The sequence below is a fragment of the Muscardinus avellanarius genome (genome assembly GCF_963383645.1).
Source record: "Muscardinus avellanarius genome assembly, chromosome: 12".
NCBI lineage: Eukaryota > Metazoa > Chordata > Mammalia > Rodentia > Gliridae > Muscardinus > Muscardinus avellanarius.
Window position 1 is genome coordinate 4,738,982 of NC_137798.1, and position 70,247 is coordinate 4,809,228.

The 70,247-nt window shown below is 51.6% G+C and overlaps 2 protein-coding genes across 5 annotated transcripts; both read left to right on the forward strand.

Annotated features, from left to right (window-relative positions):
• Nucleotides 1-1,610: 1,610 nt before the first annotated feature.
• Nucleotides 1,611-26,371, forward strand: BAHD1 (bromo adjacent homology domain containing 1; the record flags this gene model as incomplete). Of its 4 annotated transcripts, none has more annotated exons than XM_080706722.1 (7): nucleotides 1,611-1,699; nucleotides 19,446-20,876; nucleotides 22,685-23,067; nucleotides 24,299-24,458; nucleotides 24,884-24,960; nucleotides 25,642-25,742; nucleotides 26,182-26,371. In XM_080706722.1, the coding sequence occupies 6 exons, from the start codon at nucleotides 19,460-19,462 to the stop codon at nucleotides 26,369-26,371; spliced, it is 2,328 nt and encodes a 775-aa protein (XP_080562848.1). The 4 variants fall into 4 exon arrangements, with proteins under 4 accessions (XP_080562848.1, XP_080562847.1, XP_080562846.1 ...); XM_080706721.1 differs by having other exon boundaries at nucleotides 1,625-1,783; XM_080706720.1 differs by lacking the exon at nucleotides 1,611-1,699 and having other exon boundaries at nucleotides 19,460-20,876; nucleotides 25,651-25,742.
• Nucleotides 26,372-30,599: 4,228 nt separating this feature from the next.
• Nucleotides 30,600-31,709, forward strand: CHST14 (carbohydrate sulfotransferase 14; the record flags this gene model as incomplete). The annotated part of the gene is made up of 1 exon (XM_080706808.1): nucleotides 30,600-31,709. The coding sequence occupies one exon, from the start codon at nucleotides 30,600-30,602 to the stop codon at nucleotides 31,707-31,709; it is 1,110 nt and encodes a 369-aa protein (XP_080562934.1).
• Nucleotides 31,710-70,247: the final 38,538 nt, after the last annotated feature.

Here is a 70,247-nt window from a genome sequence, read left to right on the forward strand (position 1 = left end):
AACCTACTGTGTGCACTCCCAGCGACTGTTGAAGTCCTGTGTGTGCTCTGGCGCCAAGAGGTGCTCAGGACTCGGCCCCTAGGTGCACCTCACAGGGACCTCCCACCCATCCGTCTGACCTCGGGCTGCTGTGCCCACCCACCCTGCTGACCTCTCCAGCGTGCTTGGGCTGGGAAAGGCGCGTCCCTTGGGTGTGAGAGACAGAGCCGCAGCAGTCGGCGATAGGGGAAGCCAGGTAAGTGACTCCACTTGGTCCCATCTCGGCTTGGGCACGCGAAGGAGGGAGTCCAGCCACGCCTGTCAGGCTGCCCGCCCCCTTCCCCTCCCCCGGAGAGCTCTGCCGTTCCCCGCGGTGGTGGAAGAGGGTGTGTGGGTGTCAAGGACTCACAGACCAGGCTCTGCTGTCAGCTGGAAACGGATGAGGGTTCCACACTCGGTTTCTAAAGAGGGTGAATTGGGAGCTGGGGCGGGGGGCAGTAGGTGAAGGGCAGAAAGAGGAAAGAGATGCGGGTGAGGGGTTACCGAGCCAGGACCGACCTTGCTCGAAAGGAAAGGAGACGTGGCAGGCAGGGAAGTCGGAAAGATGAGGCAAGGGCGGGAGGGGCTTCTCGGCAGTCGGGGCCCTTTCGCCGGAGTCTGGGGCCCTTTCTGCAGGAAAGGGGGTTTGTTCTCGCTTGATTTTTCGGCCGGTCTTCCCGAGGCTCTGCCCTGGAGGCAGCAGCCTCCAGGGAGGGTGGGGTGTCTCTCGGCCCGCCGTTTTCTCCAGCAAGGCTGGAGGGAAGGATGGGAAGGAAGAGGGATGTAGCGGGGTGACGGTCAGGGCGGGGGCGAGATAAGATTTCGGGAGGGGGGCTGCAGCTGGGGGCTGGGGGCGCCAGGGTCGGGTCACCATGGGATACGGGCTCGGGCTCTGGAGACGAACAGAAAACCCAAGAAGCTGGCAAAGAAAACCACCCCCCCGCCACCACCCTTGGCACCGTACCCCTCCCCCCAGGCCCCACCACTCCCCGCACCGCCTCCCCCGGCCGCCTCGTGCTGCCCCCTGCGTTGGGACGACCGACCCACGGTTCTGATTGGTCGGCGGCCGGGAGGGGGAGCCGAGGGCCGGATTGGCTGGCGGGGCCAGCGCAGGGCGGGGCGGCTGATTGGCGGAGCTGGCTGAGGGGCGCGCCGCTGATTGGCTAGGGACGAGGAAGCAGGAAGGAGGGCGGCGGAGGCTCTGCTCTCGGGGAGTTTGTGGGGGAACCGCGAGCGGCGTAGCGGATCCCGGAGCCCGGCCCCCGCCGCCCGCCCGTCCGGCTGCCTGCCCCGCCCGTCCGGCCTCCGCCGGCCGCCCGCCCCCCCGACGGCCCCGCCCGGCCGCGGCCCCGCTCCGCCCGCCCGGCCGCGGCCCCCAGGAGGAGGCGCTGACGCAGCAGCGTGGAGCCCGGGAAGCGAGCGCCCCCGGGGGGTTCCAGCCTCCGGATTCTAGCCGGGCCGGGGCCTGCGGGCGCCCGGAGCCGCGCCGTCCGCGCCGCCGTCCCGGTGAGCGAGGGGCCGGGGTCGGGGAGGGGGAAGGGGCGCGCGGGCGGGAGCGAGCGAGCGGCGCGGGAGGCGGACGAGCGGGGAGGGGAGCGCCGGCCGCCCGTCAGCGCGCCCCGCCGAGCGCGCCGCCGCCCCCGCCGGGCCGGGCCGGGGACGGACGGACGACGCGGAGCAGGTGCGGCGGCCCGCCCGCCCTCGCCGCCGCCCTCCGCCGGGCCGCGCCGCGGTCCCGCCATCGGGGAGCGCGCCGCACCTCGAGGTGACAGCCCCCGGGGGCCGCCCGCCTGCGGGCCGGGGGCGGGGTGGGTGGCGGCCGCCGGGGGCCGCTGGGCCGGGCGGCGGCGGGCGGGAGGACGCCGGGCGTCCCCGGCGCGGCGGGGCCGGCTCGCCGCCAGCGCGCGGGCGGCGAGGCCCCCGCCGCCCCCTCCCCCATCGCGGTCCCCGGCTCGGGGCCGCGGCCGGGGGCGGCGCCGCGGGGCTGCCCGGCGGGGTGGGGGCGCCCTCCCGCGCGGGAGTCGGCCGGGGGCTGCTGGGGGGGCGGGGCGGGGGCCGCGCCGCGGCGGCGTGCGGTGTAGCCCCGATCCGATCCCGCTGGAAGGAAGGGAGGCGCCGAAGACGGAAGGGGACAGGTTCGGAAAGCGAGTGTGGGCCGCGGGAGGCCCGGCGGGGGCCGTGCGGGGCGGCGGCCGAGCCCGAGGTGGGGCGGGGGGCACCGAAGTTGTCAGACCGCCTCCAAGTGACAGCGGGACCCGGTGCTCGGGCCGGCCCGGCCTGCGCCGCCCGCCGCGCCGCCTCTGCCCCCGGGCCGGGGGCCGGGTCAGGTCGGGCCCGCTCGGCGCTTCGCGGCCGGACAAAGGCGGCGCCCGAGCGGGCGCAGGTAGCGGCGTCGGGGAGGGCAGCGGGTCGAGGGCGCCCACCCGAGGGGCGGGCGACGCGGGTGGACTCTGCCCGGGGGACTGCGGGGGCCGGGGCGCCCGCCGGGAGGAGCCGCGGCACTGGCTCTCCGCTCCAGCCGCCGATCGCCTCGAGGCCCGGGGAAGAGTGGGGTCGACTCGGCCGAGGCGGAGGGGCAGGGGTGGGGAGGTGCGCGCCGGGCGCCCTGGCCGGTGGGCTCGGGGTGGAGGGGGCACCCGGCTGGTGGACTCACCCGGATGACAGTCCCGGAGCCGCCCCAGAGCCTGCCAGCCATGGGGGGTTCGCAGCAGGCAGAGTGCGCCTCTGGGCAGAGGCTGGACTCCACCTGGGGTGTCTCCCAGTCACCTAATGTAGTTTTAAGGGTGCAGAAGACCAGTTGGATTGGGACTAGGATTTGGAACCTTCCACGGTTGCCTTCGGCACTTTTTCTTAGCTAAGAAGGCACCCAGGGAGGGAAATGAAAAACTGAGTTTATAGAAATTTAATGATGAAATAAAATAAGGCTTGCAGTCCTTCTCCTTTGAGGTGCCCCCTGAGATATCTCTGTCCGCTCTCCCCAACCTCCCTGTCTTCCTCAGAAAAGGGCCTCGGAGGAACCACATGCCTTAGAGGGACACCACTGTCCTTGGCCAGCTGGAGGACACAGGAACACTTGGCTCCAAGTGTTTCTAACCCCACCATTGATCAGCTCTGGGCTGGATGCTGTTCACCCATTTGTTTGGGGGAAAAAGACTCAGCCCTCTTGTGACCATCCCTGTGACCCTACGCGTAAAGGAGTTGGGGTCACAGAGATAGGGATGATAGTCAAGGCTGTTAGAATGTGGACTTTTGCTGAGAACCCGTGTTCAGAGTCCCCCTCCGTGGGCCGCTTAGGAGCTGCTTTAGCTGTGGTTGGCTGTAAGCCACCCTGGGAGAGCTGCCTGTCAGCTGTGGCAGAGCAATGATGGGGCATGGAGTTAGTTCATGGCACCTCTCCCCCTCTCCCAGGAGGGTCTGGACCCCAGCCTGGGTGGGATGAAGGCATGTAGAAAGAGTTGACTTTATGCAGGAGACCAAAGTTTGTCCTGAGAGAATTTAATTGCATGTCTGAAATTCAGAGAAGCTCGACGAATTCAGGTCCTACGTGCCTTGTGTGGGGCGACATGGTATGGGATGCCTTTTCGTGGTAGTGAGAAAGGGTGGCCTGGTCGGCTGCTGGGATGTAAAGGGAAGTTGCCAAAGTGACATTCCTCCCTTCGATGGGGCTCCTACCTGGCCGGAGACTTCATGCCAGCCAGGTCAGTGTTTATGAGGCCAGCTCTGGGGAGCTGCGCAGTGAGGAGGTCTTTCCTCATCCCCCGTCAGGCCTGTTTTGAGGGCCTCCTCTCCCCTCTTGTTTCCTTCGGCCCTCTTGGTCCAGTCTGTACACAGCTACCAGATCATTCTTCCGCAAGTACCGCTTTCCCGTGTCACTTCACTACCCACAGCTTGCTCCAGCTCCCCCTCGCTGCAGTCCCTAGACTGCCCCTTAAACTCTCCCTCATCGGGCCTGCACCTTGGGCTCCCTGCTCCTCTCCTCCTGTGCGCGCCCCCTCCTGTCCTCCCACCTGTCTCTTGTCTCACTATTGCCCAGGCTGCTCCAGCCCAAAGCCGTCATCTCCCTCTGAGCTTGGAGAATTTCCGAGGATGGTATCTTTTTGAGTAGTCTTGAGGGTTTGAAGTTTCTCGAGGACAGGGACAGCATGAGTGTTCAACCTTTCTATGCGTGTGTATGAATATTCTAGTATTTCTCAGAACGCCGTGTACATGGTTTTTGTGGAATGCATAAATGCACTTGGCTGCCGAGTTGGGTGGGAACAGAAGGGAGACCTTTTCTCTTGCTTCTCCAGAAATGCTCAGTATGGCGTCCTGGGGGTTTCTGACCTTTTCTGTCAACAGCATATAGATGTGGCATGTTTCGAGGGCTCTAGTCTGGGAAATTTAGCTTCTGTTTCTGGTGTTTCTTCTGGTGAAGTTAGTTTTGTGGATTGCTCACATGGCACCATATAGACGTGAATTCGAAAGGGGCTGAAATCCTGTTTTTCTCCTACCCCCTCCAGACTGTTCTCTACCCGGCTTTGCTGTTCTTATGCAATTCTCCTTGTTGTCCATGCTAAATGAATCCATATGTTTTATCTCTTCTCAATCGGGGTGTAAATGAGGGAGAAAACACAGTTTTGAGAACAAAAAGGACATATAATCCCAGGTCTGGCCCGTGGATGGGACTTTAGGGGCTGTTTTCATAGGACGTGCTTTTGGGGGCATTACTGGCAGTGGAAGCATGATCAGCCCCATAATGGAAAGGAACGCGACAGTTCCAGCTCTCTGAGAACTTCATTTTTGTTCACTCTCAACCCTGGACCATGGGGAAAATGGGGAAGAGGACTGGTGAAAAAACATATTCTGCATCCATTCCCTTTCCCCATACCACCCCTTTGTGCCCCAGTTTGATGATTAATGGACCAGCATTTCCCTTCCAAGCAGGAAGGCCACCCCTCACAGTTGCCATGGCAATACAGACCGCTCCCCGTCAATTAAAAAAAATCCCTACTACTTCTCTCCTCCTTCTAAGTAGCAGGAGAAAAGATACCTCAGAATGCCTCTCCTGGGTGCTCTCCTCGGCTACTCATGCAGTTTTCTTCATGTGTCCTGGAACGGGGCCCTTCCTCTCTTTGTGGGGCTTCCTGGGTTTCTTCACTGTGAGCAAATCATGCCCCTTTGGAGCCAGCAGCTCCTAGAACACGTCTGTCTAGAAGGAAAGAAAATTCCTCTTTATTGATTGATTTGCAATACAAATTAAAAACCACAGAGAGTCCTCCTTTCTCTCTTCCTTTTGGGTTAGGAAAAATGCCCCCCATGCTTTCTCCGACATTCAGAGAGATAACTTAGGGACATTTGTCATCCATAAGGAAATATCAGTAGACCTAGAAGGAATTCAGACTCCTAGGACACATACTTCAATTTGGAGTTGTGTGAGGATTTGTGAATTATTTTCATTCCTTCCCATCTCTCTATCCCAGAATCTAGAATTTAAGAAGACTTAAATGTTTTCATTTTGCCAGGTGTGGTGGCAAACGTTTGTAATCCCAGTACTTGGGACTTTGAGACAGGAAGATTGCAGGTTCGTGGCCAGCCTCAGCTACTTAATGAAGCTGTCTGCATCTTAGACCCTGTTTCAAAATAAAGAATTAAAAATAAGGCTGTGGGGGTAGCTCGGAGGTAGAATGCCCTTGGTACTGCAAAAAAAAAAAAAAAGTTTTCATTTTATCTGTTCTTATTCTTCTTGGCCTTGGTCTGCCAACATCTGGCCTCAGCGACCTGTCTCAAGGTGAGTCATTAAGGAGAAGAAAAAAAATCTTAAGGAAAAAAGTTTCTGGAGTTGAGAAGAAGTAGCCTATGCTGAACCAAGACTGCCAGCCCAAGCTGCCGAGTTTATGGAGCATTATATGAACAGCCCAGACATTAAAGGGACTCCTTTTTATGAATGGGCTGTGAAGAATGTAAATAAAGCAGCATCTCTCAATGGGGAAGCGTTTTACATAAGCAGCACTACCCCGACCCAAGTATTTATGGGAACTCGCTAGCATAGTCTGGCAAGGCTTGCTTCCTTTATGAACTTGCCTTCGTGCCTGGGGACTTTGGAGGGACAAGGAGAATGTGCTTCATTTTTGAGGGCAGCCCCCGTACTTCTGCTCTGCAAGTCTCCTGGCCTTGACTCGGTGGACCAGCTCAGGGCCAAAGTGCCTTTTAACACCGAAAAAGTGGAAGGACACATGTGCAGTCCAGAGAGCCCATGAAGATGAGCAGCGAACGCTGCAGACACTTGGGGTCCTGAGATTCTGCAGCTCCTGGTCCCTCAGATCCTTAGGCCTCCTCGGGACAGGGCCCGGGAGGTCCCGGGTCATGAAATCCTGCCTGGTTTTATGAGAGGCACCTCACTGGAGTAAAATGGACTGGTTTGAATTTCAGCTCCTTTATGGTCCTCAGCCCACCTCCTGGTACTCCACTAATGAGCAGTAAAATGCCTAAAGGAGCTGGGGAGAGGAGCCGCAGTGGGCTGCAGAGCCTGCCGAGGCCTTCACCTTCCCTAGCATAACCTGCCCTGGGTCCAGCATGGGTGGGGATCAGAGGCCGAAGGGCCCTGGGAACCGGCCCCCGGGTAGAGCCACATCGGGGACTTACTGGTGTGTCATGAGATGTTATTTTCCCCAGTGGGAAATACCTTCAAGGTTGTTGGTTTTTTTTTCCTTCAGTACTAGGGATTGAACTTGGGGGCATTTTACCTACCAGCTACATTCCCAGCCCCCCCCCCTTTATTTTCATTTATTTTTAAACAAGGTCTCACTAAGTTGTAGAGGGCCTAACTAAGTAGCTGAGGCTGACCACGAACCTCGGATCCTCCTGCCTCAGCCTCCCATGTACTGGGGTTACAAGTGTGAGCCACCACACCCACTCACCTGCAAAGATTTTTATTCACCGGACACAGTGTCTCCCACACAAAGATAGTGTTGTCCATGAGATCCTCTGCAGGCCTGACCCAACAGGAGAAAAAATGAGTTTCTCTCAGCCTGGGTAATACTTCCAAGGTGCCATGACCAAGTTACTTGAATTTTAAAAAGTGACTTCTTTATTTACTAATTTTTGGGGGTGAAACTGGGGGTTATTATTTATTTATTTATTTATTTTGGTGGTACTGGGGTTCCTGGAAGCCCTTCTACTTCCGGGCTACACTCCCAGACCTATTATATTTTTATTTGGAAACAGGGTCTCCTCTAAGCCAGCGCGCGCGGCTGGCTTGGAACCTGCACGATCCTCCTATCAAGCACGGGGATTACAAGCGTGCGCCACCATGTCTGTAAAAGTCACTAAAAAAAGTGATTTTTCTTAGTTAACAGTATCAATGTGAGGTAGAGACATGGGTCTAAATCTTCTTGCATCAGTTCCTTTCCCTGTGGGTTGGAAGGAAAGGCGTGTTAACCCCGTTGTCTTGGATAAGGGGTTGGGATCTGCGTCTCTGCCTTTTGTGTGACTCCCGAGGCTCTCATAGACTCCCATCTCCATCCACACAGCTTTTTCAGTTTCTTGCCACAGAGGAGAGGTTAGCCCACACTTAGGTCCTTTGCCAACTCTAGCTACCTGACTAAAATGTTTGGGGGTAACTTGGTTTGTTAAGCACATCCCCACGTGGCCAGGTGGTTTACAGGTGAATTGTTGGTGAATCTTTATACGAATCACAGGGCAGTTGTCATTAGGATGCTACTTAAAGCTAAGAGACCCTGACATGTGTGCCCAAGGAAGAATGGCGTCACATTTTCACTGTGGCCAGGGTCCGCCGGGCCCTCCCTGGTAGGGCAGAGCGTCCCCTGCTTTGTGCCTGCAGCGACTCGCATAGTTTGGACAGAATGTAGAAAATATTTCAAAAATGGAGGAATGACTATCAGCGATGACTTGTTTGCCCCAAAGAGAGGCAGCTAAGGGCAGTCGCTGTGTCTGCACGTTAGAGCAGTTGGCTGGAGTGGGACAACCAGCGTTTAATCTTCATCGCAGTCTGACTGGAGGAAGGGACTTGACTTGGGGCGAGAGACATGCAATGATGCTTTGAGGAAGTTTATAGGCTCTTTTGCTGGATTGATTATAAAACCAGAACAGCATGTCTTTGGAGCCCTTACCACTTTTTAGGTCACAAAATACGTTTGTTGCGGCTGAATGTGGTGGCGCGCATTAACCAGCACTTGGAAGGCTGAGGCGGGAGGATCACAGGTTGAAGGCCAGCCTCAGCAGCAAGATGGGTTTGTTTCAGAAGTGCATGTGAGATTTTATTGGGAACGTGGAGCAAACTCTTCTGTAGAAATAATTCTTAAAATTATGTTGCCTAGCCAGTCCATAGCTGACATTTAAATGGAGTACATCTTCAATTTCGTTGTGGTGGAAAAAAAATTCAGGAAACACTAATAATAATACAATGGAATAGAGATAATTAAAAAACGAGAGAAAAAAAATAAGTTGAATGTTCGAGTTATCTCAAGTGTTGTTCTGCCAGCCAGCAGCTGTCCTGTGAGCCCTAGATAGAGGCAGAATGTGGCAGTGTGTAAGTGTGGGCTTTGGGCAGATACCCACCTGGATGCCCTGCCTTTGCCCCCTTCACAGCAGCAGTGTGTCAAGTTCTTTTAACTCCTTTTATTTATTTATTTTTTTTTTGGTGGTACTGGGGATGGAACCCATGGGCATTATACCTCCAAGTTACACCCCAGCCATTCTTTATTTTTGAAACAAGGTCTCACTGAGTTGCAGAGGGCCTCACTAAGTAGCTTGAGGCTGTCCGTGAACCACAATCCTCCTGTCTCAGCCTCCTGAATGCTGGGATTACAGGCGTGCCGCGCCACACCCAGCCAGAGCGCGTACTTGACACATATCACCCGTTCTCTTTCAGTAGAGACCACTGTAGTGAACCAGTTCCCTGCCCTGCTCACGTAGGGGACTGGGAGACTAACAGGACTAACTCTGGTTCTTTGCAGCCAATTTCACTTCTCCACCTGTGGCATTCTTTGCTTTGACACGAGTGTACCTAACACTGCACTCATTTAATGCTTTGGGGTTAACAAGCGGAGTGTTTTCTGGAGGTAGTTAGGTGGGTTGGGTCAGAGCAGAGAGAGTGGTAGTGAGAGAAGGGTGTGCTGTGTAAATAAGAGCGATCTCCCAAATAACTCTATTGGACCAGGTAACCTTCGTGGATTAAGTGGAGGAGGCGCAGTGGCCCCTGGTGATGGTGTAGGGTTTGGGGGTCGAGGGCTCTTGGCCTGGGCTCCAAATGGAGCCATTAGTCTAGGTTAGAAATATTATACCAGTACTTGGGAGGCTGAGAAAGGAGGAATGCAGGTGCCCGTCCAGCTCCAGTTAGTGAGGCCTTCTGCAACTTAGTGAGACGCTGTTTCAAAACTAAAAGAGAGGGGGAAAAAAGAGCTGGGAGCTAGGTGTGCTGGTGCACGCTTGTAATTAGTGCACTTGGGAGGCTAAGACAGGAGGATCGCAGGTTCACGGACCAGCCTCAGCTACTTAGGCTCTTTGCAATTTAGTGAGACCCTATTTCCAAATAAAGAATAAAAAATAGGGCTTAGTGAGTAGCTCGGAGGTAGAATGACCCTGGGATTAATCCCTAGTACTGGGCGGGGGGGGGGGGTGGCTCAGAGGTAAAATGCTCCAGAGTTTAATTTAAAAAAAAAAAAAAAAAAAAGGCTGGGCATGGTGGCGAACACTTGTAATCCCAGCATTTGGGAGGCTGAGATAGGAGGATCCGGGTTCGCGCCCAGACTCAGCTACTTAGTGAGACCCCTGTTTCAAAATAGGGCTGGGGGTGGAGCTCGAGAGTAGAATGCCCCTGGGTTCCATCCCCAGACCCACCAAAAAAAGAAAATAGTTGCCAGGCATGGTGGCGCACTCTTGTAATCCCAGCATTCGGGAGGCTGAGACAGGAGGATCGCAGTTCACGGACAGCCTCAGCTACTTAGTGTGGCCCTCCTCAACTTAGTGAGACCCTGTTTCAAAATAAAGAATAAAAAATAGGGCAGGAGATATAACTCAGAAGTCAAATGCCCCTGGACTCTATCCCCAGACCCATAAAAAAAAAAAAATAGTTACACAAGCTAGCCTGGTGTAGTGGTGCAGGCTTGTAATCTGAATGACTCAAGAGGCTGAGACAGGAGGATCATAAGTATGAGGCCAGCCTGGGCAATAAGGAAGGCCCTGTCTGGAAAACAATAAAAAGGGCGAAGGCTGTAGCTCAGTTGCAGAGCACCACTGAGTTCAGTCCCTAGAAATAAATAAATAAATGAAATAAAAATGGTTCGCAGAGTTAAGCATCCCTAATCCAAATTTTTTTTTTTTTTTTTTTTTTTTTTTTGCGGGTCTGGGGATGGAACCCAGAAGCATTTAACCTCCGAGCTACACCCCCTGCCCAATTTTTTATTCTTTATTTTGAAACCGGGTCTCACTGAGTTGCTGAGGGCCTCACTAAGTAGCTGAGGCTGTCTGCGAACCATGATCCTCCAGGTCTCAGCCTCCCAAATGCTGGGATTACAAGCGTGCCCCACCATGCCCAGCTAATCCAAATATTTTGAAATCCTCACATGGTGCTCAAAAAATTTGGGTTTGCCTTTGGAGGCTGAGCCAGAAGGATCACAGGTTTGAGGACAGCCTCAGCAACATAGTGAGACTCTCAGAAACCTAACGAGACTGTGTTTCCAAACTTAAAATATGTTTTTTTTTTTTAAAGGACTAGGGGTGTAGCTTAACCGTAGACTCCCCCTGGACCCGGTTCCCAGTATCACACACACACAAAAGAAGTTTTCAGGTTTTCACATTGAGAATGCAAAGCTGGTAAAGTTTGTGCACATATTTCAAAATCCATACACATCTAGTTCCAAGCATTTTTTTTTTTTTTTTTTTTTTTTTTTGGTGGTACCGGGGTTCCTGGAAGCCCTTGTACCTCAGGCTACACTCCAAGACCTATTTTATACTTTTTTTATTTTTGGAAACAGGGTCTCTTAAGCTGCGCGATCCTCCTGTCTCCGCCTCCCAAGCACGGGGATTACAAGCGTGCGCCGCCACGCCCGGCCATAGTTCCAGGCATTTTGGATCAGGGATTCTCAGCCTGTGTGGGGTAGGGCTGGTGGGCAGACAGGTGTTCATTCAGCGAGTTCTTACTACACCCCGTAGTAGGACTTGGCGAGGAGGAAGGCAGCCCGCCTGTCCCAGAGAGTTTGTATCCTGTGGGGTGGCACCTGGTTCGTTAATTGGGAGGCGATTGGGTGGGCGCCCCTCTCCGGGGTCTGCCTGCTACTGACGTGTTGGAGAGGTCTGGTCTTGGGTGTGGTTCCTCCGGATGGGCTCACCCAGCAGGTAAGTACACCATGTCAGAGGTGTGGGGCCCCAGGTGGACGTTCTTCTCTTCAGGACTGAGAGGGCACCTCCGGTCTTGGCAGGTCGTCTTAGGAACAGGAGCTGTTGGCTCCTGGAGTGTCCTAGCGGGCATGGTTTTGTTGTGGGGCTGCAGATTGAACCCAGGGCCTCGCACTTGCTAGGCAAGTGCCCTGTCTCTGAGCTGCATCCTCAGCACTGTCCAGCGCTTGAATTGACACACATTGTTCACCGCTCCTGGGCAAGTGCACAGGACAGGTGAGCTGTTGGCTGTGTGTGTGTGTGTGTGTGTGTGTGTGTGTGTGTGTGTGACTAAGGATTGAACCCAGGGGCATTCTACCTCCAAGCTATACTCCCAGCCCTACTTTTTATTATTTATTTTGAAACAGGGTCTCACTGAGTTGCAGAGGCCTCACTAAGTAGCTGAGGCTGGCCGCGAACCGTGATCCTCCTGTCTCAGCCTCCCGGATGCTGGGGTGGCAAGCGAGCGCCCCCACACCCGGCTTGCTGGCATGTGTTTTGAAGGATGGTATAGTTGTGGCATGAGATTTGCCCCTGGCTTGCTAAGGGTACCTTGCTGATTTTTAGGGTGTCCTATCTCCCTTCTTGCTCTATTTTCTCATATTTTAACTGCTCAGAGCAAACAGATCCTATCTCAGGCTTTGGTTTGCTTCTGGCCCAGCCTGGAATAATCCTCCGTGGAGCCCAAGGGGGTGAAATTGGGGAAAGTAAAATCTCTCTGCTGTAAGACTCGAGCCTTTGTCTTTTGGCCCTGCTCGCTTCCCAGGGTCTGTGAATGCTGCCTTCCCGCTGGGCTTTTGTCCCCGCGCTGCACCTAGTATGAAGTAGGCCCCCAGTGGAGTGTTGAAGAAGTCCCAGCACAGGAGCTCCCTCTGCAGCGCTTCCAGTCAAGCTCTGCACCCCCATCACAGCCTTGTCACACTCTCTCTACCAGCCAATTTCTCAGTCTTCTGTGTTTTTTTTCAGCCTTTAGTCTGGTACATGCGGAGGAGAGGGGAAAAGAATGGGCTTGGATTGAGCACCCATGGTGTACCAGGAAGTCTGCTAGGCACTTGGTGTGCATGCTTATTTCATTTAATCCTCACAACAGTCTTGCTGTGTGGACAAGCAAGTGGCTTCCAGCCCTTGTGGGTCTCACCTTCGTTGTGTGGGACTCTGGCAGGGGCCAGCAAATGTCGGCTGCATGGGCACAGGTCTCAAGAGGTGCCTAAGTAGTGGGTGCTCTGACTTAGCTGGGCTGACACCTGCAGGCACAGGTCTGCCTCCTGTGAACCAGAAAGAGCTAGGGGAAGGCAGGTCACCTAAGGTAGGGGACGTGGACCTTTAAAGAGAGCCTCTAACGAGGTGTGGTGGTGCACATCTACAATGCCAGTACTTGGGAGGCTAAGATGGGAGAATCGTAGGTTTGAGAACACCTCGTGGGAACTTAGGCCCTTTTTAAAAAAATTTTAAAAAAAGGACTGGGGTTGTAACTTGGAGGTAGAACACCCCTGGGTTCAATTCCAGTAAGTGTGTGTGTGTGTGTGTGCGCGCGTGCACGCGCGCCCCCATCTCTCGACTAGTTTGTATTGCATGTGATACCGTCCAGTTTTTCGGAGCTTCTTAAAATGGAATACCGTAAGCACCATATTCTACCCACAGCCCTTGCTCGGGGATTGTGTTATATGTAGAAACTTGTAGATTTAGGGTTATGTTTGGTAATTTATGCTATGCTCCCTTGTCTCTTCCACTCTTAGCCCCTACCTGTTGAAAAGACCCTGACTCAGGAGGAGGGCATTGGCAGTTTCTAACCAGATGAAAAGATTCCACTAACTCTGCTGTTACTGATTTCCTGAACTTGGCATTTTCACATACAGTGCAGGCGGCTGTCGCTGAGTTGAACTCCCGCTCCTCGCCGGGACCTCTTGCCTATGGCTGTAGGAAATGGAATGTCTGGCTTTGGCTTTGAAGCCAGCCTTGAGTGCAGCCCTGAGCCTCTGTATCTGGGTTCTGCTAGGTGGTCACAGTGGTCAGGCATAGCCGAAGGTAGGACCTGGCTGCGGGGTTGGACTGGTTTATGCACCAGTTCCTGCCTGCATGAGATGGGTCTGAACCTTTCTTGTATGACTGCTCCTGCCTCCCTGGGATCCCAGACTCCCCAGGGTGATTCATGAGGATCTAGTGGTCTGATAGCCCAAAGACAGTATTAGTATGGGTGTGGGGAGCCTAGCTCTTCAAATGACCACTAGACTGGAGGGCACTCAAACAAGCCTATGCAGGGGGAATGTAGCACAGTGGTAGTTCGTTTGCCTAGGACGCATAAGCCCTGGGCTCAGTCCTGCGTGGAGGCGGGGCAGAAGCCTGTCCAGATAGGTCTGGCCAACATACGTTTCCTGCCCGGGTGTTTCTAGGATCCAGCCTGGCTGGAGGGGGAAGCGAGTGAGTGCCTACAGCAGGAGAGGTTGAATGGGCACCACAGACTGGTACAGAGTGGCCAGGGCTACTGCTGTTCTCGGGGGCAGCGCTCAGGTTTGGAAGCTCTGTACTGCCAGAGCTGAGACTACTGCTCTCAGTGAGGGCTTGCACTGAGGCCTTAGATGCTGGGCAGGCTGAACGTGGCCTTCTGGGTCTGGCCCTGCCTTGGCCTCTGAGGAACTCGCCTTTGGAAGCATAGTTCTGGGCTTGTGGTCAGTGGAGCCCCCACACATGCACACAGTTCACCCCACACGGGCTCCGCAAGGGAAAAGGAGCAGTGCTGCCATCGTTCCTCTGGGTAGACATTTGTGTGTTCTCAGTTGGAACAGTAACAGCAGAGTTGAGGTGCTTCCCAGCCCAAGCTGCCCTAGGCCCCTGCTGTGTGGAATTGACAGGCACTGCCCGCCCTCTCTGGGGCCTAGAGGAAGGAAAGGGTGCTGACGCCTGCCTCTGCGAGGCTTCTGCACAATGACGTGCTTGCCGCCGCCACTTTTGGTATACCTATTTTATTTGTTACTGGAGATTGAACCCAGGGGCATTCTACCTTCTAGCTACACCCCCAGCCCATCTTATTTACTATTTATTTATTTATTTATTTATGTGTGTATGTGGTACTAGGGATTGAACCCAAGGGCATCCTACCTCTGAACCATACCCCCAATTCTATTTTATATTATATTTTATTTTTGTGGTACTGGGGATGGAACCCAGGGGCTTTCTACCTCTGGGCTCTACTCCTAGACCTATTTTTTATATTTTATTTGGAAACGGGGTCTCATTAAGTTGCTGAGAGCCTTGCTAAGTAGCTGAGGCTGGCTTCAAGCTTGCATGATCCTCCTCCTATCTCAGCCTCCCAAGTACTGGGATTACAAGTGTGCACCACCACGCCCAGCTTGTTTTTTATTTCGAAACAGTCTCACTAAGTTGCGGATGGCCTTGTATTGTTGAGGCTGCCTGTGAACCTGTGACCCTCCTGTCTCCGCCTCCCAAATACTAGGATTATAAACATGTACCACCACAACTGGCTTTTTTTTTTTTTAACCAAGATCTCGATAAGTTACCGAGGGTCTCACTAAGTTGCTGAGGCTGGCCATGAACCTCCGATCTTCCTGTCTTAGCTTCCCAAGTACTGGGATTATAGTGATACGCCACCATGCCCAGCTGGTATATCCTTTTTATTTTATTTTTTTCTTTTTGCTGTGCTGGGGTTGAACCCAGGGGCATTCTACCTCCGATCTATACTTCTAGCCCAATTTATTTATTCTTTATTTTGAAACAGGGCCTCACTAAGTAGCTGAGGCTGGCTGCAACCCTGTGATCCTCCTGTCTCAGCCTCCCATATACTGGAATTACAAGCATGTGCCACCATGCCCAGCTGGTATATCCATTTGAAATGAGGGACCTGAAGTTCAAAGAAGTTAAGAAAGTTGCTGGTGAAAAGCACAGCTGGGACTTATTTCTATATTTTTGCTGTATTGGGGATAGAACATGCCAGGCAGGTGCTCGACCGCTCAACCAGACCTCCACCCCAGAGCCGGCTCCAGGTCTGCCTGTCTCAGGGCTTCTTCCTCCTTTTTGCTCTTAAGACATTCAAAAGATACTAGCACCTTTATCACTAAAAGTTCAGCGGCTTTAGCTCTGTTTTTCCTTGAAGTAATATCAACTAAATTTAAATGCAAGAAAGAGCCTACCTTTGTGCTCTTGCTGCTTTACTGCTCCGATAGAGGAGTCAAGAAGCAGCACTTCTGACAGCGTTGCTCCTTTCAGGAGCGCAAGAGGTTATTCCAAGAGAGAGCGCGGTGGAGGCCGCCCTGCCCTCTGCCCAGAGTGTGGCCGCAGCTGTGCTTGTGGGAGTGCCTGGGTACTGCCCTTCCTGGCTGCCTATCTGGTCTGCTCTTACTCAAGACCCCCTGAACCTGAACACTCCCATTCTTTCAAAGCAAAATTTAAAGTGCAGTGGATAAAAAAGAAGGGCAGTGGGCAGAGTCCAGTCCTGAGACCTGAGGATGGCCGCGGCTGAAGGCCAATCCCTGGAGGGGTGTCAGTGCTGTGACCTGCCGTCCCCCCAGCACTTCACGCAGCTCGGCCTCCCCAGCCTCTGCCCTCCTGTGCCTTCAGCGGGTGTGCAGACCTTGTGTGGTGCCCTGTGCTGGTGGGCGCAGTGCTGCCGCGGTGAGAACAAGGGGTAGGCCCCTGAGAATGCCTTCAGGACTGAGGTCCAGACCCCTCCGCTTGGATTGTGAGACCCCTGGGCTGGCCTGTGTGCTGGCTCTGGAGTGCACTTGGGATCTAGGATTCCACCTGGGGCTCTGTGGGCCTTTGGGCTGGGAGGCCCACTGGCCAGCCACTCAGTAGCTCTTCGTAGCTGGGGACAGCCAGACTGGTTTTCTCCAGTGAGCGCTTGCTTGACACCAGCTAGGTGAGAGGTTGCACACTCTGGGGAGTCCCTCCTAGGAGCCCTCTCCCTCAGGGGCCTAGATTACCTGGGCCTGGGAGCACAGGGCTTCCCAGAGAGGAGGGAGCAGTGCGTGGGAGCCCAGTGCACCTCGTCCCTTGGCAGTGGTAGAAAGTTTCTGGTTGAGCTGGTGGGAATGGAATTGATAGGAGCCAGGTGTGGTGGCGCAAGCCTATAATCCCAGTGCTTAGGAGGTTGAAACAGGAGGATCACAGGTTCCAAGCCAGCCTCAGCAACTTAATGAGAATCTCAGAAGCCCAACGAGACCCTGTTTCAAAACAAAACAGAAAAGGGCTGGGGATGTAGCTCAGAGATAAAATATCCCTGGGTTCAATCCCTAGCACCACCACCCAAAAAAAAAAAAAAAAAAAAAAAGGAGGAGGAAAAATTGATAGGCTTAAAATGGGAACTGAGCCGGCTGCTCTCCTGGGGTCTTCTTCCTTTATGAAGCCCCAGTGGGCCACCCTCACAGATTGGAGGGGCCCACCCCAGGGAAAAGCTGTAGCTGAGACTCGTAGGCACTTCAAAGCATGACTCGCCGGCTCTCCTGTCCTCATGTGAGGCCCAGCAGAGCAGGCAGCGGAGACCCCAGCCGCTCCTCGGGACAGTGGCGCACTGCCCTAAGGCGCCTCGTGAAAGCTGGGGGCTGTTTTGCAATATGCTTTGACGGCCCTGGGTGTTTTCAGTGGGTGCCGGGAGGTTAGTCACTCAGGGGAGGCCAGCAGGAAGCTCCTGTGCCTGATTTGGAGATAGGACTTCCACCCTGTGATTTAGACCTTCATATATCTTCCCTCTGGGGGCAGTGGGTATCTTGAGGGACAGGAATACTGAATGGGAGGCCGAAGAGCCAGGTTCTCTCTAGGGAACACGTTCTCACGTTCTGAGAGCAGGCTCCTAAAAGTGGACAGCATGTAATTAAGGCGCTGCTTCCTTTCCAGTGTCTCCTTGCTTGGGACCCTTTGTGTGCTGAGAGTGAGGACAAACATCCCAGGACTGTAGGACTAGCCACTCATGTGGCTGGCCCCCAGCAAGCTGCCAGGACAGGCCATCTCTCCCTGCTCAGAGTCCTTCCACAGGCACAGCCCGTGTTCACTCTCCTTCCCACCCGCCCCTCCTTGCCACGCACATGATGTTAGTTTCCTCAGAGGCCACGAGCCCAGGCAGCCTTGATCGCCTTGGTTCCGAGGCCAGCTCTGACCTTTGTCACTCAGCCCCGCTGGTACCTGGGTTCAGCTCGCGCCTGTCCCCTCACCCTCCGTCTCCAGGCCCTGTGGTGGAGAGGCGGGATGCTTCAGCTGTTGCTTGCGGTCACTCTTCTATCTCCAGCACTGGGTGCCTGCCCTGGTTAAGCCTGTGGGCTGGATGTGGTGGCGCAGGCCTGTTATTCCAGTTCTTGGGAGGCTGAGACTGAAGAATCACAGGTTCAAGGTCAAGCCTTAGCAATTTAGGCCCACAGCAACTTAGCAAAACCCTATTTAAAAATAAGAGGTTGGGGATACAGCTCAGAGGTAGATGCTCCTGAGTTCAGTCCCTAATACTAAAAAATAAAAATAAGAGAAGGGCTTGTGGGTAGTAATGGGCTGCTTTTGAGAGTAAAAGGAGGCATTGATAATAAGTTAGCTGAACAATCCAGGATGGTGGTCACCTGATTTAAAGCAGAAAAGAGTCTTAGGGAGCCTACAGATGCCTGGGATTTTTCCAAGCCTCTCTGCTTCAAGAATGAATGGATTTGCCTTCTGTGACTCTGACTTGCCTGGTGCTGGAACTGTGGGCAGTTCCTGCACGTGGCCAGAGCAAAATCTGGCAGAATGCCTCCCCTTTCCAGTTTTCCAAGGCTTTCTTCAGGGGTGAGCGGCCATGCTGCCCTCAGCCCGCTTTTAAGTAACCTTTCTCAATTAATACAAGTCTCTGAAGAGGTGGTGCTTCCAGCCATTATTAGCCCAAGGCCACTGAAGTTGCTGGGAAGGAGTCGGCCATCCCTGGGAGTCCGCAGGCTTGGGGCTTTCAGGGTTAAATCCTGGCCCAGCAGGGATTGCTTCCAGCCCCGTTAGAATGAGTGTGAGTAACAATAGCAGTGGGGGTGACTGCGCTGTAAAGCCTGGGCCTGCTGGGTGGGGAGGGGTCAAAGCATGCCTGGTGAAGGGCAGCGCTGTCTGGCACCTCCCTTGGCAGCCCCTGTGCTCTGCCTTGGAGAGTAGGTGGAAGTACAGTGGTCTCTGGCCGCCAAATCCCAGCCCCCTGCAATTCTGCATTGCCGTGTCCTGGCTGCACCGGGCACACTGCACAGCCAGCTCTGACCTTTGTCACTCAGAGCCAGGGGTCAGTCTGCTCCAGGTGTGTGTATGGGGGGGTGCCAAGCAACCTTGGGAAAGATACTTGGAATGGGCATCTTCTCAGAGCGCTGGGCTGAGACCCCACCTCCCAGGCCTGTCTGGTGCGGGGCCAGGGAAAGGCTGAAAGCAGCCCTGCTTTGCTTCCCGTGTAAGCCCTCCTCCCCAGGGAATGTGCTGGCCCTGGCCTCGCCGTCACCTTCCTGGGCACTGGCCGGCTCAGGCTGCCCTTCCCTGAATCAGCTGAGAGGCCTGCTCCTCAGCCTGGCGTCACCCTCCTTAAGCTTTTCCAACAAGGTCCTACAGCTCCTCCTGAGCTGTGCGCCGCTATAGTCCTCAGAGGCTGGACTTGGTCTCCTCCACAGCCCCGCGGGCAGTTTCCCGTGTCAGCTCCTCACTGTCCCTCTGAGGTCTGTCTTGGAAGCCTTGAGTCTAGGCGGGGTTGGTAATGCTTTGGTAATACTACTGAAGGGAAGGTGGGCTCGCACCATCCCACCCATCCCGGCCCTGTCCTGAGCACCTCCTCCTATCCTGGCTGCGCCTTGTGGGAGAAGAGCTAGAGCACCTTGCCTCTGGCTCTGGGGCCTCAGTTCAGAGGGGCTGAAAGGAGAGTGGAGGGACTGGTCTTGGCACACCGCCGGCAGCTTGGTTCCACTGGCATTTGCTCTGTGCAGGGGAGGGTCCTAGGACAGTCCAGGCTGGAGAGAGTGGGTGTGAGCCGCTCACTGCAGGTGAGGCCCGGTGGGCAGCAGTGGAGAAGAAAGCAGGCGGGAACAGGTCGGCGGCCTCTCTCATCGCCTGCCTTGTATCTACAGGTTGGAGGGACTCCATGACACATACCAGGAGGAAGTCCCTTCCCATGCTGAGATCAGGCCCCGCTGGCCGCCGGGAGCCCCTGCAGATGGAAGACAATATGGAGCAAGGGGCTGAGGGCGTGGAGCCAGGCGTGCCGGAGAGCCCCGGGCCCCTCACAGGGCGCCGCAAGAACTACCCTCTGCGTAAGCGCCCGCTGGTTCCTGAGAAGCCCAAGGCCTGCAAAGTGCTGCTGACTCGCCTAGAAAGCGTGGCTGGCCCACGGAGCGCAGATGAGGCTGATGAGCTGCCCCCTGACCTGCCCAAGCCCCCCAGCCCGGCCCCGTCCAGCGAGGACACCGGCCTGGCACAGCCTCGCAAGCGGCGCCTGGCCTCCCTCAACGCGGAAGCCCTCAACAACCTGCTGCTGGAGCGCGAGGACACCAGCAGCCTGGCAGGCTCCCGCCGCAGCCGAGGGGGAGACCCCCACCGCAGCCGGGACCGGGCCACTGCGGGCTGGTCCTCCAAGAAGCGGCCTCGGCTGGGAGACCTTGGAGAGGGAAGTCGGGACTTGTCCCCAGAGCCAGCAGCAGATGAAAGTGCCCGCCGAGACGGAGACTCAGCTCCCAAGAGACTGGCTAGCCTGAATGCAGCCGCTTTCCTGAAGCTGAGCCAGGAGCGAGAGCTGCCCCTTCGGCCCCCTCGCGCCCACGCAGAAGCAGATGGGCGTTCCTCTGAGCCCCTAGCCCCCAAGGTCTTACGGCCAAAGTGGGCCAAGGTCAATGGCAAGAACTGTCCTAAAGCCCGGCAGGGGCCCGCCTCGGGGGCGTCTGCAGGCCCACCTGGCTGGCAAGGGCACCCTGAAGAGCCATGGCCATCTGTCACTCTTCATGGGCCAGCCAGCCAGCCACCCGGCCAGCCCCTGAGCAAAGCTCTGGAGAGCCCCTCGGGGCTGCGCACCCACCTGCCTCTGCTGATGGGTGGGCAGGCAGCCCTGAAGCCAGAGCCTGGGCGCCCGGGCGAGGAGTCACCTGCCCCCAAGCAGGAACTGCACCAGCCGTCTTTCCCTGCACCTCAGCTGTCCCCCCTGCCGATGCCTGGCAACCCCGCCGACTACAGTGGCCTGTGTGGAGGGCCAGAGCTCACCGCGCTGGGCAGCTTCTACCTGTACTGCGGCCAGGACGGGCTGCAGTGTGGGCGCTACTCCCCCTGCCCTGTGCTGCCCGAAGGCAAGCTGTCTGCAGTGGCTGCCCCTAACGAGGGGCTCCTCCTGGCTCCTAGCTCAGTGCCCTCAGGCACCCCGTTCCAGCACCCTCCCTGGAGCTCATCCCGCTACTGCCCCAGCGAGGACACTGGCGTGAATGGCTACAGCATCTGTGGAGTGTTGCCCCTGCCTCTCACCCACATTGGCACCGCCTGTGGCGGCTGCCCCTACAAAATGCCTTTTGCAGCAGGTAAGCACTGGGAGGTGGGTCTTGCTGAGGAGTCTTGGACGCGGCATTCCAGGAGGCTGGGCTGACGTTCCCCGCACAAGGCTCCTCCAGGTCTAGCTAGTACCTGAAAGGTAGGAAGCTTTGAGCAAGGAGGACGCACTCGGTCGGTGCCCAGGCCTGGAGCATCCCAAAGACAGACGGCCCGCGTTTGGCTCTTGTGTCCAGGCTGTCTGTGCAGATGTCTTGGTCTAGCAGTTAGCGTTGCACCGGTGGAGGACGCAAGAGGCTTCTCTTCCCTGTTCTTTGGAATTGCCATCTTTAGGCTTTTGTTAGGTATCACAAGTCATTCCCATGGCCCTCGGCCTCGCACCCTCTGCCACTACCACCCCACCCTGCCAAAAGCTAGAAGGCTGAGTCCAGCATTCACTGAAGGTTGGTGGGTTCCAGGCTCAGGAGGTGGTGCCAGCCTACTAGGGCAGTTCTGCCCAGGCCATCCAGACCTTGAAGGTGGAGAGCGTGGGCTTGTCTCGAGAACAGAAGCAGAGCTGGGCGTGGTGGCACACGCTTGTCATCCCAGCATTTGGGAGGCTGAGACTGGAGGACCGCGGTTCGTGGACAGCCTCAGCTACTTAGGCCCTCGTCAACTCTGTGAGACCCTGTTTCAAAATAAAGAATAAAAAATTGGGCAGAGGGTGTAGCTTGGAGGTCAAATGCCTCTAGGTTCCATCCCCAGACCCACCAAAAAAAAAAAAGAAAAAGAAAAAATACAGACAAGCAGAATTTCTGGCATGATTGGTTATTATCAGGGCCCACAGTTTTGGTGTCTGCCTTCCTAATAAGACCCAGACACCCCAAAGGCTGTGCCCCAGATGATGAGACACCCCTAGACTGGTAGAAGTACCCCAACCTGCCTCTCCAGGCTGCGTTCCCAGCTCCTGGGTGGAAACCAGGTGATGAGCCACCCAGGCCAGCAGGTCTGCCCTGCTGCTGGGGAATGAGGGTTGGCCCTTCGTAGAGCCCTCCCGCCCCTTTGTAGGGGTCTATAAAACAACTTTATAGACCACTTGGCTCTGGCCAGACTGGTTATATCAGGTTCTGGCATGAATTAGAGCACTAAGAATGAAAGCACGTGCTTCTTGGGCTTTCCTTCTCTTTTGTGCTGCTCCCAAGTCTAGACCCTCACCCTCACCCTGACATCAAGGCCACAAGTAAGCGCCACGTGTCTGGCACCGATGAGTGTTTCCCATGCGGGAGGCTGTATGGCACATAATTGGGCACGGGTTGTAGAGACAGGCTGCAGGAGTGACACGTTTTCCCTGTTTTCTCTGCATGTGACCATGGGATAGCCGGTGACTGCTCTCTCAGTTCCCTTAACTGAAGTGGGCGCAGTCCCACAGTCCTTGTAGGGTTGTCGTGAGTGCAGTGAGTTGATACGTCCAGAAGACGGCAGCGGAGGTGCTGGATGATGTCCCTTTCACTAACGTCCAGCGGGGCAGTCGCCTGCCTGAGGTCACGTGGCCGCTGAGTGGCAGGTGTGGGGCTCGTAGCCCATGCTCTGACTCCGGAACTGCTGCTTCTACTGTGGACGCCCGAGAAGCTTAAGTCAGAACTAATGAAGCTGTGCGTGCCGTGTCTCAGCCAGAGGGAGATGAGTGTCTGCAGGCCAGTCTAGTATGAAGAAAGTCCTTAGGGAAGTCAGTCTGACAGTCCCCTCCTTGTAAGGGGCCCTGTCCCACCCACACCACCTTTGGGAATAGGCTCTGGAAACAGATGGGTAAGAGGGACATGGCTTGTCCTTTCCTGTCCTGACCCACTCTCTCCCTTTGCAGAAGGCTGCAGGTCCCTGGGCCAGCTGGAATTTCCTCTCCCGGAAGCTGGCCACCCAGCCTCACCTGCCCACCCCCTCCTGGGCTGCCCTGTGCCCAGCGTGCCGCCCGCAGCAGAGCCTGTTCCTCACCCTCAGACGCCCACCTCAGAGCCCCAGGCGGTGGCCCGGGCGTGCCCGCAGAGCGCCAAGCCTCCCAGTGGCTCCAAGTCAGGCCTGCGCACAGGCTCTGGTTGCAGGCACACTGCGAGGAGCAAGGCTGCCCGCAGGCCCAGCCACCCCAAGCAGCCACGCGCCCAGCGCCCACGACCGCGCCGCCGCCGCCGCCGCCGCACTAACGGCTGGGTGCCCGTGGGGGCCGCCTGCGAGAAGGCCGTCTACGTCTTGGTGAGTATCGGCCTTAGCTGATTGGGAGGGGACATGCATCTGCCACAGTGACATGGGTCTGGTTACTCAGAGGTGACGAGGGACACGCCTGCTCCCCAGCCCCCACTGCACCCGCGTCCATGCCCTGGGGAGGCTGGGAAGGCAGTCAGCAGCGTCGGCCTGACCGGCACTCTGTTTTGCTACCTTCGCCTCTTATCCCTGCTCTCAGTCCTTTCCATCCTGGACTGTAAAATGGAGACGACCTGGAGATTTTCTTGCATAAGTATATACAGAGAAAGTTGGGGTTGGTAGAGAAAATTAGTGGTACAAGAACATCTGGAGAAATGAAAAGACAATCAACTAAAATGTACTGAGCCCTTTTTAAATTTGATGCTAAGGCCGGGCGTGGTGGCGCACGCTTGTAATCCCCGCGCTTGGGAGGCGGAGACAGGAGGATCGCGCAGGTTCGAAGCCAGCGGCGCTGGCGTAAGAGACCCTGTTTCAAAAATATAAAATAGGTCTGGGAGTATAGCCCGGAGGAAGAAGGGCTTCCAGGAACCCCAGTACCACAAAAATAAATAAATAAAAAATAAATTTGATGCTAAGCCGGGCATGGTGGCGCACGCTTGTAATCCCCGCGCTTGGGAGACGGAGACAGGAGGATCGCGCAGGTTCGAAGCCAGCTGCGCGCTGGCCTAGGAGACCCTGTTTCCAAATAAAAATATAAAATAGGTCTGGGAGTGTAGCCCGGAGGTAGAAGGCCCCTGGGTTCCACCCCCAGCACCACCAAAAATAAATAAATTAATTAATTAATTTGATGCTAGAACCGAGCTAAGCGTTTTAGCTCTTACCACTCTCCTGTGTGGTTCTGTAGTCATTAGATGAGACTAATGATGTATTTTCAAAATGAGGAAACGGGCTTAGTGATGGAGTAATAATCTGCTCAAGAACATGGCACTGGAAATGGTGGTTCAAGGGTTCAAATCCAGACTGTAACATCGGGACGCAAGAGCACTGAGCCAGCGCTGGAAGCTCGCAGACAGAGCCAGCGTCAGACCACGTCCCCGCCCCATGCCCATGCCCTCCAGGCACGGGAACTCTCCGCCCCATCCTCTCCCTGAAAACATAGTGTGTCGACATGCTTAGTGGCTTGGCGGTCCTGAGGAAGCTGTAGAGAGGGTGCCATTACCTCCCTCCCTCACTCTTGAGTGTGGCCCTGAAAGCCTGTTTGTGTCATTGGTTTGTCGCCTAGGATGAGCCTGAACCAGCCATCCGGAAGAGCTACCAGGCGGTAGAACGGCATGGAGAGACGATCCGAGTCCGGGACACTGTCCTCCTCAAGTCGGGCCCGAGAAAGACGTCTACACCCTACGTGGCCAAGATCTCTGCCCTCTGGGAGAACCCTGAGTCAGGTACCCCTTTCTCAGGCCGGGGGCTTAAGAGGCAGCCTCCCCCACAGTCCCTTCCTGGAGTTTGGGCGGGCACAGCGTGCCTTCCACTGCGTGCTGCCGAGTCTGCCGGGTCTGCGTGCTGCCGAGGTTGCAGTGACCTTGTGGCTTGGGTTGGGTGAGCACATTAACCTTGCCAGCCACCAAAGCCTGGGCACCTGTCCCCCCGCCTCACCTGTCAGTGCCTTTTCCCCATTGCCCTCCATGCCCAACAGCGTTCCGGCCGAGTGCTTGGCTTTGGGGCAGGGGACACTGGTGGCTGGAGCCTGTAGGACTGGGTCAGGCATTAAGGTTGGGCATGCCTCCAGGGCAGTCAGCCAGCCCGCCTGCCTGTCTACGTAACCGGGCTTGCCAGCTCCAGCCATGACGCCTTCTGTTGTCCCCCCCAGGAGAGCTGATGATGAGCCTCCTGTGGTATTACAGACCGGAGCACTTACAGGGCGGCCGCAGCCCCAGCATGCACGAGGTGAGCTGACTGACGGCAGGGAGGGTGGCGGAGGTTGCGGCACCAATGCATGGTGCGGGGTGGGGAGCTGTGCACACCCAAATCCCTGGGCTTGCCAAGGTGGACGCCAGAGAGCCCGGGGAAGGGCATGGGTTTCATAGGGAACAGTAACCTTCGTGTTCAGGGGGCAGAAGGGTTTTGCTCAAGGGCAGGGGGTGCCAAAATAGGAGCGTGCAGATGTCAGAAAAAGGGAGTAGAGCCGCATCCCTGTCCCTGGCACTGCCCGCAGCATGGGAGGGAGGGGAGGCGCGGCTCCTCATAGCCCCTGGCTCCCCACCAGCCTGGGTGCTGAGACAGCTGCGGTGTCCAGGCTCACCTTTTATTTCCTTTCCCCTTGCAGGGAGTTTTCATCTAACCAGTTCTTTCCTCCTCTGGGCAGGGGGTGGGTAGTCAGGGGTTGAGAGGTCAGAGGAGGGCTGGAGCCAATACCTGCTACTCCTGAGTAGGAGGGAACCAAGGAGGAATCCCAGAGGAATGGTGGGGGGCGGTAGGTGAGGTGCACCTAGGCTGAATTCCAGGGCGCTCCCTGGCTTGCTGGAGTCAGCTCGGGTCAGCAGTCCCAGGAGAGGGGTATGCCTGCTGTGCCCTGGAGCTAGGTGCTCTCCAACCCTGGGAAACAACCTCTTCCTGTCTTCCCTTGAGCCTTTGCAGAATGAAGTTTTTGCATCGCGACATCAGGACCAGAACAGTGTAGCTTGCATCGAGGAGAAGTGCTACGTGCTGACCTTCGCCGAGTACTGCAGGTGGGCGGTGCCCTGCACCCTCTGGCTGGCCTCTTGCCCTAGACGCCCCAGGGATGTTTGGGGAGCTGCATGGGATCCCCAAGGAAAATGCATTCTGTTCTGGTTCTAATCTCCTAAAAATTCCTTACAATGTGTCTCCACCATCTGATTTTTTTGAGAAGAAAAATGGTTGTTCCACTGAGGTAGAGTGGTTGGAGCAGAGTTGAGGGGCGACAGTACTGCTTTTGGAGAAAACCTAGAATCGGCAGGGGATTGGCGGGAGGCCCTGGCAGGTGTAGCTCCCAGCAGTAAGGAGATGAAGGTTACCTGGCAGAGCGAGCAGGCTCCCCGGCACGGCACGGCAGTGGCGGCGGCGTCACTTCCCGGGCAGAGGGCGGGGAGGGAATGCGCCGTCCTGTGAAGGTGGCTGTATAAATACGGGAATGGTCTCCCACCGCAGATTCTGTGCCATGGCCAAGCGCCGAGGTGAGGGCCTCCCCAGCCGGAAGACTGCACTGGTGCCCCCGTCTGCAGACTACTCCACCCCTCCACACCGCACGGTGCCCGAGGACACGGACCCTGAGCTGGTGTTCCTTTGCCGCCATGTCTATGACTTCCGCCATGGCCGCATCCTCAAGAACCCCCAGTAGCCGCCTTGCCCACGCTGGGGCTGCCCGCGGGCAAGTGAGCCCAGGGCGGGACACTGCTTGAAGCACAGCACTTGGCTAAGGGGCCACGGAGCCTGAGCTTGCTGGCCTGTGGTTCTTTGGGGGGAGGGGAGGGACCGCTCTGGGTTCTGGGTCCCATGGGAGGGAAGGGGGAGGCCAGGGTATAGAAGAGCATCAGAGCACTCAGCTTGGCCCAGGGTACCTGTCTGTGGTCCCCTGGGTGGGGAAAGAAGCATTCTTTCCCAGACCAGGTCAAGCCTGAGGGGCATGGGCCAAATAGAGGCAGGGGCTAGGAGGGGGTAAGGTCCTCCTTCAGGAACCAGGCCTGAGAGGCCTCTGCGGAGCCCTCCCGGGGGAGCAGGAGCCAGCTTTACCTCACCCACTGTGACCCGCTGCTTCCCCTTCAGCCTGGGACCAGGCCCTCCTGGGTTCTAGCACAGCTCTGAGCTTGTTTCTTTGAGGCTTAAAGAGCCAGAATCTGGCTTCCAGAGCATTGACTTCCTCTTCCTGGACTCTGGGCCTTTCCCTGGCTTTCCTTCTTTGCCCCTGAAGTAGCCACTGGTGCTGGGACAAGTTGACCTGGCCCTCGTAGTCCTGGGTGTGACCCACTAGTGGGACGCGGCCTCCTGTCTGCCTCCCATTAAGGGCCACCCACTGGGTCTGGCTTCCCAGAAAGTAGACTGGTCAACGTAGGGTTTGTCGTGTCTGGGAGGGCAGATGGGCACTGGGAGAGCGTAGGGGGCAGAGGGGCAAGAAAAACTGCTACCTTATTTGTTGAAGATTTTTCCTCTTGCCTTACACTTGGAGGTTCTGGGAAACCTCCTGCAGAACTTCACACATGACTCTTCAAGCCACACCCACCTGAAATCAAACCAAAGGAGTGCTGTGGCTCCCCGCCCTGCCACCCCTTCACCCCAGTCTTTTGTAGATTGCACTAATTACATCCCAGCGAGAATCAACACTGTATCAGTCCACAGACCTGCTGAGCTGCTGCCGCTCACTCTAGGAGCTAAGGGTCTGCGTTTCCAGTTTGCTCCTCTTATGCGCTGCTCCCCTGAATAGACTGATTAGGAGGTTCGGCCCCCTGTTGTCCTTGCCTGGAGCAGGCCAGGACTTGGCCCTGGCCCTGGCCTGGCCATTTCCTGTTTGTACCAAAGAGGAGCACGGTGGGGAGCGGGAGCGGGGAGCAGTGCCCTAGGAACCTGCCAGCTGAGCACCCGCACAGGGCACACCCTGAGGGCACAGGAGCTGAGGAAGGCTGCCTTGGTCCTTTCCCCAGAGGGGCAGACACGGCTGGGCGGCAGAGTGGGTGAGGACAAGCTGGGTGGCCTGCAGAGGGAGGTAGAAGTGAATTGAAGGCCACCCAGAGCAACCACCCAGGGCCTGTCCTAATCCTTAGAAGACAGGGCGCTCCTGACTGATCATGGACTGAGTGTGGCCTGGAGGCTTCAGAGGTGAATTTGTGCTTGGAAGCCCAATCCTGAACCTGCAGGGAAGGGACTCTTTGTATTAAATAAGCTGTTTGGAGGAAAGCATCAGTCTGGGAAGGCCGGGCAGTAAGACGCTGGCGGAGTGGCAGGATCCCTGGAGAGGCAGCCTGGGAGCCCGCAGGAACCAACCCGCCCTCGCCCTCTTCCCAGGAGGCGGGGTCTGCTGCCCAGAACTTAAATGCTTTTGAAATCTCTTAGATGTGGAAATATTTTTTCGAACCTGAAAATGCAGCTGGTAGAATTTCAATGGAAGCATAATCCATGTAAAATATATTTTAGTTGATATTTTGTAAAATGCACTTTTTGTGTGTGTCGATCCTGGTTTCCCAGATCTGTATTTCCGTGTTTACAAGGGGGGGGGAATCTTTCCTCGCCTCCCTTTTGACAGAGATTAGAAGTACTTCTTTAAGAAAAAGTAAATAAATTTGAGAAATTGTATTGATTTAGAAAAGGATTGTTTTCTGTGCGTCTTGCCATTTTCTGGTGTATAAATGTGGTGGGACTCCCTATGCTTATTTGGGGGTTCAAGTACCCCTTGCGGATGGGAACTCAGCCAGTCGGCAGCAAGGCCAGGACAGAGAGGGGAAAGGAGTAAGGGGCGGAGACAGAGAAGGGGACCTTGAAGCCAGCTTCTTGAAACCGCCAAGGCCATGGCCACCCACCTGGACTTGGGCTACCAGCTGTCACCTGGCCAGTGATATGGTCCCCAAGAGTGCATGGTGGAGACAGTGTCCGTCACCTTGGGCGGCTGCCCAAGGCCTCAGCGTCTTGCAGCTGGTATTCCTTGCTTGCTGAGGGAGTAAAGGCCACATCATGGGCTCAGTGACTAACCAAACTAGATCAGCCCTGCTCCAGCCCCAAAGCCTCCACGTCGGGCGGCTCTGACGCTGAGTTCCTGGGAGGCAGAGCACGGCACCCAGCCCCAGAGCGCTCTTTCCATACAGGTTGTTAGTGGCACATACACCAGCATGGGGTTGCTGCGGCACCATCGGTATGCTGCCCACAAAAGTCCCTTGAGATGGGAGGTAGCCTCTCCTCCTTTTAGACAGGAGCGGATGCAGAGAAAAGCACCCTGCCCAAGGACTCCCCAGAGGATGTACTCTGACCACTAACACAGAAAACTGCCCTCTGACAGGCCGGCACATGCATCCAAGTTGTGCAACTTGTTTCTTGTTTTATTTTTGTTTTGGTATTGGTATTGGGTATTCTACCTCCAAGTTACACCCCAGCCCCATTTTATTTATTTAGAAACAAGGTCTCCTAGACTGCTGAGAGCTTCACTAAGTTGGTGAGGCAGGCTTCCAGCCTACGATCCTCCTGTCTCAGCCTCCCAAGTACTTGGCATGTGCCACCACACCCAGCTATAAAACTTTATTTTACTTTATTTTTTGAGGATCTGAGGATGGAACCCAGGGGCGTTCGACCTCGGAGCTACACCCCCTGCCCTATTTTTTATTCTTTATTTTGAAACACGGTCTCACTGAGTTGCAAAGGGACTCACTAAGTAGCTGAGGCTGTCCGCGAACTGCGATCCTCTGGTCTCAGCCTCTCGGATGCAGGGATTACAAGCGTGCGCCACCACGCCCGGCTATAAAACTTTTTTAAAGGTCTTCTCTCCTAGCATAAAAGATGTTCTTACTGGGGGAGGAGGAAAATTCCACCGCCAGAAATCCACACCTCCGGTGCTATTAGAAGCCAGCAGTGGGGTGAAAGGTGGCCAGAGGGGTGGAGGGCGCCTGCTCCAGGGAACTGCAAGGTGCCTTCCCCTCACCCACCCCGTGTCCTCGGGTTGCTGGGGGAAGCTGAGTCCTCTAGCCCCATTCCGTCCTCAGAATCCCCTCACCCCTCTGAGAAGACTCCATTCTCCTACTGGTGTCTCTGCCCACGCCCTCCTGCCTGTCCTGAGGTGAGCTGCTCCCCGTGTCCATTCCTTACTATGCTCCATTCATCTTGGGAGAGTCGTGATTAGGAGTCACGGTTTTAGAGGAAGGCCAGCCAGCAGAGTCTCGGCTTCGCTGAGCCTCTTTGTTACTCGTGATCCACGATGGAAACTGCCCATAGAAGCCACCAGCCCGGGTGGCGGCGACAGCGAGAGGCGGTGAATGGGACACAGCCGCCGCGCCGCGCCCTGGCAGGTGGCTCCTCGGCTTCAGAACCTCGCCGCTTCCCGCAGCGTGGTCCAGTGTGGCTGCTTGGCCAGGTCCCTGCCTCCGACAGGGGCTGGTTGGGGGCACAGAGCGCCTTTGGCTCCAGGCGAGGGGGCTGCTGGCTGTTCGCCGCTCTGAGCCCCTGGCTCACCCTTGGAGCAGTCCTGGGCACCACCTTGCCATTAGCCGCTGCTCAGTGCCCAGTTGGCGCGTGCTTGGAGGAAGGGAGATTCCATTTCCAGACAGTTCAGCATTGCCCAGTGAATAAGCCCCAGGTGTGGCTAAGCCCCAGGGTCACCACGGAGACCTGGCCAGCGCCTGGCCGCCTCCCGAGTTCCTCTTACCTGGAGTGGCCAGGACCGCCCAGCCGAGGGCGGCCGGGGGCAGCTCAGAGACCTGCGGCCTCCCCCGGGCCTCGCGAGCCCCGGCCCCGCTCCCGCCCCGCTCCCCGGCGCCGCCCTCGCCCCGCCCCGGCCTGGGCCCGCCCCGCGCCGGATCGCGGCGGGCCGGGGCGGGCGGGACATCCGGTGCGCGACCCTCGGCGCGGCGGCCGGGGCGGGCCTCGCCAGCCCCATGTCCCCGCGCCCGCTGGCCCCGCTGGCCGCGCTGGCCGCCCCCGGGGGCGCCGAGCCCCCGGGCCGCGCGCACGGGCGGGCCCCCCCGGGCCGGGCCCGCGCGGGGCCGGGCGCGCCGCCGCGGCTGCTGCCGTCCATGCTGATGTTCGCGGTGATCCTGGCCTCCAGCGGGCTGCTGCTCATGATCGAGCGCGGCATCCTGGCGGAGATGAAGCCGCCGGCCCCGCACGCCCCGGGCCTCGAGGGCGGCCGGCGGGGGGCGCCGAGCGCGGACGCCGACTGGCGGGTGCGGCAGGACGTGCGCAACCGCACGCTGCGGGCCGTGTGCGGGCAGCCGGGCATGCCCCGCGACCCCTGGGACCTGGCGCCCGGGCCGCGCCGCACCCTGCTGCGCCACATCCTCGTGAGCGACCGCCACCGCTTCCTCTACTGCTACGTGCCCAAGGTGGCCTGCTCCAACTGGAAGCGCGTGCTCAAGGTGCTGGCCGGCGCCCTGGACAGCGTGGACGCCCGCCTCAAGATGGACCACCGCCGGGACCTGGTGTTCCTGGCCGACCTGCGGCCCGAGGAGATCCGCTACCGGCTGCAGCACTACTTCAAGTTCGTGTTCGTGCGGGAGCCCCTGGAGCGCCTCCTCTCCGCCTACCGCAACAAGTTCGGCGAGATCCCGGAGTACCAGCGGCGCTACGGGGCCGAGATCGTGCGGCGGTACCGCGCGGGCGCGGGGCCCAGCCCCGCGGGGGACGACGTCACCTTCCCCGAGTTCCTGCGCTACCTGGCGGACGAGGACCCCGAGCGCATGAACGAGCACTGGATGCCCGTGTACCACCTGTGCCAGCCGTGTGCGGTGCGCTACGACTTCGTGGGCTCCTATGAGCGGCTGGACGCCGATGCCAACCAGGTGCTGGAGTGGGTGCGGGCCCCGCCGCACGTCCGCTTCCCGGCTCGCCAGGCCTGGTACCGGCCGGCCAGCCCCGAGAGCCTGCACTACCACCTGTGCAGCGCCCCCAGGGCCCTGCTGCAGGACGTGCTGCCCAAGTACATCCTGGACTTCTCTCTCTTCGCCTACCCACTGCCAAATATCACCAGGGAGGCCTGTCGCCAGTGACGGGCGTGCGGCCAGCAGCTTGGGTTTGGACCGCGCCGGCTTCTCCTGCTTCTGCCTGACATTGAGAAAGAACCTGGCTCGGGGCTCCGAGCTCCTCTAGGTGCCTGGACGGCAGGGACTGCCTCGGGTGCCTTGTCCTGTAGGTGCCCACAGTGGCTCGGAGGGCAGGTCTAGACAGGAGGCCTGCTGCTCTTCAGGGCAGCTCCTGGGGGCCGAGTCTGAGCTGTGCTCTGGCAGGGCCAGACACGAGTTTGCCAGCGAAATACATCTGATTTAAAGGCTGGCTCCAAGTCTCCGGCTGGCTGCGGGGATTGTGTAGCCGTCCTGTCCGCCTTAACTCTACCTGTGGCCGGCCCCAGAGGTGGCACCAGGGAGGAGCCGCCAGAGCCCAGGTCCGAGGCTCTGCACCCCCATCCATTTACCCGTGTGCTTCTGAGCTGGGCGTGCAGCCGTGCCTTATAAACCACTTCTCTGCCTTTCCGCTCCAGTCTCAGAACTTCCTACACTTGTCAGACTCTTTCCATGTTTCCAAGGAAAGGAAAACGGAAGCAGGGACCTTGCCTGGTGGCTCCAGGACCGGGCCCCCTGGGCATCCAAAGACCCCAGTGACCAGCTTCTTAGGGCTCTGAGAACTTTCTTCCCTCCCCGCGAGGCCTTTGAGGTTGCACCTGTGACTGTATATCTGGCTGCCACTTTTCTGATGCATTTATTTAAAATTTGTACTTTTGATAGGATCTTTATAAGGGCTTTATTTTTTCCCTCCTGTAAGAGCTGGATTTTTAATAAAGCTGTTTTGTATACGACGTGCGCCTCTCTGCCTTTCCCACTGTAATCTCCTGTGGGCCAGCACTGTTCCTAGGTGTCCCTCCCAGACCAGGAGAGGGAGCTTGAGGGTAGAGACTAAAACAAGGTGTAACTTGCTTGGGCGGATCCAGTGGGCCACTGCCACACCACGGAGGCTTCCAGCGGCCATCACAGACTAAGCTTCTAGCATGCCCATCTGCAAGCCCAGGAATGGCCCAGGTCCAGAGCATACCTACCTGGATTGTCCCCCGAAGAGACAGACAGGAAGAAGACATAGGGTTCTCTTAAGGAAGAATACTTCGATACTTTTCTTTTTTTAGAAATAAAATTTCTCTAATTTGGTCTCACTAATTTGCCCAAACTGGCTTAGAACTTTTTTTTTTTTTTTTTTTTTTTTTTTTTTTTTTTTTTGCGAGTCTGGGGTTGGAACCCAGAGGCATTCGACCTCTGAGCTACACCCTCTGCCCAATTTTTTATTCTTTATTTTGGAACAGGGTCTCACTGAGTTGCGGAGGGCCTTACTTAGTAGCTGAGGCTGTCCATGAACCTGCGATCCTCCAGTCTCAGCCTCCCAAATGCTGGGATTACAAGCCTGCGCCACCACGCCTGGCTTTAACTGGTTTAGAATTTTTAATCCTGCTGCTTCAGCCTCTAGAATAGCTGAGATTACGTGCTTGTGTCTCTACACACAGCCCAGAATTATCTTTTTGTTGTTGTTTTTGTACTAAAGATCGAAACTGGGGGCATTCCATCTCCAAACTATACCCCCCAACCCTATTTTATTTTGAAATAGGGTCTTACTTAGTTGTTGAGGATCTCAACGACTACAATCAACCTACATTCCTATCTCTTCCACCTGCCCAAATACTGGGATTACAGGCATGCTGTGTTCCTCCACCCAGCTAGGAATACCTTTTGAATGAGGAGGGCCCCAGAGCATTTTAAATGAAAAAAGGGTTTCAGGGTGAACAAAAAGAAGCAATTTCCTGGCATTGAAGGAGTTGGAGGGTGCCTGCCTGTAATCCCAGTATTTAGACTGCAACCAGAGGATCCCAGGTTTGAGGACAGCCTTAACAATTTATTGAGGCCCTGTTTCAAAATAAAATAAAAAGGGCTGGGGGTGTAGAACAGAGATAGAATGCTTCTGGGTTCAATTCCCAGTATCAAGAAGAAAGAAGGAAAGAAAGAAAGAAAGAAAGAAAGAAAGAAAGAAAGAAAGAAAGAAAGAAAGGGAGAATAGCAAAACAGGAGCTGGGGATGTAGCTTAGTGGTTAAACTCAGAGCCTGCTTGAAGCTCCGGGGTCCCCCCAGCACTGGGGTGGGGGGACAAATGGAGAAGGCAAGAGGCTGAGTTGGGTTCAGAGAACAGGGGAGGTGGGACAGGAGGAGTACAGCAGAGCCACGGACCTCCGTGTGGTGTTTCTACCCCTCCACAGCTCCCCGCCTGCCAGGGAAGGGTGAACAGGAGCCTGGGGAAGGATCCAAAGCCGAGAATGCGCTCTCTCCCAGTGGGAGTCGCTGAGCCTTGGGGACCTGAGCCTGGGGCTGAGGGGTGCCATCTGCACCTGCTTGCTTGACCCGATTCCCCAGGCTTGGGGGTGGGGAGTCTGTGGGCGTTCAGGGATCCCTGTGTGGGTCAGGTGCCCTTCGAGGTCCCCCTGGCTCTCGAGACTTCGCCAGGACTGCTCAAGTCCCAGCCTCACTCCTCACCAGCTCCTGACTGGCTTTCTAAGCTTCCAATTTCTCCATTGCATCATGGGAATTGATTGAAGCTATGAGTTACATAGCTGACTTCTTTTGCAGAAATTGATGAAGACCAAATGAGTAAAAAGGCCCATCCCAAGAGTCTAGCTTTTTTTTTTTTTGGTGGTGGGGGAGACTGGGGATTGAGCCCAGGGGTCTTCTATCTCCAAGCTCTATCCCAAACCCTATTTTTTTTTGTTGTTGTTGTTTTGAAATAAAATCTTGTTAAATTGCTAAAGGTCTCCCTAAATTGCTGAAGGTGTCTGTATTCTTTTTTTGTGTGGTACTAGAGATTGAACTCAAGGGCATTCTGCCTCTGAGCTACACTCCCCAGCCCTATTTTTATTTTTATTTTTATTTTGAAACAGCCTCTTTAGGTTGGTGAGAGTTTCACCACCTGTTGAGGCTTTCCTCGAGCCTGCAGCACTCCTGTCTCAGCCTCCCAAGTACTAGGATTACTAAATGGTCCTTTGAGATGCCGGTTAAGCACCTGATCCCCCAGAGGCCTGTGAGGGTGGAGGAGAAGCCGGGGACACAGCCCAGTCCCACTGCCTCTAGGCAGAGCCCCTTCGACCCTTGGGTTCGCTTCCTCTGCCAATGACTCGGCCCTTCCTTGAGCTTCCACCCAAACCCGCTCCCTGCTCCTTCCTCCCTCCCTAGGATCGATAGCACTCCAGATCTGCACAGCCAAACAGTCGCCCCACAAGACAACAGGGACCCCAGAGAACTCCGGACCCAACTGTTGCATCTGCCTAGTTCCCTTTAATCTCTAGAACAGCCAGTGCCTTAGGTGGGGTCCTGTTTGCAGATGTAGAAACCAGCACAGAGACAGTAACCTGCCCAAAGTGCCCAGCTCAGCTGTGTGTGTCCCTCCCAGATAAGAGAGAAGTGAGGGACAGAGAGATGCAGAAATGGACACCAGGAGATGCAGGGCGTGTGTGGGAGGGGGAAGGAGAGAGCAGAGGGACTGGCAGGGTGAAGTTGTATGTGAGGGGCAGATGGGGTGGGGGGCACTGGCATTCTTCTCAGTTCTCTCCTTTGCAAAGAACTCAGCCCAGCGACTGAGCAGGCCCTGCCAGGGGAGAGGAGGACAAATGAATTGCTGGTGAGTTCCTTGACTAGTCTTCTCTAGGCAGAAAAGGTGCTGGCCACAGAGTGGCACTTGTGGTATAGGGAGGGGGTTTGAGGTAAGAGGAGAGGAGAAGGACTGGCAAGACGGGAACCACCTTCAAGGCCATTTATTTTACCTACGGTCAGCCCTTGAAGAATTTAATTTGTCATCTACCCTTCCCTTCTGGAAAACGAGCTTCTTAAAAGATGCCAAGGGCCGGGCGTGGTGGCCATGCTTGTAATGCCAGTACTTGGGAGGCTGAGAGAGGAGGATCTCAGGTTCAAGGCCAGTTTCAGCTGCTTTGTGAGGCTCTCTGCAACTAAGTGAGGCCCTGTGAATATAAACAATAAAAAGTAGGGCTGGGGGTGTAGCTTAGAGGTACAATGCCCCTGGGTTCAATCCCCAGTTCCACAAAAAAAAAGATGCAGAGGGTGGGTGTGGTGGCACCTGCGTGTAATCCCAGTGTTGGGAAGCTGAGACAGGATGATCACAGGTTCCAGGAGAACAATCCCTGCAACTTAGTGACACTCTCAGCAACTTAGACCCTGTTTCAAAATAAAACAAGCCGGGTGTGGTGGCGCACGCCTGTTATCCTAGTGAATGGGAGGCTGAGACCAGAGGGTCGCAGTTCGCGGGCAGCCTCAGCTACTTAGTGAGGCCCTCTGCAACTCAGTGAGACCTGGTTTCAAAATAAAGAATAAAAAATAGGGCAGGGGCTGTAGCTCAGAGGTCGAATGCCCCTGGGTTCCATCCCCAGACCCGCCAAAAAAAAAAAAAAAAAGGTGGAGGTGGGGGGGTCTCAGGTAGCATGTCTCTGGGTTAAATTCCAGTACCACCAAAATAAGAAAATAGGGTTGGGAGTGTAGCCCAGAGGTAGAATGCCTCTGGGTTCAATCCCTAGCACTGCCAAAAAAAAAAAAGTGCTGTCAGGGAGCTGTAGGGTCCAGCTGACCGAGGAACGTCCCTTCCTTAAACTGGGCACCCAGGCCACGGCTGAAGGATGCTGCAGGCCCTGGGCTTCTCAGAACTTCCCTGGGCTTCTCGGGAATTCCTCCTTTTCACTGGGTCTGTGCCCCCATCGGGGGTGGGGGGGAAACAGGAGTCACTCCATCCTGTTCCGTGCCCCGGTGTGTTCTTTGAGTTTCTCAAGACTGAGAATCTTGAACACAGAAGAAGGGAGGAGCCGCCTGGAGCCACCGGGTCGTGCCCTGCCTCCACTTTCAAACTCCAATCCCGGTCCATTTCCCACCCAGTCTGAAGATACTGCTCAGAAGCCACCTTAAATTCTTCTTCCTTTTTATATTTTATTTTTCCTGGTACTGGGGATTGAACCCAGGGCCATTCCACCTCTGAGCTACATCTCTAGATCTATTTTATTTATATTTATTTATTTATTTGCGGATCTGGGGATAGAACCCAGGGCATTTGACCTCTGAGCTACACCCCCTGCCCTATTTTTTATTCTTTATTTTGAAACCGGGTCTCACTGAGTTGCAGAGGGCCTCACTAAGTAGCTGAGGCTGTCCGCGAACCGCGATCCTCCAGGTCTCAGCCTCCCGTGTGCTGGGATTACAAGCGTGAGCCACCACGCCCGGCTTTTATTTTTTATTTTGAAACAGGATCCCACGAAGCCGCTGAGAGTTTCACTAAGGTGCTGAGGCTGGCCTGGAACTTGAGATCTTCCTGTCTCAACCTTCTAAGTACTGGAATTCCAGTGCGAGCCTTTGCTACTGGCTACCATCTTAAATTCTGAGGTCCTTTCCCTCCCCCACTTCTCCCACCTCCCCCAGGCCACACCTCATCTTGCCGGCCCCTGCGGGGGAGCGGCTGCCCACTCACCAGGTGCTGGCCTGGCACCAGTGGGGGCTGGGCTCCCAAGCCCCTCCCAAGATGGACCCAGAGCCTTTCTTTCCAAACCAGCCTCTCTCTGGCTTCAAGAGGATGGCGCGCTTTTCCTGCCCGACCGGATACACTAATAACTAGCAGCGGTTACTTAGAATTGAGAGCACCTGTGTTGGTGCTTTATCTGCGCAATCCTTTCCCTTCTTCCAACCAGCTCAGCAAAATCACTCTCATTTTATAGATGAGGAAATTAAGCCTGAGGGATCTTTTCCCAAAGAGATGGTGAGTTTGGGATTAAAACCCACTTCTGCCTAGTGCTTGCTCCCCCCAAAGGGAACATATCATAGGTTACCCAGCTCACTCCGTTTGCTGGTAAGCACAGTATTCATTTTCTCTGGCTTTTGTACCTTTCTCCAGCCCTGCTTCCTAACACTACATAAGTGTTGCGATTTGCTACACAAATGTTCAGAATCACTACACAAGCGATTCTGCTCTCCAGGTATTATAAAATTTTTCAGATTTGCCTAGCACAAGGGTCAACTTTTCAGTACTACTGGGCCCAGACCATGAATGTACTAGACTGTCAGTGTGGGTCCTCTAAGAAGCAAAAGTGAATGTGGAATTACACACACACACACACACACACACACACACACACACACACGCAATACTGGGGAGTGAACCCAGGAACATTCTACCTCCGAGTTACACCACCAGCTCAATTTTTTTATTCTTCATTTTGAGACAGGGTCTCCTAAGCTGCAGAGTATGATCCTCCTGTCTCAGCCTCCCAAGTACTGGGTTTACAAGCGTTCGCCACCACGCCCGGCTTGGAAAAAATAATTAATGTACTGGAGGAAATACCTGTTAAGAGTTGGACGTAGCCGGGCGTGGTGGCGCACGCTTGTAATCCCCGCGCTTGGGAGGCGGAGACAGGAGGATCGCGCTGGTTCGGAGCCAGCCTCGCTGGTTTAAGAGACTCTGTTTCCACATAAAAATGTTAAAAAATAGGTCTGGGAGTGTAGCCCGTGGGAGTGTATACCAGAGGTAGAAGGGCTTCCAGGAACCCCAGTACCACCAAAAAAAAAAAAAAAAGAGTTGGACGTGGTGGCTCACACTTGTAATCCCAGCATTTGGGAGGCTGAGACAGGAGGATCACGGTTCAAGGACGGCCTCAGCTACTTAGTGGGGCCTTTTGCAACTCAGTGAGACCCTGTTTGAAAATAAAGAGTAAAAAAATAGGGGTAGGGGTGTAGCTCGGAGGTAGAATACCCCTGGGTTCCATCCCCAGACCCACAAAACAACAACAACAACAACAAAAACTTGTTAAGGAGGAGATGCAGGGAGCGCCTACACTGTGGGAGGAGAAAGAGAAGGAAGAATCAGGCAAGAAGAGGAAGAATCTCAGATGACTAAGAAAGTCTAAGCCAGGCCGATGGGGAGCCCCAGGCAAAGACAGCCTATCCGAAAGTAGTCTCCAAGAGCAGAAACCACTGAGCCTTCCTACCCCAGCTCAGTCATTGGCTAGAAGCGGCCAGGGAAGCAGGAACACCAGCCAATCACATCCTCCCAGCAGGCTGTCTTGAAGAGAGAACCCAGCAATGTGGCGTCAGGGTTGCCACCCAGACCCAGCGTGCCGCTCTGAGTGCCGGGCCTTGGCGCCTTGGGCTCTGTTGACATAGTGACCATCTGAACGACCAGAAAATGGCTGTTACTGGGCATGGTGGCACATGCCTGTGATCCCAGTACTTGAGAAGTTGAGACAGGAAGATAACAGATTCCAGAACAGTCTCAGCCATCTAATGAGACTAAGGCCCTGTTTCAAAACAGAAAGTAAAAAGGGCCGGGGGCATAGCTCAGAGGTAGAATGTCCCTGGGTTCCATCCCCACAACCAAAAAGGAAAAGAGTTGACCTCGCAGAAGCCTCCCGACGTCCAGCAGATCCAGAGCTAAAGTTTAGCTCGCGTGGCCGCCGTCTGGCCTCGCAGCGGGACCTGCCCACCTGCCCCTGCCGGGCTTTTCAGGGTGTTTTCTCTCAGGTTACCAACTCAACAGCCGGATTTGGTTCTGTTTGGAGCTTGTGGCTGGCACTCGTTGGTGATATGATGGAGGTCCTCCCTGGCTTCCTCGCACGCCCTTTCAGCTGGGCTGGGGAGGGCAGTCTCACCCAGAGGTTGAACGCAGATGCTAGTGCTCTGGACACAGTCCAGACTTCCTCCCAACATGCTCCTCCAGCTGGACTTAAACTCCAGGGGCAGCCCGAAAGGGGATCCGCAGACCAGCCTCAGCAAGCAGTGAGACTCCCAAGAGACAGGCGCCATGAGAGGAGTCAAGGGATGACTGCAGCAACTCCCTAAAGGGAGCCGCTTCCCGCTGTCAGTGGAGTCCTCAAAGCAGAAGAGGGCCCCCCACATTTGTTCACAACCCATCTTTTAGGAAGAGTCTATTTGTCCCAGCCTCCGACGGTCCTTAGGAAGGAGTTTTGGGGGCATAAAGACACAGAGCGAGCAAACTCCCGCGTTGCGGCGCAGGCCCTACCACAGCCTCTGCAGCTCCCGAGCAGTCCCTTCCCTCGGGCTCACACGTCATCTTCACCATCTTGGGGGCTCGCAGGGCACAGGAGGGACGGCGTTTCGCACAGTATCAAACCGCACAAACGGAAGGATAGGGCGAAAAGAGAGCCCGGCGTCAGGAGTCCTCCGTTCAGATTCTTGTTCCATGAAACCTTTCTGTGGCTGTTTCCCCACAACTGAAATGTGCCCAATGGCATCTGTCTTGAAGAGTTGGAAGGTTTCAAATAAGTCACTGAAAGCGCCCACCATTCACACGCGGAGGCGATCGCATAGAAGGGCTTCATCAGGGCGCGGGCTGGGCCTTCCCAGAGGGAGGAGCGCCTCCTCTTCTCCACAAAGGTGCCCTCTGCCCTCCAGGCTCTGCACCCGGGGGCGGCCTCCGGCCAGCCTGGAACCAAAAGTGTCTTTTTCAGCTCTAACAAAGGAGGTCTGAAGGCCAGGCTGCGGATTTGCCTGCGAACTGGGCTGGGTTGGCCCAGACATCTTGCTCCCCCCCACCCCCATGTGAGAGCATGATTACATGGGTGAGGAGAGGGCTCCCTCTGGGTGTCTGGGTGCGTCGTCATGCAGAGGGGACAGCTCTGGCTCCCTCAGCCCTGCCGGAAGCCACTGTCCCACTTCTCTACGGCATCGTCCTCTTGGCGTCAGAAAATACATAGATGCAAGGCCGGGCGTGGTGGCGCACACTTGTAATCCCCACGCTTGGGAGGCAGAGACAGGAAGATCGCCCAGGTTCGAAGCCAGCCGTGCGTGCTGGCTTAGGAGACCCTGTTTCCAAATAAAAATGTAAAAATAGGTCTGGGAGTGTAGCCGGGAGGTAGAAGGGCTTCAAGGAACCCCAGTACCACCAAAAAAAAAAAAAAAAAAAAAAATACAGAAAGAGAAAATACGTAGATGCAGAAGTCAGCTAACATAAGGAGCCGTAATGTACTGTTTCTTTGTGCCAGGCTCTGTGCTAAGAGATGTCTGTACACTTTTTTCCTTTTTTTTTTTTTTAATTTTGGAAACGTCCGAACCTACATAAAAGTTATAAAAATAGTACAATGAACACCCATGACCTGGATTCCCCAGTTAACACTTGCCACATTTGTTTCTTCTTCCTGAATATGTATGTTTTGTTAAACCATTTCAGAATAGATTACAGACATTGAGATTCTTCACTCCCAACAACTTTAGCAACTATTTCCTAAAGGAAAGGACATTTTGCTATGTAACCTAACATCATCATCAAAATTAAACTATCTCACTTAATGCAATAGTATTATAAAAGTTTCACATTCAATGCCGGGCGTGGTGGCGCACACTTGTAATCCCAAGTAATCCCTGCGCTTGGGAGGCTGAGACAGGAGGATCACACAGGTTCGAAGCCAGCCTCAGCTACTTAGTGAGGCTCTCAGCAACTTAGTGAGACCTTGTTTCCAAATAAAATAGAAAATAGGTCTGGGAGTATAGTAGCCCAGAGGTAGAAAGCCTCTGGGTTCTACCCCCAGTACCACCAAAAAAATAAAATAAAGTTTCACATTCAAAATTTCCCAATTGTCTGAAGCATGTCTTTTTTTTTTTTTCCCCCAGAAGCTAATCAAGAACCACGCATTAGACAGGCATGGTGGCACACGCTTGTAATCCCAATACTTGGGAGGCTGAGACAAGAGGATCACAGGTTCACGGCCAGCCGCAGCTACTTAGTGAAGCCCTCCGAAATTTAGTGAGACCCTGTTTCAATATACAAAATAAGCCGGGTGCGGTGGGCACGCTTGTAATCCCAGCATTTGGGAGGCTGAGACCGGAGGATCGCGGTTCGCGGACAGCCTCAGCTACTACTTAGTGAGGCCCTTTGAAACTCAGCGAGATCTTGTTTCAAAATAAAGAATAAAAAATAGAACCAGGCGCGGTGGCGCACGCTTGTAATCCCAGCATTCACGAGGCTGAGACCAGAGGATCGCGGTTCACAGACAGCCTCAGCTACTTAGTGAGGCCCTCTGCAACTCAGTGAGACCCGGTTTCAAAATAAAGAATAAAAAATTGGGCAGGGGGTGTAGCTTGGAAGTCAAATGCCCCTGAGTTTCATTCCTAGACCAGCAAAAAAATAAAAATAAAAATAAAAAATAAAAAATAGGCTGGTGGGGGTACAGCTCGAAGGTAGAATGTCCCTGGGTTCTATCCCCAGTACCCCCCCCCCAAAAAAAAACAGAATAAAAAATAGGGCTAGAGGGTAGCTCAGAAGTAGAATATCCCTGGGTTCAACCCCTAGTTTTGCAAAAAGGAATCATGCATTGCATTTTGTTGTTATGACTTCCTAATCTCCTTTAATTAATTAATTAATTGGTATTGAGGATTGAACCCAGGAACATTCTATCTCCAAGTTATTCCCCCAGCCCTTTTTACGTGTGTGTGTGTGTGTGTGTGTGTGTGTTACTGGGGAGGAACCCAGGGGCATTCTACCTCTGAGCTACACCCCCCAGCCCTATTTTATTCCTTTATTTTGAAATAGATTCTCACTAAGTTGCAGAGGGCCTCCCTAAGTATCTGAGGCTGGCCTCAAGCCTGCTATCTTCATATCTCAGCCTCCCAAGTAAGAGGATTATAAGCATTTGCCACCACACCGGGCTACCATTTCATTTTGAAACAAGGTGTCACTAAGTTGCTCAGGGTCCTGCTGAATTCTGGAGGCTGGCCTTGAACCCTGTGATGCTCCTGTCTCAGCGTTCAAGTAGTGGGTCCTGTGCCACCACGCCCGGCTGCTGGTGGTTTCCAGCCACTGACATTTTCAGTTGCTTTGCAAAATATCCCTCAATTTAGATTTTCTGCCGGTTTCCTCGTGTTGGATTCAGGATGTTTAATGCTCAGAGTGGCTCCTGTGGACTTCACTACCTCGTTCTCCAGAGGCGGCGTCTGGGGCTCAGGGAGGGCTGTCACAGCCGCAGAGGCTCACCTGGGGTTGCAGGCAGTGTGCTTCTGTGAGTGGGCTCATGCCCTTTGCTGGGAGGGGCAACTGTGAAGACTCATCAGTTGTTTTGTTTCTTTGTTTTGTGTGCGTGTGTGTTTTGTTTCGTTCTGTTGAACTGGGGATTGAACCCGGGAGCATTCTATCTCTTAAGATACACACCCCTACTCTTATTTTTATTATTATTTTCTATTTTGAAACAAGGTCTCACTAAGTTCCCAAGGCTGTCCTTGAACCTGTAATCTTTTTATCTCAGCCTCCCAAGGACTGGGATACAGGAGTGTCCCACTATGCCGAGTCCAGTAGGGTTCTTCTTTTTTTTTTTTCTTTTTTTTTTTGGAGGGGGTTCTGCGGATGGAACCAGGAGCATTCGCCCTCCGAGCTACACCCCCTGCCCTATTTTTTATTCTTTATTTTGAAACAGGGTCTCACTGAGTTGCAGAGGGCCTCACTAAGTAGCTGAGGCTGTCCGCGAACGGCGATCCTCCTGCTTCAGCCTCCCGAATGCTGGGATTACAAGCGTGCGCCACCACGCCCGGCTGAGTAGGGTTCTTCTTATGAGACATTCTTTTATCAGCCCCTTTTAGCTCCTTGGCTGGGATGAAAAGCAGATGTTGACAGGTCCTGGTATGGTAAGAAGAGTGGTGTCAAGGGGAGGGGACACCGCTAACATCCTCTCTGCAGTGAGTCTTGGCCTACATGATCAGTCCTGTCTGATCCTTTAGGCCACTTTAGAAATCTGATTTTTTTCAGTACTTGGGAGGCTGAGACAGGAGGATTGCAGGTTTGCAGCGTGCCTCAGCAATTTAGTGAGACCCTGTGTCAAAACCAAAACACTAAAATAGGACTGGGGTATAGCTCAGAGGTAGAATGCCCCTGGGTTCCATCCCTAATACCACACAACACACACACACAAAAAAAAAATCTGATATTTTTTCCCTGCCCCCTTCTAGACCTCCAAGGGAAGTGATGGGTCACACACACACACACACACACACACACACACACTACTGAGGGTGTAACAATCCTCTGAGTACAGTCATCACTGAATTCTGTCCCGTTGCCTAGCAACTCTGGGACATTTCAGATTTTTCCAGCGAGGGTGGGCAGAGGGGGCAACCACATGACTGGCTGGGTCCTTCTTGCTCTGGGGTCTCCTCGGGGTCAGTAACCTAGGACCAAGGAGGTCCTTGCACAAACAGATGACGAGCAGCCTCTCCAGGGCTCTCCTGCTGAGTGGTTTGCGCACGGGGTGTCTCCCAGGGAAGTGTGCTTGTGAGCGGGAGGTGGGCGGCGTGCACACCACCCTCGCGGGGACTCTCTGAGGAGAAAGGGAGGAAGGGAGAAGATCCCACTCGTCCCACTGTGGAGGGAGGTTGCTCATACTTAGGGTGCCACGGGGTGCAGAGACCTGCTGGCCACTTTTGCTAGGTTTGGGGTCTGGGCCACACTTGTTTGTGGAAGACCCGGGCATCTTAATCACTCAAGCTGCTGTTCTGACCATCCACGCTGATAAGGACAGGCACCACCCTCCATCTTAGCCAAAAGGCCAAGAAGCTATTGATCTTGACTACATGGATAACGGTCGCCGTTTAACTTGGATTAAGATAGGTCAATGGTCCTTACCTGGGATCTGTGGGAGCCCTGTGGGATTTGTGCACAGAATTCAGGGGGTTGGTAAATTTGGGAGGAAAACCAAAAATTTCAATAATCTCTTCTAAAATTTATGAAATATTTTATGATATATTAGTAGGTCCACGGTTTTAAGAAAAGTTGCTAAAATCTGTGACTTTGTTATCTGTGGGAATCACAACCTGTAACTTCAGTACTTGGGAGGCCGAGACAGGAGAATCAAGGCAGGTTTACGGCCAGCCTCAGAGAGTCAGTGAGGCCTCCCCGCAACTTAGTAAGGCTCTGCTTCAAAATTAAATAAATAAATAAAAATGGATGGGGGAGTAGCTCAGAGGTAGCATGCCCCTGGGTTCAATATCCCTGGTATCACTAGGCGGGGGGGGGGGGGGCACCTTCAAGTTTAGCTTGTGGAAGTGTCTTTGTCAAACCAAGACCCAAGGAAGAAGGTTGGGGAATCGTGTGTGTGTGTGTGTGTGTGTGTGTGTGTGTGTGTGTGTGTGATGTGTGTGGTACTGGGGGGTTGAACCCAGGGGAATTCTACCTCTGAGCTATATCCCCAGCCCTTTTTATTTTATTATTTAGAAACAGGGAAGAACCGGGCATGGTGGCGCACGCTTCTAATCCCAGCACTTGGGAGGCTGAGACAGGAGGATCTCACAGGTTTGAAGCCAGCCTCAGCTACTTAGTGAGTGAGACCCTGTTTCCAAATGAAGTATAAAATAGGTCTGGGAGTATAGCCCGGAGGTAGAAAGCCTCTGGGTTCCACCCCAGTACCATCAAAAAAAAAAAAAAAAAGACAGGATCTTGCTACATTACCTGTGTTGGCTAATGACTCCGGGGTTAGAAGGATCCTCCTGTCTCTGCTTCCAGAGCAGCTAGGACTACAGGTGTCCCCAACCAACCCAGCTCCTTTTTTCCTTCTGAAGAATGACTGTGAGTCTCAAGCATTAGGTGACTTGATTCAAAGCCTTTTCAGAGTGGGGCATTATGGCACACACTAGTAATCCCGGGACTTGGGCGGTTGAGACAGGAAGATCACAGGTTCGCAACCAGCCTCAGCAACTTAGTGAGGCTCTCTGTAATTTAATATTCCAAGATAAAGAATAAAAAACAGGGCTGGGGGTATAACTCAGAGGTAGAATGTCCCTGGGTTCAATCCCTAGTACTGGAAAAAAATTAAAAAAGGCTTCCTAGGTACAAGATTAAATAGTGAATGGGCTGGGCACAGTAGCATACACATGTAATTCCAATACTTGGGAGGCTGGAACCGGAGGGCTACAAATTTGGGGCCAGCCTCAGCAACTTAGACCCTCAGCAACTTAGCGAGACCCTGTTTCAAAATAAAATAGGGTTCAATCTCCAGTACGTAAATAAACAAGTGAATAAATAAAAGTAGCAAATTGCCTAGTAGTTTCTGCGAATGTCAAGAAGAGTGTGGTTCTTCGGTTTGTCCCATTTCCCTTTCCCATCTTGTAGAAACGGAAGCGTGGGTGGTTTTGGACAGGACAGAGTGTCTCTGGGCCGCCTTTGGACGCTCTCAAGGTACGGCTCTCTTGTGCTGTGGGGTCATACACGAGGTGGGGCGCATACTGCCACGCAGTCAGGGAGACAGTCTGGGCTGAACGTGGCATGCGTGAAGCAGTCCCCATTCCTAAATACTGGGAAGCATGTCAATCACATTTACTATAGTTATAGAGTCATACAAAAAAACGTTTATGGCACTGGAGATGGAAGCTAGGGGCATTCTACCTCTGAGCTACACCCCCAGCCCTATTTTATTCTTTTTTTTTTTTTTTTTTTTCAGGTCTGGGACTGGAGCCCAGGGGCATTCTACCTCCGAGTGACATCCCCAGCCCCATTTTTTAAATTTATTTTATTTTATTTTTGGTGGTACTGGGGGTGGAACCCAGAGGCTTTCTACCTCCCGGCTATACTCCCAGACCCATTTTCTGTTTTATTTGGAAACAAGGTCTCACTAAGTTGCTGAGAGCCTCACTAAGTAGCTGAGGCTGGCTTCAAACCTGTGTGATCCTCTATCTCAGCCTCCCAAGCGCGGGGATTACAAGTGTGCGCCACCATGCCCAGCTTATTCTTTATTTTGAAACAGGGTCTCGCTAAGTTGCAGAGGGCCCTCACTAAGTAGCTGAGGCTGGCCACGAACCGCGATCCTCCGGTCTCAGCCTCCCAAATGCTGGGATTACAAGCGTGCGCCACCACGCCTGGCTCCCTATTTTTATTCTCTATTAAAAAAAAAAAAAGTTTAAAAGCCAAAAATCTGAAAACTGTAATTCCTATTGGAAAAAAAATGAGGGGCATACAACAGAGGGCGAGAAAGCCCAATTCTGGGTGAGGATCAGCGCATTTTCACTTTAACACAGGACAGTTGGCAGATGACCCAGTCATGAGCTACTTCCGCCTGAATGTACAGCCACGCCTGCCTTCCAAAAACACCCTTCAGAGAATAAACAGAACTTGACGAGCTCTGAGACCTCCTGAACCAGACACGTGCTGCAGACTGGTGCCGCCAGTGTTAACAAAACACATGAAACGGTGAGCCATCTTGGGTAGGGATTTGACTGTCAAAGGTAGACTTATATTTATCACTAAATCTCACAGAAAAGGTAGCTCATGTTTCACTTTGACTAATGGATGGCATTTTCAGAACTGTCCTCCCTGCTTTTTGTGAAATATATACAACTCACACCACTGCTGGATCTGAAAATTCTACAACCTATCTGCTCCTTTAGGTATTAATGACTGGGAAAAGCAAAGCACTTTGGAGATGTTTATTTGAAGATTTGGTGGACTTTGCAGAAGAAAATGGATGTCAATTGAATCCTCAAATCCTGACAGGTTTGAAATTAGGTGCAATCGAGGCTTCTAAAAGTGACTTTCAAGGTGTTACTAGTAAAGTTTGCTTTTCCCACTCATTCCAGCACTTTTGACAGGAAATTCAGATGAGCGGATTGGCCACCCAATCCAGCAACGAGAAAAACTTCATTTAAAAAAATATCATAGTCGGGCGTGGTGGTGCACGCTTGTAATCCCCACGCTTGGGAGGTGGAGACAGGAGGATTGTGCAGGTTTGAAGACAGCCTCAGCTATTTAGTGGGGCTCTCAGCAACTTAGTGAGACCTTGTTTCCAAATAAAATATAAAATAGGTCTGGGAGTATAGCTTGGAGGTAGAAAAACCCCTGGGTTCTACCCCCAGTACCACACACACACACACACACACACACACACACACACACACTATATATATATATATATATATATATATATATATATATATATAGTCACCTAGCACTTGGGAGTCTGAGATAGGAGGATTGTACAGGTTCGAAGCCAGCCTCAGCTACTTTAAGTGAGGCCCTCAGCAACTTAGTGAGACCCTGTTTCCAAATAAAGTATAAAGTAGGTCTGGGAGTATAGCCCGGAGGTAGAAAAGCCCCTGGGTTCTGCCCCCAGTAACACACACACACACACACACACACACACACACACACACACACATCATAATGATCTGGGCTTGGTAGCACATGTTTATAATCCTAGTACTTGGGAGGCTGAGGCAGGGGGATCAGGGTTCGCAGCCAGCCTCAGCTACTTAATGAAGCTCTCAGCAACTTAGTGAGACTCTGTTTCCAAATAAAGTATAAAATAGGTCTGGGAGGATAGCCTGGAGGTAGAAAAACCCCTGGGTTCTACCCCCAGTACCACCACAAAAAAAAAAAAATTCATGAGCTGGGCTTGGTGGCACATGCTTATAATCCTAGTACTTGGGAGGCTGAGACAGGAGGATCAGAGTTTACTGCCAGCTTCAGCTACTTAGCGAGGCCCTCTGCAACTTAGCAAGACCCTGCTTTAAGATAAAGAAGAAAAAATTGGGCTGGGGGTGTAGCTCAGGGGTTGGGTTCAATCCCCAGCACCACACCCACACATACACAAAAGCACATCTGATTTCTGTGTTGGCATTTCTTCCAGAAGATGAAATTTCAGGAGTTTTTTCTGTTGTGCTTTGCAGTGCTAGGGCTCAAACCCAGGGCCTCAGCACGCTACCACTGAGCTTCACCCCCGCCCCAGCGGCTCTTAATATTAAAGCCACATTTGCTTGAAGAAGTCAGCATAGTTCATAAAAGGTTCAAAACTCAGTTATGTGCACAGTGGGAGAAGAGGCTTAGGCGAGGGTGCTGTGCCGCGTCTCCAGTATTGCTGGTGGTCTGTGTATGATGCATGCAGAATACATTTCCACAGACCCCAAACTACCCCGAAGCGTGGCTAGAAGACGGAGAAATTACACAGGGAACACTCGTGTCGGTCCACACCAAGTCAGAAGAATTGCAAAATGTGAGTGTATTTTCCAAGGAAAGCTACGCCTTAAAGGAAAAAAAGGAATGATTCCATTGTCACGCAAGGTTTCAAAGCAGAGTTAAGGATTGTGAGGGTCAGCCAGCTCCGACTTTCCATAGACCCCCTCCCTGCAGTCGCCCTGAATCTATTCCCATGAAATGTCTTTTCATATGCTAAATTTTCTAAGTTTTTTTTTTTTTACTTTTTAGGATTTTCCCCCCACTATTTTCAATTGCTAGCATTGTTGTTGTTGTTGTTGTTATTGTTGTTGTTCTTTTTTACAATTTGCTATTGTTATGATTTAGATCTTAAATGTTCCCCAATAGCTCAGGCCTTGATGGCTTGGGCGGCAAATGCTGGGCTACTGAGACTCTTGGGGAGGTGGGCCCCGCACTGGGGCGTGTCCTCTGAAGGGTGTCTGGGGATGCTGGCCCTGCCCTCTCTCCCCCTCACCCTCTCTCTGCCTCCCGGGGGCCAGGAGGTGAGCAGCTTTGCTCCACAGCACTCTCCGCCATGATGCTCTGCCCCCAGTGACGGGAGGCCACAGGACCATGGGCTGGACCTCTCAGATCATGGGCCAGAATTAACATTTCTCCTTCAGGTTGCCTCCCTCAGGTGAACTGTCATGGTGACAGAAAGCTGGCCAATGTGGCTTTGTTCCACGCCGTGTCTTTAGGTCACTTCCAGGACTGGAGAGAGAAATTAATGTATTTTTTGTGACTTTGACTGCAAACGTGTCACATCGCAACGATGACTCTGTAAGCGCTCTGTGTGTATGTGAAAATCCTCAATAGACAAAGAGATGTCCTTTTTGTAAAAAGTTATATTTATGCTAGATAAAGTTTCTTGAGATTTCTGCTTCTTAGGTGACTGTATGCATATGGTAACTCTTTTTTTAAATGGGGATTGAGCCTAGGTGTACATTTATACCAAGCTACCCCCTAGCCCTTTCTCTTATTTTGTTTTCTTTCTTTTTATTTTTATTTATTTATTTATTTTGCAGTACTGGGGATGGAACCCAGGGGCATTCTACCTCTGATCTCCACTCCCAGCCCTATTCTTTTTTATTCTTTTTTTTTTTTTTTGAGACCGAATCTCACTGAGTTGCAGAGGGCCTCACTAAGTAGCTGAAGCTGTCCACGAAGGAAGTCCTCCTGTCTCAACCTCCCAAATGCTGGGATTACAAGCATGTGCCATCACGCCTGGCTTTTATTTTTTGTTTTAAAACATGGGTTCTCTAAGTTATTGAGGGTCTCGCTAAGTTTCTGAGGCTAGCCTTGAACCTGTGATCCTCCTGTTTCAGCTTCCCAAATACTGGGATTATAGGTGTTTGCCACCATGTTTGATATGACTTTTTTTGTGTGTGTGGTGCTAGGGATTAACCCAGGGGCTCACTCATGCTAGATAGCAAGCCCCTCTACCACTGATCCATATCCCCAGCCCCTATTGTGGATTTTGACCGATCTTATTTAAAGACTTTGCTGGGCCAAACTTAGTGGCACTAGCCTGTAATTCCAGCTATTCTGGAGGCTGAGGTAGGAGGATTACGAATTTTAGGCCAGCCTGGGAAATTAGCTTAACCTTGCCTCAAACTAAAAAAACAAAACCCAAAGCCAGGCCTGGTGGCGCAGGCTTGTAATCGCAGTATTTGGGAGGCTGAGACAAGAGGATCCGGGTTTGTGGACAGCCTCAGCTACTCAGTGAGGCCCTCTGTAACTCAATGAGACTCTGTCAAAATAAAGAATACAAATAGGGCTGGGGGTGTGGCTCAGAGGTAGAATGCCCCTGGGTTCCATCCCCAGTACCACAAAAAATAAAGTAATTAAAAATAAAACAAAATCCAGGCATGTTGATACATTTTTGTAATATCAATACTTGGGAGGGTAAGACAGGAGGATCACAGGTTCAAGGAAAGCCTCAGCAATTTAGCAGGACCTGCTCCATTGAGATGGAATCATGCAGAATTTGTCTTTTTATGACTAGCTCACTTCCCCTTACCATAATGTCCCCCAAGGCTCCTCTGCGTTGTAGCATTTGACAGTATTTTCTACTTTTCAAAGGCTGAATACTTTCCCATTGTATGCATATATATTTTCTTCCTTCCTTCCTTCCTTCCTTTCTTTTCTTTTCTTTCTTTCTTTCTTTCTTTCTTTCTTTCTTTCTTTCTTTCTTTCTTTCTTTCTTTCTTTCTTTCTTTCTTTCTTCTTTTGGATCTGGGGATGGAACCCGGGGCATTTTACCTCTGAGATACAACTCCAGCCCTATTTTTTTTTTTTTTAATTCTTTATTTGGAAACAGGGTCTCACTAAGTTGCTGAGAGCCTCACTAAGTAGCTGAGGCTGGCTTCGAACCTGTGTCATCCTCCTGCCTCAGCCTCCCAAGCGCTGGGATTACCTGCGTGCGCCACCACGCCCGGCTCCAGACCTCTTTTATATGCTTTTTTGGAAACAGGGTCTCACTAATTGCTGAGAGCCTCACTAAGTAGCTGAAGCTGGCCGTGAACGCAGATCCTCCTGTCTCAGCCTCCCAAATACTGCGATTACAAGCCTGCGCCGCCACGCCTGACTTCTCACTGTGGTTTAGATTTGCATATTTCTGATAAGTGTCATGGAACATCTTTTTATAATGCTTACTGACTGTATAGCTTTGGAAAAATGCCAATTTGAATCCTTTGCCTGCTTTTTGCTCTGGTTATTTGGTTATTTTGCTATTGAGTTGTGGAAGTTTTTCTAAATATTCTGGATAGTAATCCATTGTCAAATATATGCTTTGCAAATGTTTTATCCCATTCCATAGGTGGTCTTTTCACTCTATTCATGCTGCCTGTGCAGAAGCTTTTAAAAGCTCGACGCAGCCAGGTGTGGTGGCGCACGCTTGTAATCCCTGCGCTTGGGAGGCTGAGACAGGAGGATCGCACAGGTTCGAAGCCAGCCTCAGCTACTGAGTGAGGCTCTCAGCAATTTAGTGAGACCCTGTTTCCAAATAAAATATAAAATAGGTCTGGAATTACAGCCTGGAGGTAGAAAGCCCCTGGGTTCCACCAACAGTACCACCAAAATAAATAAATAAATAAATAAATAAATAAATAAATAAATAAAAGCAAGCTCCACGCATTCAGCCCCGCCTTCTTTAGCTTTGCTCTGCCTGTGCTTTTGGTCTTAAAGCCAAGAAACCACTGTCCATTCCAATGCCATGAAGTTTTCCCCCAACGTGTCTCCGAGGAATTTTACAATTTCAGTCTTACAGTTAGGTTTGTAATTCATTTTGAGTTTGTTTTTGTAGATGATATAGGGTAAGTGCCTATCTTCATTTTTTTGTATGATATCCAGTTGATATCCAGTTGTCTCAACACCATTTGTTGAAAAGACGATTCTGTCTCCATCATATGGTCTTGACATCTTTGTCAAAGATTATCTGAAGCCGGGTATGGTGGCACGTGCCTGTAATTCTAGGACTTGGGAGCTTGGGAGGCTGAGACAGGAGGATTGCAGCTTCATGGCTAGCCTCAGCAACTTAGGCCCTCCACAATTAAGTGAGACTCCGTTTCAAAAGTCAAAACAATAGGGCTGGGGTTGTAGCTCAGAGGTAGAATGCTCCTGGGCTCAATCCCCAGACACACACACACCACACAGTCTCTCTCTGTCTCTATCTGTCTGTCTGTCTGTCTGTCTGTCTCTCTCTGGCCAAATATGTGAGGGTTTACTTATGGGCTTTCTATTTTGTTCCATTGGTCTAAAAGTCTGTCTTTGAGCCCGGCATGAGAGTGCTCGCTTGTAATCCCAGTACTTGAGAGGCTGAGATAGGAGGATTGGGTTTGTGGCCAGCCTCAGCTACTTAGTGAGGCCCTTTGCAACTCAGTGAGACCCTGTTTCAAAATAAAGAATAAAAGAGTTGGGTGTACTCATTCGAGTCACCCCTCCATGCCAGTCTGGTATAGAGCTGTACCTATCCTCTGTATTTCTATCTTTTAATAAACTTCTTTAAATCTTCAAAAAAAAAAAAAAAAGTTGGTCTGGGTGTGCAGCTCGGACATAGAAAAGCTCCTGGGTTCCATCCCCAGTACCACAATAAATAAATAAATAAATAAATAAATAAATGTCTCTGTCAGTACGGTTTGGTTTTCATTCCTGTTGCTTTGTAATATGTTTTGAAGTGAGAAAAATCTGAAGCTCCAGCTTTGTTTAGATTCCATATGAATTTTAAGTTTTTTTCCTGTTTCTGCCAAATATGCCATTGGTAGATGAGGGCTTCTTAACCTGTGGTCTCAGACTCCCAGGACGGCATCAGGATGCTAAGGGCCCCCTGGAACTGTGTCTGTCTGCCTGTTAGCATTTTTAAAAATCTCCTCTATGCTCAAACATATGAAGGTTCTCGGGAGACCCCAAATGAGGCTCCGGGTCACACGGCCCACAAAGCCAGGCACGATGGCCGCACACCGTCGGTTGACTTGATGCCAGGGGAAATCACAGAGAGGCACAAAACCCCAGGAGCTCACGGAATGCAAACTTGGCTTTATTGTTACTTAATATTGCTGCTGTTGAATTTTTCAGCTAACATTGACACCTTGGGGGAAATATTGCTATCTTAATCTGTACCTTTGTACAAGACTTTGTTACACAGAGAGCATTAACTGATTATTGCAATGGTAGTGTTTTGCCTTCGATGAATGTCTGCTCTTCTAAAAAACCTATCTTTCTTTTCTCTTTGGGTCCCTGGTGGTATATCATCCTACTAAAGTCCTCTAGGAGCATAAGGCTATCATTGTGTGTGTGTGTGTGGGGGGGTTCTGGGAATTAAACCTAGAGGCATTCTACCTCCAAGATACACCCTCAGCCCTTTTTAAAAATCTCTCTCTTTTTTCTTTTCTTTCTTTCTTTCTTTCTTTCTTTCTTTTTTTTTTTTAAGTACTGGGGATGAAACCCAAGGGGATTCTACCTCTGAGCTACACCCTCAGCCCTATTTTTTATTCTTTATTTTAAAACAGGGCTTCAGTGAGTTGCAAAGGACTTAATTAAGTAGCTGAGGTTGACCTTGAACCTGGATCCTCCTGTTCCAACCTCCCAAATGCTGGGATTATAAGCATGTACCACGATGCCCGGCTAAAATTCCCTCTCTCTCTCTCTCTCTCTCTCTCTCTCTCTCTCTCACACACACACACACACACACACACACACACAGTACTGGAGATAGAACCCAGGGGCAATTCTACCTCTGAGTTGCACCCCCAGCCCTATTTTTTTATTCTTTATTTTGAAACAGGGTCTCACAGAGTTGCAAGGGGCCTCACTAAGTAGCTGAGGCTGTCCTTGAACGTGATCCTCTGGTCTCAGCCTCCCAAATGCTAAAATCTCTTATTTTGAAAGAAGGCCTTGCTAAGCTGCTGAGGCTGGCCTGAAACCTGCGATCCTCCTGTCTCAGCTTCTCGGGTTCTAGGATGACAGACACGCACCACCAAGTCTGTCTTCAACATCTTGCATTCTTAAGCTGATAATGTGACAACAAGCTTAAGAAATAATTCTTAGGGATGGGGAGACAGCTCTCTGATACACAAGGCCCTGAGGTCAATCCCCAGCACTGCAACCATGACAACCAAAAGAAAACAGGTGATGGAGGTCTAGCCATATTGCCCCGGCTGGCCTTAAACTTACCGGCTCAAGAAATGCTCCCGCATCAGTGCTGGGATTGCAGGCACATGCTACAGTGCATAGCTTATTATTTCTTTTTCTAGCTTTCTCAAATGTACCATATATTATTTATTATCCACAGCCACCCTACTAGACACCCTACTAGGCAACAGAACTTCTTGTTCCTATCTGTAACAGTATCCATTGACCAACACTTCCCCTATCCCTCCTTTAGTCTTTCTGTGTGTGTTTATGTGTTTGTATAGTTTTTGTTTGTTTGTTTGTTTGTTTGTTTGTTTGTTTGTTTTCTGGTACTGGGGGTTGAATGGGATCGAACCCGGGATTTGGCACATGCTAGGCAAGTTCTTTACCTATATCCCTGGCCATTTGTCTTTTATTTTGAAACAGGGTCTCACTAAGTTGCCCAGGCTGAACTCAGGCTTATGATCTTCCTGCCCTAGTGTTCAAAGTAGTTGGGATTATAGGGATGCACCACTATATCCATTTTATTTTATTTATTTATTTATTTATTTATTTATTTATGTAGTACTGGGCATGGAACCCAGGGGCATTCGACCTCTGAGCTACACCCCCAGCCCTATTTTTTATTCTTTATTTTGAAACAGGGTCTCACTAAGTTGCGAAGGGCCTAAGTAGCTGAGGCTGTCCGCAAACCACAATCCTCCTGTCTCAGCCTCCCAAATGCTGGGATGATAAGCGTGCGCCACCATGCCTGGCTCCCAGCCCTATTTTTTATTGTAACAGGGCCTCACTGAGTTGCAAAGGGCTTCACTAAGTAGCTGAGGCTGTCCTCAAACTGTGATCCTTTTGTCTCAGCCTCCCAAATGCAAGGATTACAAGTGTATGCCACCATGTCTGGCTCTATTCTGTATTTTGAAACAGAGTCTCACTGAGTTGCAAAGGGCTTCACTAAGTAGCTGAACCTGGTCACGAACTGCGATCCTCCTGTCTCAGCCTCCCAAATGCTGGGATAATAAAGCGTGTACCACCATGCCCAGCTTTATTTTATTTTATTTTTAAAAGAGAAATGGGAGCCAGGCGTGGTGGTGCACGCCTGTAATCCCTGCATTTAGGAGGCAAAGACAGGAGGATCGTGCAGGTTCGAAGTCAGCCTCGCTGGCTTAAGAGACCCTGTTTCCAAATAAAAGATATAAAATAGGTCTGGGAGTGTAGCCTGGAGGTGGAAGGGTTTCCAGGAACCCCAGTACCACCGAGAGAGAGAGAGAGAGAGAGAGAGAGAGAGAGAGAGAGAGAGAGAGAGAGAGAAAGAAAGAAAGAAAGAAAGAAAGAAAGAAGAGAGAAAGAAAGAGAAATGGGGCCGGGCATGGTGGTGCATGCTTGTAATCCCAGTATTTGGGAGACTGAGACAGAATTGCAGATTTGCAGCCAGGCTCAGCTACTTAGGCTTTCCACAACCTAGTGAGACCTTGTTTCGAAATAAAGAATATATATGTGCCTGAGTGTGTTTTTGGTGTCAGAGCTTTTGGAAGAGATTAACATTTGAATGGGTAGTCCGAGTCTAACAGATTACCTTGTCAGGCGTGGAGGCGCAAATGCTTGTAATCCCAGCATTTGAGAGGCTGAGACCAGAGGATCACAACTGAGGACAGCCTCAGCTACTTAACGAGGCCCTTTGCAACTCAGTGAGACCCTGTTTCAAAATAAAGAATAAAAAATAGAGCTGGGGTGGGTGGGTGTTGTTCGGAGGTAGAATGCCCTGGGTTCCATCCAGTACAGAAAAAAAAAAAAAGACCTTCCCTAATGGGGCAGGCCTCACTCAATCAGTTGAAGGCCTGAAGAAAATAAAAATGTTAACTCTCCCTCAAAAGTCAGAAAAAGGCAGGAGGCTGTAATCCCCTGCGTAGGAACTAAAGTCTCTGTCACTAACTTAAAAAGGCTCCACTGGTAGCCGGGCGTGATGGCGCATGCTTGTGATCCCAGCACTTGGGAGGCTGAGACAGGAGGATCATAATTAAAGGACAGCCTCAGCTACTTAGGCCCTTTGCAACTCAGTGAGACCCTGTTTCAAAATAAAGAATAAAAAAAAAAAAAAAAATAGGCCTGGCCAGGCGTGGTGGCGCACGCTTATAATCCCTGCGCTTGGGAGGCTGAGACAGGAGGATCGCACAGTTTCAAATCCAGCCTCAGCTACTTAGTGAGGCTCTCAGCAACTTAATGAGACCCTGTTTCCAAATAAAATAGAAAATAGGTCTGGGAGTATAGCCCGGAGGTAGAAAGCCTCTGGGTTCCACCCCCAGTACCACTAAAAAAAAAAAAAAAAAAATAGGCCTGGGGTTTAGCTCAGAGGTAGAATGCCCCTGGGTTCCATCCTCAGTAATGAAAAATAAAGGCTCCACTAGCAAAGATGGGACAATCTCAACTTCAAAAGGGACAAGAATTGTAACTGATTAAAACCATCAGCTGCATTCAAATCTATGAGTTCATATTGTTATTTTAAAAATAGTCATCTTCAGAAAATGCTAGTCATTATCTTGAAAGTCAGTAAATAAAGGGAGAGAATCAAGCATTTGTCTTCCTGTTGGACTTTACCTATGGACGACCAAGTGAAGATAAAGCATTTATTTATTTATTTATTTATTTATTTATTTATTTATTTATTTATTTTGCAGTATAACAGATAGAACCCAGGAGCATTTTACCTTCAAGCTATACCTCAGCCCTATTTTTTATTCTTTATTTTGAAACAGGATCTCAGCAAGTTGTGGGGGCCTCACTAAGTTACTGAGGCTGGCCAAGAACCTGGGATCCTCCTGTCTCAGCCTCCTAAGTACTGGGATTACAAACGTTCACCACCATGCCTGGCTGTAAAGCATGTTTTTTGTAGTACTGGGGATTGAACCCAGGAGCATTCTACCTCTGAGCTACCCCCAATCCTATTTTTTTAATTCATTATTTTGAAACAGGATCTCACTAAGTTTCAGAGGACTTCACTAAATTGCTGAGGCTGGCTGGGAATCTGTGATATTCCTGTCTCAGCCTCCCAGGTACTAGTACTAAGATTAGAAGTATGCACCACCACGCCAGGTGTAAAACATGTTTTAAATAAAGTACCCCAACCAGATGTGTACACCTGTAATTCCAGTACTTAGGAGGCTGAGAAAGGAGGGTCACAGGTTCAAGGCCGGCCTCAGCAATTTAGTAAGACCTTATTTCAAAATAAGAAATAAAGCCAGGCATGGTGGCACACACTTTTAATCTCAGTAGATGGGAGACTGAGACAGGAGGCTCACAGGTTAGCGGCCAGCCTCAGTTACTTAGTGAGGCCCTCTGCAACTTAGTGAGCCCCTGTTTCCAAATAAAGAACACAAATTAGGCTGGGGGTATAGCTTAGAGGTAGAACGTCCCTGGGTTCAATCCCCAGTCTAATAATAATAATAATAATAATAATAATAATAATAATAATGTAAAATAAAATACAGTTTATTTTATTTTACACTTGTAATCCCAATACTTGGGAGGCTGAGACAGGAGAACTGCAGCTTCACATCCAGCCTCAGCTACTTAGTGAGGCCCTCTGCAATTTAGTGAGACCCTATTTCAAAATAAAGAGTTAAAAATAGGGCTGGGGTTTGTAGCTTGGAGGTAGAATACCTCTGAGTTCAATCCCCACTCCCACAAAAAAAAAAAAAGTTAAAATTAAAAATAAAAAGGGCAAGTGGTGTAATGCAGAGGTAGAACACCCCTGAATTCAATCCCCAGTAACACACACACACACACACACACACACACACACACACACAAACATACGCACACAGCCCGTGCCTGAGGCTTGCAGAGAGCAGCACCTTTGTGACATGCTATTTATTTATTTAATTTGGTACTGGGTTTCATCTGAGCTACACACCCCCAAAACCTCACCCTTTTCCCCTGTGGTACTAGGGATTGAACCCAGGGGCATCCCACCTCTAAGCTATACCCCCAGAGCTATTTTATTTTTTATTTGGAGATAATCTGGCTGAATTGGTGACAGCCTCCCAAGTACTGGAATTACAAGTATGTGCCCCACATCTGGCACCCCAGCCCTTTTTCCCTTTTGTTTTGAAAGAGTGTCTCGCTAGGTGCTGAGGCTATCCTTGACCCTGGGGTCCTCCTGCCTCAGCTTCCCAAGCACTGGGATTACAGGTGCACCACCATGCCCGCCTCTGATGTGCTATACTCACCAGCTGGGCCAAGCAAGCACCACCACCCGCCACCCTGCGCAGGCTCCCAAGAACCTGCGAGCCCCTCCCCGTCCCCTCCCTCTCCCGCTCCCTCAGACCCAGCCCTGAGCTGGGTCTTTCTCTCATCATCCACACCTGAGAGTGAAATTAAATCTCAAAATTACCTCCGAAAGGGCTACACGCATTTGCATTTTACCTCCATCACTGGCTAGAGGGACCGGGACTCGCACCTCGTGGGAGATTTTGTGACTGATTGGTCACTGCCCTCCCCAGTCTCTCTTCATCACAGACGGGGGGGCTGCAGTCTGCCCGGATCTTCCAGGAGACCCCCACCTGCTCCACCCGCTCACCTCGCTCTCCTCCAGTGACAGGGGACATCAGTGACCTCACCCCCAGCCGTGTGTGTGTGTGTGTGTGTGTGTGTGTGTGTGTGTGTGTGAGAGAGAGAGAGAGAGATGGGGATTGAACCCAAGCGTGCTCTACCACTGAGCTACACCCCCCAGCCCTTTTTATTTTAAAACAGGGTCTCACTAAGTCGCTGAGGTTGACCTCCAACCTGCCATCCTCCTGTCTCAGGCCCTCAAGTACTAGGATTATAGGTGTGTGCCACTACTCAGGGCTCCCCCCAGGTTTATTGAGGTAGAGCTGACAAACTAATATTGTATATGTTTAGTTAAGGTAGACTACATGATGTTTTGATATACAGATAATTAAACATTGTAAGTACCACATCCAACCTAATTAACATAGCCTTCACCTCGGATCACCTGCGTGAGAGAGAGCGCGTGTACGTGTGAGTTAAGAACACTTCAGGTGAGCCGGGCGTGGTGCGCACGCTTGTAATCCCCGCCCTTGGGAGGCAGAGACAGGAGGATCGCGCAGGTTCGAAGCCAGCCGCGCGCGCTGGCTTAGGAGACCCTGTTTCCAAATAAAAATGTAAAAATAGGTCTGGGAGCGTAGCCCGGAGGTAGAAGGGCTTCCAGGAACCCCAGTACCAAAAAAAAAAAAAAAAGAACACTTCAGGTGTATTCTCTTAGCAAAATTCAAGTGTACAATACATTATCGTTAACTATAGTAACTGTGCTATATGTTAGAGACATCGATATTTATTAAAGTGGATCTGTCACAGAACGAGATATCTTGGCAGCGCTGGTATTGTTCTTAAAGATAAAGCGCTCACGAGTGGGAAGAAGCACTAGATGTATGGACATAGATAATTGTCACTGTCAAATAACCACCTCGGAAACCCTTCCCTTTAACGTATGCACGCCGTAGGAATAAACACGTTTCAGGAGCTACCAGAGCCGTTTTTAAATAAGTACAATGATGTTCCCGTCGCCCGCGTCCCTGCTGTCGGGGCGCTTGCATTAATGAATGCTGGTTTGAAAGTTTCAGGCGCTCTCCGTTCTCCTGACATGTCTTTTAACTTTTCCATATTCGTTTCTTTCCAGGAAAAAAGGATAAAATAGAAGGGGAGCTTGCCACTAACACAGAGACTTCAGGTATCAGAAACTAGGGTTAGGTTTTTGGAATATTTACACAGATGTGAAAAATGTGTGTATTCCTAGTCAGTACCAATCAATTGGGTCAATCAGGTATCAAAGCTCTTGGGTTTAATGTGTGTTTCACGCCCTCAGCCCCTGGGAGTTCTACCTCCATCCAAGCTATATGCCCAGTGCGCGTGCTCTGCTCTCTCTCTTCCTCTCTCTCTCTCTCTCTCTCTCTCTCTCTCTCTCTCTCTCTCTCTCTCTCTCTCTCCCTCCCTCCCTCCCTGGGTTTCAGAATGGAACCCAGGAGCATTCAACCTCCAAGCTACACCCCCTGCCATAGTTTTTATTTTATTTTATTTATTTATTTATTTATTTATTTATTTATTTTGTGGTACTGAGATTCCTGGAAACCCTTCTACCTCTGGGCTACACTCCCAGACCTATTTTATACTTTTATTTGGAAACAGGGTCTCTTAAGCCAGCACAGCTGGCTTCAAACCTACCCGATTCTCCTGTCTCCGCCTCCCAAGCACGGGGATTACAAGCGTGCGCCACCACGCCCGGCTTTTATTCTTTATTTTGAAACAGGGTCTCACTGAGTTGCAGAGGGCCTCGCTAAGTAGCTGAGGCTGTCCGCGAACCACGATCCTCTTGGCTCAGCCTCCGGAATGCTGGCTGGGATTGCAAGCGTGCGCCACCACGCCCGGCTGGTGATCCATTCCAGTGCACCCATTCGTCACTGTGACTAGTCTCTCTTCCTGCCACTTCCCTCCTAGAAGATCAACAGGCTGAAAGAGAGCCCCGTATCAGTAACTGTCTACCAAGCCATCTGCACACGCAGATCTTGCTGCATAGGCTTCCAGGTGCATACCCCAAACGAACAACATTTGTCTTGCAGCCATGATATATGCAGCGATCCCACCAGGTTCATTATGACACTCGCTTCAGTGAATTGTAACGCAAAGGGTTCAGCTTCACAGTGGCAAGCTCTGAGAGAATAACCATGCTTCTAGAAGGAGTGTTTAGACCTCGTCCCCACTTCCTACCCTCCTGCCCCCACCACTCCCTAGAAACGTCTCTTCCAGGGGCCTCTGACTCACTGGATGGGTGGGCAGCTTCCTGCCTCGCCCAACCTCCTCGCACCGCAGAGGGCCGTGGACCGCACTGTTGCTGAAGGGAGCGCCCTCTTCCCTTAGCTTTCTGGATCACCCCGCTGCGGCTCCCTCTCACTCGCCCCTGCTTTTCTGGCTCCCGTGTGAGCTCAACATAGTCATCTGTGTTGAGGCTCAAATTCTTTCTTGGGCTCTTTTCTTTTTGGTGGTGCTGGGAATAGAACCCAGGGGCTTTTCCACCTCCAGGCTACACCCCCAGACCTATTTTCTATTTTATTTGGAAACAGGGTCTCACTAAGTTGCTGAGTCTCACTAAGAAGCTGAGGCTGGCTTCGAACCCGTGTGATCCCCCTGACTCAGCCTCCCAAGCGCAGGGATTACAAGCGTGCGCCACCACCATGCCCAGCTATTTTTTTTCTTTTTCCTTCTTATTATTTTTTAAATTTTATTTATTTATTTATTTATTTATTTATTTATTTATTTATTTATTTATTTATTTATTTTGGGTGGTACTGTGGTTCCTGGAAGCCCTTCTACCTCCAGGCTACTCTCCCAGACCTATTTTATACTTTTTATTTGGAAACAAGGTCTCTTAAACCAGCACAGCTGGCTTCGAACCTGCAGGATCCTCCTGTCTCTGCCTCCCAAGCGCAGGGATTACAAGCGTGCGCCACCATTCCCAGTGTGCTATTTTTTTCTTTTTAAAACAGGGTCTTGAGCCCGGCATGGTGGCGCACACCTGTAATCCCAGCATTCAGGAGGCTGAGACAGGAGGATTGCGGTTCAAAGACAACCTCAGCTACTTAGTGAGGCTCTTTGCAACTCAGTGAGACCCTATTTCAAAATAAAGAATAAAAAATGGGGCTAGGAGTGTAGCTCGGAGGTAGAATGACCCTGGGTTCCATCCCCAGTACTACAAAACACAAACAAACAAATAAACAGGGTCTTTCTAGGTTGCAAAATATCTCATGAAATTGCCAAGGCTGTACTCAAATCTGTGATCTTTCTTCTCCCAAGTACTGGGCTTACAGGTGTAAGCCACCACACCCAGCTTCTTTTATTTTCTTTGATACTAGAGATTGAATCCAAGAGTGTTCTACCTCTAAGTTACACCCCCAGCCCTTTTGGTTTTTTATTTTGAAACAGGGTCTTGCTAAATTACTGAGTATTGGCCTCGAAACTACAATACTCTTTTTTTTTTTTTTTTTTTTTTTGCAGTATTGGGGATGAAACCCAGGGACATTCTACCTCCAAGCTATACCCCCGGCTCTATCTTTTATTTTATTTTGAAACTGTGTCTTACTGAGTAGCAAAAGGGCTTCATTAAGTAGTAGCTGAGGCTGTCTTCAAACCTTGATCCTCCTGTCTCTGCCTCCCAAGCGCAGGGATTACAAGCGTGCGCCACCATGCCTGGCCACAATCCTTTTATCGCAGCCTCCCAAGTACGAGGCTTACAGGGGTGTGCCCCCATCCCCAGCTCCTTTTATTAAATGTTATTTTGAGACAGGGTCTCATTAAATTCCAAAGGCTGCCTTTGGACATGTGATCTTCCTGCCTCAGCCTCTAGAGCAGCTGGGATGACGAGCGTGTGCCGCTGCGCCTGGCTTCTCCTGTTCTTCTGGCAGGTGTCTCATTGGAGACGGGCCCTACAAAAGGGAGGGGATGGTGGGCACCTAGAGCCGGAGCCTACAATAATTGATGCTTTTGAGGTTCAAAGTATCATTTAAATATTGACACTGCCAGGTGGTTATTATGCTTATTACTCATCAGAGTTACTGAAAACATCCCCCAAAAGCCGGCCCCTTGTTTCAGAGGACTGACTGCGAGCCAGGTTCACCACATAGAGCTCCTAATTCTGGATACTTTTCAAGCTATATCATCATGTTTTCATAACCTGGTGACCTGGAAGCCAGTTATCAGGCATAACACAAAGCGGTGTCCTCCGATGACAAGACCCGAGCATACTGGGGCACCAGGTGAGACCTCAGCCCAAGCGCTTCCTGCCCTGGGTGGTCTCTGTGCTCTCTCCCTGCCTGCTGCTGGCTAGAGCTGCCAAAAGGAGACTGAGGCCGCTGGCTGGGCTGGTGGCATTCAACTGCAGGGCAAAGGGAGGGAGCCTGGCTTGAGGGGGCCCTTAGCTAGCCCCCAGCAGGGTGCAGGCTGCCCACCCTCCTCCGCCCGGGCTCGCTGCGCGGAAGTCTAGGCAGCGTCTACCTTTCCTGTTTAGAACTGGTTTTGGACTCCTTAGAGCCCGTCCTCCAATCCCAGCATCCTCTTTGCCATCCTCCAGAACACACAGTCGGTCTTCCTTTATATTATTTTTTGTGGTACTTGGGACTGAACCCAGGAGGTTCTGTCATTCATTGGTACTGGGGATTAGATACAGGGGTATTCTACCCCTAAGCTACACCCCCAGCCCTTTTTAATTTTCATTTCAATTTTATTTAATTATTTATTTTTATTTTTTAAATTTTTAAATTGTTGAGAGCCGGGATGTAGCTCATTGGCAAAGCGCCTGCTTTGCAGGTGTGGCACTCTGGGTTTGATCCCCGGTTCCAAAAAAGACAAAAGAAAAGAACCCCTTTAAATTTTTAATGAATTATTATTATTATTATTTTTTGCGGAACTGGGGATGAATCCCAGGGACATTTTACCTCTGAGCTACATACCCAGCTCTATTTGTGTGTGTGTGTGTGTGTGTGTGTGTGTGTGTGTGTGTGTGTGTGTGTGAGAGAGAGAGAGAGAGAGAGAGAGAGAGAGAGAGAGAGAGAGAGAGAGAAGAGAGAGAGTGTGTATGGGGATGGAACCCAGGGGCATTTGACCTCCAAGCTACACGTCCTGCCCTATTTTTTATTCTTTATTTTGAAACAGGTCTCACTAAGTTGTGGAGGGCCTCACTAAGTAGCTGAGGCTGTCCGTGATCCTCCAGTCTCAGCCTCCGGAATGCTAGGATTACAAACATGTGCCACCATGCCCCTCTTAACCCAGCTCTATTTTTTATTCTTTATTTTGAAACAGTATCACATTAACTTGCAGAGGGCCTCACTACAGTAACTGAGGCTGGCTGTGAACCACTATCCTCCTGTTTCAGCCTCCCAAGTAATGGGATTACAAGTGTGTGCCAACTTGCCTGGCTTGCTTTATTTATTTATTTATTTATTTATTTATTTATTTATTTATTATTTCTTTTTGTGGTACTGAGGATGGAACTCAGGGGCTTTTTTACCTCCAGGCTACACTCCCAGACCTATTTTTATATTTTATTTGGAAACAGGGTCTCACTAAGTTGCTGAGGCTGGTTTCAAACCTTTCCAATTCTCCTGTCTCATCCTCCCAAGTGCTGGGATTACAAGCATGCGCCATTATGCCTGATTTTTTTTTTTTTTTTTTGAAACAGGGTCTCACTGAGGATCGCAGGATCAAGGCCAGCCTCAGCAACTTAGTGAGACCCTGAGCAACTTAGACTCTGTTTTAAAATAAAAAAATAAAAAGGGCTGGCGTCTAACTCAGATGTAGAATGCCTCTGGGATCAATCCCCAGTACCAAAAACAGAAACAAAGAAAAGAAAAAAAAAATGGTTTTGGAGCTGGGTGCAGTGGCACACATCTGTAATCCCAACCACTTCTTGGGAGGCTGAGATAGGAGGGTCTCAGGTTCAAGGCCAGCATTGGCAACTTAGAAAGACCCTATTTCAAAAGTTAAAAAAAAAATAGAGCTAGGGGTGTAGCTCAGAGGTAGAATCTCTCTGGGTTCAATCCTCAGTACCGCATATAAATAAATAAATAAATAAATAAATAAATAAATAAATAAATAAATAAATAAATGATGTTCTTGGGCTAGGAGTGTGGCTCTGTGGTACATAGCATGCATGAGGCCCTGGGTTCAATTCCCAGCACTGCAAAAAAAATAAATAAATAAATTTAAAGTTCTCCCTGAGAGTCAGCTTCATTATCTTAGACCCGAGGAAAGAGACTCCTGTCCCTGCAGCATCACGTAGCGCGCGTCCCTCGGCGCCACGCGTTCTGAACCCAGGGCAGCCTCCGCGGACCTGCAGCCCAGATCACATCTCTCTGCGGTTTTCCTCCCTCATCACTGTGTCCCTCTCCTCTGTCCCTCTCACTACAGTTTGTAATTCTATATGTGATTTCTATCTACAATCCCCCTAGAAGATAAGGTCATCGAAGGCAGCCATTCTGTTTTGTCTTGTTTTCATTGCCGATTTTGCTTACCACTGCCTCCCTAACACTACACAGCTGGCCGGTGGCTGAGGCTCAATAGATGTTTGTTGAATGACTGAACGAACTGCACTTTGCCTCGTTATGTGGCCAGCTTTTGAGAACTGGTCTTCGGCAGACTCCTGTCTCTAGGAAGACGAGCAAACTGATTCAGGGGACGATCGCCAACCCCTGTGAATGTCACGTCTTGCTACTTGTGGGCTCGATACGCCAATTGCATATTTTATTAAAGTATTTCTTTCAGGGTGGTAAAAAAACACCCTGTTACTGGCTCGTGGGCGGCGACACTGGCTTCATGTTGCGACAGACACCTCAGATAAGTGAGGACTCCTGCCAGGCAGCGGGGAGGCTGCAGGGACACCCAGCGCGGCTCAGGTCCTCTCCTCTCCCCTTCAGCTCTGCGCACTGCAGAGGCTGGCGAAGTGGGTGGACAGTCCCAGGACCGCGTGACCACCCTGGGGCCACCGGACCGTGAGGGCTGACTACCAGCTTTTCCGGGTTTGCCCTGGGGTGTGTGATGCCATCGGCACCCCATGGCTGGAAGATGGCAATGCCATGTCAGGCAAAGCAGCGGGATGTAGAGGGAGGAGGCTAGACTTGGAGTCAGAACATCAGCCAGGTCAAGGACGAGCTTGTTGGTGGGAGGAGGAGCTCCCGGAGGAGAGCGAGGCTGGGCGCCCTGCATGCAGCACCTCGCTGGCTCCCCAAATATCTAGCAGGGCTCCCACGGTCGCCATTTGTCAGATACCAGCACCAAGAGCCTGTATAGCACACCGTGTGTGCCCTAGGTAGCCAGGCCGGGTAATGCCGGAGACAGGACTTGACGCCGGCCCTCTCCACCTCCACCCACTGGACCCCGGGTATAACTGCCCGTCAGGAGAGCTGGCTTCGAGCTCTGGCCCTTCCATCCCAGCTGTGTCTTTGGGTCCCTTCTGTAAAAACTGTATTATCTGTCAAATGTGAATAGAAATACCTATGGCGGAGGCTTTCTGTGCAATTCAATGAGACCATGCAGATGAAGTCTTTTATTTAATTTAATTAATTTATTTATTGTGGTAGTAGGGTGGAACTCAGGGGCTTTTCTGCCTCCGGGCTATACTCCCAGACCTATTTTTATATTTTGTTTGGAAATAGGGTTACACTAAGTTGCTGAGAGCCTCACTAAGTAGCTGAGGCTGGCTTCGAACCTGTGCCATCCTCCTGTCTCAACCTCCCAAGCGCAGGGATTACAAGCGTGCACCACCACGCCCGGCCTTATTTTATTTTATTTTATTTTGTGGTAATGGGGATGGAACCCAGGGACCTTCTACCTCCAGACCTATTTTATATTTTATTTGGAAACAGGGTCTCACCAAGTTGCTGAGAGCCTCACTAAGCTGCTGAGGCTGGCTTTGAACCCGCGAGCCTCCTGTCTCAGCCTCCCAAGCGCAGGGATTACAAGCGTGCGCCACTGTGCCTGGCTGAAGTCTTATTTTTTTTATTTTTGTGTGTGTGGCACTGGGAATTGAACCCAGGGGCATTCTGCCTTCGAGTTACACCCCTGGCCCTATTTTGTTTTTATTTGAAAAGAGAGTCTTACTAGGTTAATGAGAGTCTCACTTATTTCTGAGGCTGTCCTCAAGCCTCCAATCCTCCTGTCTCCGCCTCCAGATGAAGTTTTTAGGACTGTGCTGTCTCTACAGCAGCCACTGGCCACACGGGGCCCCTGAACTTTAAATATGGCTGGTCTGAACGGAGATATGTGGTAAGTATAAAATACACACCAGATTTTGAACACTTTGTATAGAAAAGGAATGTAAAATATCTCAATATTTTTTCATATTGAATGTATGCTGAAATGATAATAATTTTGATATATTGGGTCAAATAAAATACATGACTGAAATTAATTTCACCTGTTTCTTTCTCGTTTTTTAGCATGGATACTAGAAATTCAAAATTGCATATGTGATTCACATTATATTTCAATTGCCTAGCACCGCTCTAGAGGCCCATAAATGTGATTTATTATTGTTATGATAATTTCACTCAACAATATCCTGTTTTGCTGCTGAGGTCAGCACCTAGACTGTCTGACATAGAATAAGTCTTCGTTTTTCTACAAATGTAACTTTTAGAGAATAAAAAAAAAAACTGTAGGTTTCCATCTTTTTAAATGTATTCTCTTCTATTTGTGTTTTATTTTTGTTTTCCAAATAAATAGGGTCTTCTAAGTAAAGAGAAATCTCGTTGTCTGGAGAAATTAATTCACTCAATAATGTATACATGACAATTAAAAACATTCGGATCCAGTTGCTTTTTTTTTTTTTTTAATTCAAGACAGGCTGTGTTGTTCAGGGTGGCCTCAAGCAGATCCTTCTACCTCCGCCTCCCAAGCAGCTGCACAACAGGTCCAGGCCACCGCACTGGGCTTCTTCATTTTTGCAGTGCTGAGCGGATAATCAAACCCAGGGCCTGCGCACGCTAGGCCAGCGCTCTACCGCCGAACTACACCCCAAGCCTTGGCCTGACTCTGCTTACCTAGAGAGCCAGCTGCATCTCACAGGCCAGCACAATCACTTTTCCCTTAAACATAGTGAAAATGTCCCCTTTTTCTTCCATTAACCATCAAATGTTACATTCTAATGCATATCAAGATTATAACTGTTTCAAACCATTGTATATGAAAGTGCATCATTTTATTATTATTATTATTATTATTAATTATTATTATTATTATTATTATTATTATTATTTGCAGTACTAGGGGTGGAACCCAGGGGCATTCTACTTCCGAGCAATATCCCAGTCCTATTTTTTATTCTTTATTTTATTTATTTATTTTTATTTATTTATTTACTTTTTGTTGTTGTTGTTGGTTCTGGGGGTGGAACCCAGGGGCTTTCTACCTCCGGGCTATACTCCCAGACCTATTTTATACTTTACTTGGAAACAGGGTCTCACTAAGTTGCTGAGAGCCTCACTAAGTAGCTGCGGCTGGCTTTGAACCTGCGTGATCCTCCTGTCTCAGCCTCCCCAGCACAGGGATTACAAGCGTGCGCCACCACGCCCGGCTTATTCCTTATTTTAAAACAGGGTCTCACTGAGTTGCAAAGGGCCTAAAGTAGCTGAGGCTGTCTGCGAACCGCGATCCTCCTGTCTCCTCCTCCCAGATGCGGGAGTACAAGTGTGCGCCACCGCGCCCGGCTACAGCGCATCATTTTAATGCCTGCCTAAACTTCATCTTGATGCTCCTGACCCATCGTTCAGGCCTAGGTAATTCTGGATCCTGATTTTCTCATTGAGCATTACGCTGTCCCTTTTCAGCTTCCTGCGCCTCTGCAAATTTCATTTTAGACTCTATTGTTCATTCAGGTCACTAAATACCAAAAGAAGACATGGCTAAAATCAGAGCCGTAACATAAATTATAACCTGTGTAAGGACAGAGGGACCAAACTTACATAGCTAAACTAGCAGCCTGATCTATATTCCACATTAAAGTTATATTCCAGAAAAATTTAACGAGCCATGAAAAGATTTTTGTTTTAGCTAGGGTAACAGTAGCTGTTATAACACGCAGCCCCTCACATTTCAGAGGCTTGACACAGGGCAGTGTCTCTCTCCCTCTCACAACGGTTCAGCGCTAATGTCCCTGGGTCGTTCCTCCTGCTGGTAGTGCGGGCTCGGGTTATTCCTCCAACAAATGGCTCAGCGTCACCGTCTCCCAAGGCCCTGTCATCTTTTGCAGCCAGCCAGTCGGCCAGAGGAGCACTGGAGAAGGCGCCCGTGGCTCTTAAACTTGGCCTGAAAGAGGCACACTGAAACGTCTACTCACATTCCATTAGCACAGGTTTATTACGGGACAAACCTAGATAGAAGGGAGCTGAAGATACAGTTGCCGGGTTGGAAGCTGCTTTGAAGCAATACAGGGACTATGAAAGAGGGCCATGCCCCCTGGTAAACAGCTCTCCACCCCACCATAGAAATAGCATAGAAATGGAAATTATTTTCATAACTAGCAATGAAAATGTTGCAATGTATTCCCAGACTTCACCCCCAGACACAATCCATTACCACTGCCCCCAAACACATCAAGTAACACTAAGTAGCTGGGGGGATAGCTCAGTGGTACAGGGTGTGCTTAGCAAACTGAGGCCCTGGGTTCAGTCTTCAGCACCAAAACACATAAATAATTAGCACTGAAAATGCACTGGGTGAGCTGGGCGTGCTGGTACATACCTGTAATCTCAGTACTTGGGAGGCTGAGACAGGAGGATCACAGGGTGTGAGACTTTAACAACCTAGTGAGCTCCTTAGGAGGGAGACTTGTAAACCTTGGTTTTATTTGAGCCTTGGTACTTTATTGTCCATTCAAAAAGTTAAATTTCTGGGCCTTCGGTTCAGCGGTGGTAGGATGCTGATGGTCCTGGGAAGGTGGTCTTGGGGATGTGGCCTGTCTCCCCAGTGGAATGGCCAGCCAGCGCTGGGTGTGAGCAGGCCTGCAGGGCCACCGAGCCCCAGCGTGTACCTGAGGCCAGTGGTGGGTTGATCAGCCCTCAGCTCCCAGCTCCAGTCAGCATGAGCTCTTGTTTCCAATACTTACTTTCAAGTAAATCAAAATATTAGAGCCAGAGGACAGTAAGAGGGAAAGGCACACGGCTGCCAGGCAAATTGGGCCTCCGAAGAGCGCGTCTTCAGGTAAAAGAAAAAGACAGGCAGTTTCCATCTTATTGATGAAAACGTGTTTGCTTTCTGTTCAATTACCCATTGTGAGTTAGATGGTATTTTCTGGTTCAAAGGGTTGCCCGTAAAATGCCGACATTTAAAAATCTATTTCCTCCACTCCAGTTTCAATGTCGACAACTCTATTGTTAAGAATCTGTGAGTCGGTGCCT